Source organism: Thamnophis elegans, chromosome 2, assembly GCF_009769535.1.
Source record: "Thamnophis elegans isolate rThaEle1 chromosome 2, rThaEle1.pri, whole genome shotgun sequence".
Classification (NCBI taxonomy): domain Eukaryota; kingdom Metazoa; phylum Chordata; class Lepidosauria; order Squamata; family Colubridae; genus Thamnophis; species Thamnophis elegans.
The window spans coordinates 19,840,708-19,912,796 of NC_045542.1; the positions used below are offsets into that span (position 1 = coordinate 19,840,708).

At 42.8% G+C, this 72,089-nt stretch overlaps 1 protein-coding gene across 1 annotated transcript; it reads left to right on the forward strand.

Moving 5' to 3' along the window:
* Window positions 1–6,345: 6,345 nt before the first annotated feature.
* LOC116504639 (nuclear receptor subfamily 1 group D member 1-like) lies at window positions 6,346–47,024 on the forward strand. Its single transcript, XM_032211792.1, has 8 exons — window positions 6,346–7,118; window positions 37,014–37,304; window positions 38,298–38,386; window positions 39,269–39,413; window positions 40,678–41,198; window positions 42,939–43,124; window positions 43,874–44,084; window positions 46,565–47,024. The coding sequence occupies exons 1-8, from the start codon at window positions 7,103–7,105 to the stop codon at window positions 46,759–46,761; spliced, it is 1,656 nt and encodes a 551-aa protein (XP_032067683.1). The 5' UTR covers window positions 6,346–7,102; the 3' UTR covers window positions 46,762–47,024.
* Window positions 47,025–72,089: the final 25,065 nt, after the last annotated feature.

Sequence of the window (72,089 nt, forward strand, 5' to 3'; positions counted from 1 at the left end):
AGATTGCGCTGACACGGACAATTATAGATAGGGGTCCCTATCAAGAGCCGAGGTGGCGCAGTGGTTAGGGTGCAGTAGTGCAGGCCACTTCAGCTGGCTGTTATCTGCAGTTCGGCGGTTCAAATCTCACCGGCTCAAGGTTGACTCAGCCTTCCATCCTTCCGAGGTGGGTAAAATGAGAACCCGGATTGTTGTTGGGGGCAATATGCTGACTCTGTAAAAACCGCTTAGAGAGGGCTGAAAGCCCTATGAAGCGGTATATAAGTCTAACTGCTATTGCTATCTCCGGGCAGTGGTCTACTCCTAGGCTGTGGCCCATTCAGAACGCCCATGCGAGCGGCTGGCCAGCACATACACACATATGCGCAGTTCAATTTCTGCAGGTGGCAGGCTGGTACACACACGCGTGCACGCACAGCTTGACTTTCCTGAGCAGCAGGCTGGTTCCTCTCCCCATCCCCCTGCCGGGCTGCCAAGCCATAAAGGTTGGGACCATTGATTACAGGCATGCCACATGATGCCCATGTAAAGTATCTGCTTTACAAGTTGCACTGATTACTAGTAGTCTACAGCCAGGGGTGAGATTCAGCCAGTTCGCACCTATTCGGGAGAACCGCTTGTTAACTTTCTAAGCAGTTTGGAGAACCGGTTGTTGGAAGAAATCTCATTTTGTTTTTTTACATTTTATAGGGCTAATCCTGTAGGGAAGGCAGGAAAGAGACATTCTGGTGTTGTTTCTAGCCTAACCTTTATTGCCCTGCTTACAGAAACTGCCTCTTTGGTTAACCCTTATTACATTGTAACAGCTAAGCAGAAGCACCCATCGACCTGAGTGACATTGAGTTGGCCACGCCCACACAGTCACATGCCCACTGAGCCACGCCTACCCAGCTGGTCATTAGAGCAGAGAACCGGTTGTTAAATTATTTGAATCGCAACCCTGGCTACAGCATTCCCCATTTGAGTAATTTAAGGTACCAATTATAAGCCAAAAAGCCCATAATGGTATTGGGCTGTTAAAATCTAAGAAAGCACCTTCCATAGTTTCTGTTCATCCTGTCTGATTTGGGAGAGTGAACATGCTCCAAGTTCCATGCATTAAACAGTCCCTTATTGAGATCTAAGAAGTATGCCTTATATGTGGCAGGCTCGCTCTCTGGAACAATATCCCTGCTGAGATGGTTCTGACCCCATTCTGACCATGATTAAGAGAGCACTTACATCTGGCTGTTCCTGCAATCCTTGGGTTAAACTGGGTGGTGGATCCTGGGGTTGCATTGTGTACAAAATGAATCATCTTTCTCCTGGGGCCTATGGTTTTATTTGTGCTTTTACTAATGCTTTTATTGTAGATGCCCTGTGTTACATTGGAATTGGTGGCCTCATCTTTTAATACGCTGCAGTGGTCAGTGGTTGAAGGATCTGATGGGGTGTTGTGCCTTGGATTTACATTTTACAGCAAATTGCAGTTAGCTGCAAGAGCCGTTGCCCAGGTTCATGTTGTGCACCACTTGTGTCCGTTTCTAGATCAGGTCCTGTATCACAGTAATTCACATTTCTCATCTCCTGTTTGAATTACCAAAATGTACTGTATGTCGGGTGTTGTTGAAGAGCATTCAGAAGCTGTAATTAGTAGGCAGTTTAGGCATTTCATAACACTCATAAAACATCACTACTCACTACTCCATAAGCCAATCTGGCTTCTAGTGATTTTCTAAGTTCAATACAAGATGCTGATTATTATCTAAAATACAAGGCACAGGATCAGGTTATTTGTGAAACTGCTAGTCTCTGTTTCTGCTTGTCCTACACAAGCCAATCAAGTGGGCATGCTCTGCATTCCTTCAATTAAGCAGGATGTAGGAGTCATGTTTGTCAAAATACCTGTCCCGTTGGAACAGCACCCCCATTAGTTTTGGGGGTGCTGTTCCACCACAAAACTGCGTTCGACTAAACCGCACTCGACGAAACCGCATAGCTGACGTCATCAACAGGGCGACAACAGCGTGGAGACAGAAGCAAGCTGTAAACGCTAAACCTAAAATTAACCCCTAAACCTAAACCTAACCCCCCTAAACCTAATCCTAAACCTAACCCTAAATCTAACCCTTAACCTAACTCTAAACCTAACCCTAAACCTAACCCTTAATGTAACCCTAAACCTAATCCTAACCCTTAACCTAACCCTAACCCTAACCCTTAACCTAACCCTAAACCTAACCCTAACCCTTAACCTAACCCTAAACCTAACCCTAAAGCTAACCCTAAACCTAACCCTTACCTTAAGTTGAATCGGCTTGCTTTCAAAGCGCTATTTAAAGCGCCCTTCTTTCTCCGCGCTGGCTGTTGTCGCCCTGTTGATGACGTCAGCGATGCAGTTTAATCGGGCGCGGCTTAGTCGAGCACAGTTTTGACGGGTCACGGTTTTGGACAACCCTGTCCCGTTGTCCTTGTACAGTGTTAAAGATCTGGTTGTTCATTCAGGCACCTGGGCTGGAATGCTAAACACATTATTGGCTGCATTGTTTGGAGGTTGTCTTTTTATTGGTTATAGAATGGAATGATTTCTTTTAAATCTCAGGCATGCCTTGTTTTGTAGATGATAAACAGCATCTTGAATTGTACTCAGAAGATCATTAGAAATCGTGGTTTATGGAATAGCAATAGCACTTAGACTTATATACCGATTCACAGTGTTTTACAGATCTCTTTAAGCAGTTAACATAGTCACCATATTGCCCGTAACAATCTGGGTCCTCATTTTACCAACCTCAAAAGGATGGAAGGCAGGGGTGGATTCCAGCAGGCACTAATGCTGGTTTGCTTGTGTGTGTGCCACGTGTGTGTGTACACTTGATGCACGCTCTGTGTGCGCACACAGTGCAATTAAAATTGTTCTGCACATGCGCAGGAACAAAAAACAAGATGGCGCCGCCGATTTGGGGGTGTGGCAGGCCTGGGTCGCTGCCAGTTTCAGTGACTCAGGCCGCCAAACCACTTCCGGTTCAGCTGAACCGGGCCGAACCAGTAGGAATCCATCACCGATGGAAGGCTGAGTCAAGCTTGAACTGCTCAGGACTGAACTGCCAAACTGCTGGTAGTCAATTGTATGAGTATATCCTTAAATGCCCCAAACTGCCTACGCTGCTGCTACATTTTGAATTAATTATGCTTTTCAAGGGCACCTATGTGTTAGTAGTTTTGAGCTTACTTTTATTAATCATGATTTCTTGATTTTAGTCCTTTGTTATCTCCCAAAATGTATGTAAAAATAAATAGATATGGAGACAAACAAACATCTCCTGCTACCTGATGAAAAAGTTACCCTATGTTGCTCAATTTCTATTCTACTGGTATACATTTGAGGGTTTCCCATAAGAATGGGGATGCTTACTGGCAGAAGAACATATTGGACTACAGAGAACATATTATCTTTTTGCGGCCAAGACTATGATTTAAAAAACAAACAAACCCCAGGACAGCACTCCCAAGGACCGCGGGAAGATGCACGATGTCCTTGGAGTGAACGGATTGACATTTTCAGCTTTTGGGATGGAAATAAGATCAAATAAATATGTTAGATTTCACAGAGACCTTATAAACCTATTTACAGCCTTATTTAATTAAAAGAAAAATTGCACTGCTCGAAATCAATATTCAGCCACTGAATTTCAGTAGTATGATCTTGTGAAGTGCTGTGGACTAAAAAAATGGAACTAGACGATTCCCTGTAGTCTATCTGCTCATGAGGAACACATTTAGCCTGTCATATTATATGTATATATGTATGTATGTATAAATAGTGATCCCTGACTTATAACCATTCATTTAGCAACCATTTGAAGTTATAATTGCACAGAAAAAAAGTGACTTAAACTAGTTCCTGCACTTATGAATGTTGCATCCTCATGGTCATGTGATCAGAATTTGGATGCTTGGCAACTGGCATGTAGCATCCCAGGGTCATGTGATTGCCATTTACAACCTTCCCAGCTGACTTCCAACAAGCAGAATTAATGGGGAAAGCCAGGTTTGCTTAATGACCACATGATTCACTTAATAACTGCAGTGATTTGCTTAACAACCAAAGCAAAAAAGGCCATAAAATTGAGTGCAACTCTCTTAACAACCACCTTTGCAATGAAAATTCTGGTCCCAATTATCATAAGTCGAGAACTATATATACATACACAGATACATACACACACATACCCATATATGCACACACATATATACATACACATAGTATGTCTGTGGCTGGTTTTATGTAAAGCAAGTTTATTTCACTAACAGGAAGCTTTAGATTCTATTCCTAATGATTATGTGGAGAACTGCTTGCCATTCTGAGCATTTAAACATGAAAGCATTTAAATATGCCCAAGTTCCTTTTGAATAGGCTCCATGGGTTATTAAAATGATCACTCTTCAGTCTTCCTTTTATTATAACAGGAAACATTTTTTGCTAAAGGCCCCTTCCTTCAGCCGTAATGTATTGCAGCTGAATGGTAGAAGTAAAGGAACAGTGGGATCAGAGACAAAAAGAAACCTTTTTTTTGGCATCTCTTTTCTTTTCCCAAACCTGAAAGGAAAGATTAGGCGGATTTTATCTCTGATTACAGGGATTGTGGTCTAGGATTTAGAAATTAGGATGAGAGCTTCCCACTTCCCATCCTTATGTTAGCAAAGCTAGGGCATACAGATATCTTTCAATAGCATTTCAGGTTACGATGAATAACATAAGCATAAGAATGGCTTAATTTTTTCTTGTGCATCAGTTCGTCTTTAATAGATGTGATAATTTAGCTGTTGGTATTCATCCTTAGTCCCAGGGAAATTAAGAGAACTAAGGAATTTTCTTAAGCCTGGAATTCCCATTAAATTCTTCATGCATCTTCTCAAAAGTGAGTCTAATTAGGTGCAGTGAAGCATGCATTCAGGTAAGTGTGTGCATTTTTAGCCTAATTAAACCCCTCTCTGGAAAATAACCACAAATCATGCTTAGCAGAGACTATGCAACTCTTTCCATAACTTAGCTGAATATGTCCATAGGGCAAAACTTGCAGATTATAGAAGAATATTATCTCTCTTTTCCTAACATATGCAGAAAGGCACACCAAACAGCTGTACCATAACAAATTCAATATGTGTATCTTTCTTCCAAATTAATAAAGCATCTGCCTATCCCAGATTCTTGGGAAGGATTCGATCGGTTGATAAAAATGCCAAATCGAGTCTTAACATCTGGCCGGCTGTGCAACCAACCACAATAAAGTAAAAATTTATTAAACTTGTATGCCTGCCAACTCTCAGAAGACTTGGGGTGGGGAAGGGGCCGAGGAAGCGGGCAAACCCAAAACCTCTTATGAGGTAATCAAAGACCAATAAAGGAGAATATGTGTAGCTGAGGGTCCTTGGTGCACTCTGAGAGCCGCAGTGGCATAATGGTTTATAATGCAGTACTGCAGGCTACTTCTGCTGACTGCCTACTGACTGCAATTTGGCAGTTCGAATCCCACCATGCTCAAGGTTGACTCAGCATCCCATCCTTCCGAGGTGGGTAAAATGAGGACCCAGATTGTTAGGGGCAATGTGCTAATTCTGTAAACCACTTAGAGAGGGCTGTAGAGCACCGTGAAGCAGCATTGCTCCGAGCTTGCTTGTTTTCTTGCAGACCTTTCATTACCCTAACTAAGTAACACCATCAAGTGCTAGTAAGTAACCATTAAGCAGACTAAGCACCTGCTTAGGGCACCAGCCCCAAGGGGGCACCACTAAGTTGAGAAAAAAAAAAAGAAACTAATGAAGATTTGTACCGTATGTACAAAGGAGGGGGGGGGCACCAAGATTTGTCAATGCTTAGGGCATCAGTGGGCCTTAATCCGCCACTACTAATTTGCTATCAGTTTATATTCTGGTGTCTTGCCTGTGTGAGGGTGGGGGGCGGTCTTACAGATTCTTTGGTTAGGCTGTTTACTGATGGCTCTTTGGCAGTTTCTGTAATAACAGAGGTCCATCTCTGCTTTTTTTTTTTTTTGCAGCGCCCCTTACACTCACTTAGCAGAAGTCGCAAAGCGGTGCGCCTCACCTCTGCCCGTTTTTCTTGCTCTCGCTCGCTCGCTCGGAGCGCCCGCTTCACCCGGTTGCATTTTCGACGCAGGCAAAAACCCTGAGCCTTGCCCTTCGACAACGTCCGACCTGGGACCAGTGTGGGGCCGGTGCGTATGTGCGAATTTCTTCCTCTATCCCGAGCTCCGCCGCGTCCCTCCTCCCGCCCCGCCCTCCTGCCCATGTGCAGAGCCGCGGAGCTGATGTCATCGCTTGGGCTGCCCGAATGTGTGTCAGTGGGGCAAGCCTTTGATTCTGTCACATGCAGGCTACACATGAGCCAGCCGCTTGAGGTACGCCAGATCCTAACTCCCCCGCTCTTCGCCTTGGCTGAAAAACAAGAGCCAGCGATTCATCTTGGGAGTTGAATAAGCAAAGGGGAAGGGAGAAGAAAAAAAACAAACACCCGCAACCCAACCCCCAGCGGGAACGCTCACCCACATAGCCTCGAATTCAGGGAACTGGGTTGGGGAGGGAGGGAGGGAGAGGGAACGGCTCGGCTTCAGCCTCTTGCCGAGCCTTGCTTCCAAAAAGCACGTGGAAATCGCAGTGGAGAACACGACCGCTGCCTCCTGGAAGCACAAACCATTTTGCAGAGCGCGGTGGCTCGGGAGTAGGCAAGCACGCGCGCGCGCTCCTCTCCCTCTCTCTCTCTCCCTCCCTCTCTCTCTCTCTCTCTCTCTCACACACACACACACACAGAGGCGGGGGAAGAGGGGGGACGGTGGGGAGGATTCCCTCGTCGCGCACAGCCGGCTTTTGCTACCGATCGCCCCCTTTCTAGTTATTATTGTTTTTTTGGCTCCATTTGGGAGAGCCCAGCGCTTCCTACGAAAGCTAGCTATTGAACGCGCAACTCTTCATTGCCCTCCCCGAGGCGATTCCCTACCTCCCCTCTTTATTTTTATTTTTATTATTATTATTGCATTTCGGCAACCCGAGAAGCAAGGTTTGCACTAATAACGGGAGGACGGCGGAAGAGAGAGAGAGACTCAGCATGGATAACAATTCCGGTAAGCCTCTTGTTTTCTGCTGCAATTTTATTTCTCCTTTCTCTCTCTCCCTCTCGCCCCCCACTTCCCCTCCGGATTGCAAGTGGGCTGGTGGGCGCCAACCGAGGGAGGTCGAGAAAGAGAGGAAATGAAGTAGCCGAGAAGCTCGCTACGGTGTTGAATGGGTTTTTTTTGTATTTTCATGCCATCACGGGCGGGTGGGGTTCTTTTTTTAACATTTTCCACTCCTTAGCTTGCCCCACTATACTGTAGCTCACTACACCGGAAGGAGCGACTAAGTCTGGGGGTTTTAATTCATTTTCCTTTTAAAAAAACAAACGGTCACCGGGAAATGCCTTCTTTGGCATTCTGCTTTAGATTGTTAGCCTTTCTTGGGTTGCCAACGTCTATGGAAACGGGTCCCCCCCCCCAAAAAAAAGAGGGATTGGGTTGGGTTGGGGAATCCACAGCAAAAGCGAAGGGAGAAGAGGAGTCCGGGGTGGTGGTGGTAAAAACAGTTTTTGTTGGTACTGAAATGGTTATGGAAGAGGGGCTACAAAACAGCCGATTGGAGATGTATGCAATACAAAGAAAGAAAGAGGGGACTTATTGGTGCAGTGCAAATTCTAGGAGACTGCGGATCTTTCACTACTGGGACTGGGTGAGGGACAGGGACTTTGAAGGGTGGGGAGACCCCCCCCCGAGAATCGCTGTTCCAAATCGCTTTGATTTGTGTACAATGAAACGGGGTCAGTTGGGTTGCCGCTGCAATTTGTGCTGCTCGGTAAACAAACCCGAGCGATGTTTGATGGATGATTCTGGAAAGCGGCTTCTTGTTTTTGCGTTATCCTAGGCTGGAAGAATGGGAGGTGGGTGGGGGGGGGAGGGAGGGAAGGCTCCCTACAGCCCGCCTTTTGTATGGATGCGGGAGAGGTTAGGTGGGGTCAGGGCGATTTGACTGTTGTGGAATGTAGGAGAAGAGTTTGCAGTCAATAGTCAAAAACAAAACCGGGAAAGCGTTGAGGCAAGGAAAGCCACTGTTTTCAGATAAACTAGGTTCCTGGGCTAATCCAACCCCCCCCCCCACCCACACACTTTTTGATATGTCTGAGGTAAATGGTCTGATGTCCTGCAGCAGGTGCGGATTTTAACTCCAATAAGCTGAGTTCAGACATCATGAGAATTGTAGTCCAAACCATCCAGAAGAGGGTTTCTCAATCGTGGCAACTTGAAGATGGGTGGACTTCAATTCCCAGAATTACCCAGACAGCTCAGAGGAAAGAAAAGGGAGAAAGGAATGCCTGGGCAGAATTAGATATTATGCTGTTTAAAAAAAAAAACAGGCTTATGTTCCTTACTGCACTGAAGATAGGTTTTGATTAAATTTCTGCAGCAAGGGTAATTTAAGTAAGATTTTTAAAGGCGCCATAGCTTCATTGATCTGCAAAGCGATTTGGGTGCTAACTTTTCAGAAGCAGAACGCTGTAGATACAAATGTTGGTAGACACAGATTATATATGTGTGGTGTTTCATGCAGATGACGTTTATCTTTTGCTGCTGGAGATTTGGCATATTATTCCAAAGAATAAAATATTATTTTATTTTCACTTAACTTTGTTCCTTGTATGTGTATCTGTTGGTTTAACGTAGATTGCATGCAAACCTAGATTGCATTAACTTCCATGTAAGGATGTCCCCCTTGCTGGGTTTCTTAAATTTGCTGTAAAGTTTTGAAATGTGCAGGATAGCTGGGATAGCCGTTCTCAGCTCTGCTCTCTTTTCACAGTATGATGCATATCTTTATTTCTCTCTCCTTGTAAAATGATCCTTTGGATCAGTGTTTCCCAACCTTGGCAACTTTAATATATGTGGACTTCACTTCCCAGAATTTTCCACCAAGCATGCTTTTGCTGGGGAATTCTGGGAGTTGAATTGAAGCTGCTTCATATATCTTAAAGCTGCTTTTGCAGTTCCATATGGGGAATTTTTTAAAGCATTAGAATGCAGCGACTTACTAGTGTTCTATCTTCTATCTCTCCAATCTTGACTGTATACATTGGTTGAAGTACTTGTCTCTCTCAAATTCAAGGTGTCCCTATAGAGAGAGATGCTGGCAAATGAAATTGCCAAGCTGCTGCCCCAAAACAGGAGGTAGGGACAGATGTGAGGACTCTAGACTGCTTCTCAGTGGAGATTTGATTTCTTCAGTGTTTGGTCTTGTATCTTAGTTGATCCACTACAAAGGACAATTGTTTGAGGCCAATTGTTCATGGCTTGCTAGTAGAGCACCACTTTTACTGGAGGAAGCTTTAGCAGCCAATTTCTTCCACCTCCAGGAGGGCTGGGAAAAAAATTGTTCTCAGAAGTTTTGGAGTTCCCTGCAACAGTAATTGCGTGCTGAGCTGACAATATTGAGCAAGAGATTTCACTGAGTGACCCAGTTTGCACACTGTGCTAAGCTATACTTTGTTTGGTTTTGACTTAAGTGTGTGAACTTCCCAGCCACTTGGAGATTAAGTAGCACAGTTAAGGAAGCCATGGTTTGGCATGATGTATGAACCCAGTTTAATAATGGAACACAATCCTTTACTCCTAATGTTCAGAAAATTTTATTTTTCCAGTTATTTGTTCTACCCTGCTACTATATGTAGCCTCTTTTAAGTTCTTTGATATTCCAGGGCGTCCATTTATGATAATTTCTGGTTTCACATCGACGTGAGACTCAAATCCTTTGCCAGGTACAATGTTACCTTGGTAATGAACTGTTTGAAACTCATAAATTTGGTGCTCAACACATTGTGACATGAAAATTTTGCCCGGTACTCATTGTTTGGTACTCAAGCTAGAACTTGTTGGTGTTGGCTGCCTTGTGACTCATTACATTATTCCTTATGGGAAAAATTTGTTTGACACACATCCTTTTTAGTGCTTATCACACCTTCCGGAACCAATTCACGATAAGTACTGAGGTACCATTGTAGTGACATCTCAGTCAGATCACATTTGTTAGTGTGCTTTTTGTTGGACAGCTGTCATTCAATATTGATTCTTTTGGGGATGACCCTGTTCTCAAATAGGAATTTTGCAAGAGCACAGTATCCCTAGAAACTGAATGGGTGCCAGGCTCCCCTTTTCTTGAGGTGGGTCAGCTTTTGTATTTGAAATATTTTCTTCAGGGCATAAGTGGGGGCTGAAAATATGTTTCTATACCAACTAATCCTGAGTGCAATCCTCTAACAACACAAGCCTGGCACGTGTACATGCCCGAGAATTCCTCCAGTTAATCACAAAATGATTCACTGAGAAAAGAGGAGGCCAAACATAGTTACATCTGCCCTCAGGGCCCAGGAGCAATCTTTTGAAGGCTGGCAGAACAGGTCAGGAATTTTTCCCTACCAAAACAGTCTTTGGTGGATTCTATTTATAAGGACTAAGGTTATTCAAGGCAGATACATCCATCTACAGCTCATGGGAAGTTCAGAGTCTACTCTCAGATTCCTTTCCTCCCTGGCTGGCTTAGGTATGAGACAGCCTTCTGCTGAGCCAAAAAAGAAAGTCATAGGAGATATTTATGGTCAGAGGGGACTTGGAATGATTAAGTTGTTCCCCGATACAGTCAACTGAACTCCCATTTTGCCACCATTCCAGGCACTCCTGGGGAATGACCACTAGTCAGGGCAAGGCCATATACCTTCAATCAGAATAGAGTTGGAAGGAACCTTGGAGACCTTCTAGTCCAACCCCTTGCTCAAGTAGGAGACTCTATACCAGGGGTGTCAAACTTGATTGCATTGGCCGAATCCGGCCCTCAGGCCTTGAGTTTGACACCCCTGCCCTATACCATTTCAGAAAAGTGGTTTTCCAGTCTCTTCTTGAAAGCCTTCAGTATTGGAGCACCCAAAACGTCTGAAGGCAAGCTGTTCTTAAGTGTTCTCACTGTTAAGAAGTTTCTCCTTAATTCCTGGTTGCTTTTCTCCTTGATTAGTTTACAACCATTATTTCTTGTCTTGCCTTCTGCTGCTTTGGAAAACAGGTTGATCTTCTCTTCTTTGTGGCAGCCCCTCAGATATTGGAATATTGCTATCATGTCGCTAGGCCTTCTTTTCATTAGACTGCAACCATTCTTCATATGTTTTTCATACCTTGAGGAAGGGTTGCAACTTTCTGTAGATTATTCAGGAGGATGTTTCTCAGAGTTAGATATTTTTGGCCCCGATAAGCAAAGATTCGGAATTGAGATATGATAACTAATTCTGTATACTGTAAAATAAAGGATCCCGACCTCTGTGGTAGTATTCCTTAGTCAGATACCTTGTGTTGGAATTAAAAACCTTAGTCATCCTGGCTAATGGGATGGAAGGAACAGTCCACAGGAACTAGAAAACCACTCTGTTGACAGAGAAGAATCTGCAATGGAGATTCCAGCTGGGAGCAGGTGATCCTTTGATGAGTCCAACCTTCTCAGGCAGCTTAGGCAGTTGAAATTCTTTTATACATACTAGTTCCTGTGGCATTTATGATGGCTGTGTTGGCAGAGCACACTGAACTACTCAACTGTCTGCTGGCCTTCTAAATAATGCAGTTACTAGGTGGATATTTTATAGTTCAGTATGATATGGTAACATGAGGCTAACATGTGGATAAACATGTCAAGCATGTCAAAGATAGCAGTGTTTGATATTATAGGTCAAGAATTGCACAGAATTGGGAACTAGGTATACATTTTGTATTGGATAACATTGCAAGTTTGTGTCTTGATAGAGAGAAGACTAGGCTAAGGCATCCAACTATATTTTTGACAGCGAAATTCTCTAAAAATCTACATTAGGGATAGGAAACAGCAAGCAAACCTCATGCATTTTCATGTTTGGAAAATGGGCATTGTTGATTTCTGTGTGAATAGAAACATGTCATGGGTCCGTACACCTTACAGGTAGTCCTCAGCTTACAACCATTCATTTAATGGCCATTTGAACGTACAACAGTGCTGAAAAGGTGACTTATGACTGTTTTCAAATGTATGATCGTTGCAGCATCCTGATGGTCACATGATCCAAATTCGGGTGCTTGACCACTGGCATGTATTTATGACAGTTGCGCTGTCCTGTGATCACCATTTGTAACCTTCCCAGCTGGCTTCCAACAAGCAAAGTCAACAGGGGAAGCTGGATTCACTTAACAACTGCCCTAATTCGCTGTGGGAAAAAAGATAGTAAAGTAGGACGTAACTCACTTAATTGTCTTGCTTAGCAATGAAACGTTCATTATGGTGGTTAAGCCAAGGATTACCTGTACTTGTTCAAGTAATACAGGAATAATCACACAGAGTGCCCGAAGGACAAATCTGTATGTCTTCTGTACAAAGTTTTTTTCCTCCGTCTTTGTTATCAAGCATAGCACTGGCTGCAAAGCACATGTTGATATTTTTTTGGGGAAAAAAAACTTTGGTTGTCTTCAGTTTTGGGAAGTAATTCTTTTCACTCGCTCGTGTGCTTCCCCATCTGTTGGAATGTGGATTCTAGCAGGTTTCTCCTCTGCTTTGTTTTCTCGTTGGAGAAACAGGTGGCCTTCCATGCTCCCTGCCCCAGTTTTGGGCTTCACCCTTACTAGCTATGGGCTGAGCTTCTGAAGAGAGTCAGCTTGCTCTAGTGCCTGATGGCGAACCTATGGCACGCGAGCCATATCTGAGGGCACGCGAGGCGTTACCCTATGTCAGCTCCAGTGCACATACGCGCGCTGGCCAGCTGATTTTCAGACTTACAGAGGGCAGGGAGAGGTCGTTTTCACGCTCCCCAGGCTTCAGGAAAGCCTCCGGAGCCTGTGGATGGTGAAAAATGGGCCCAACTGGCCTACCGGAAGTTAGGAAATGAACTTCTAATAGGCCCATTGGGGTGTTTCATACCCTCTCCAAGCTTCAGGAGGCTTTCCTAAACCTTGGGGAAAGTGAAAAATGGCCCCACAGGGCTACCGGAAGTCCGAAGGCTTCAGTGAGGCCTGTGCGCATACACAGGGGTGGGTGGGTACCGGTGGTGGTGGTGGTGTGCGTGCATGTGCCCTGGGGGAGGGCATTGCATTATGGGTGTGAGCACGCACTTATACGTTATCATACGCACACCTTTTTGGCACCCGAGCAGAAACACGTTTGCCATCACTGCTCTAGTGGTTAAGGCATCGTGCTAGGAACTGGGAGATCATGAGTTCTAGTCTTACCAGAGCCATGAAAGCCAGCTGGGTGACCATGGGCCTGTCACTCACCCTCAGTCCATCTCGCCTATCACTGTTGTTGTTGTTGTTGGGAAAATAGGAGAAGGAAGGTGGATTAGATATATGCACTGCCTTGAGTTGTTTATATTAAAATAATAAAGATGAGATATAAATAATAAATTTAAAAAAGGTGCTGGCGACGAGAACAAGTAGGAAAGGCAGGCTGTTTCCAGTGTTCTAGAAGTGGCTTTCAGGTGGGACTGACAGGTAGTTTGGCTTCAAGTGTCATATTTTGTTGCTTCAACTCTTGCTTAGTTCAGCACCCCCATCTAAATTGCAGGAGTCTTAGGACTGTGCTCTGGGTTGTCTTTGGAAATGTTGTGTAAATGATGTTTTGTTTGCCTCTGCTTTTTGCACCTACAGTATATGGCAAACCTAGAGAACTGTCTGACACACCAAGTGAAAAAGGAAAACTTACAACGATTGTAAAAGGAATGGTTGTTGCCGCCTTTTCTCCCACAGGAGTGGATGGAAGCTGTTGGCTTTCAAGGCTACCCAAAGTGTCAAAGGGATGCTGTGCTTAGTGTAGCATCCTGTATATTAGTACTGCTGGAAAATGGCCTGTCCTATGAAGAAGCACTCAAAATTAATTCCCGCTTAAGGTATTCGACAATAGACTCAGAAGCGAGAGGCACAGAAACACTGCAATGGCAGTGGTTGGCAAATAGACCAGTTTGCAAACAGATTTAAATTGGATTTCAAAGGCAAAGAATCAAATCTTTCTCTTCCCTTTGGTCCTTGCTGAAGATGAATGTTTCAAAGCTTGCTTCTCCTTTTCTTGGAAGGAGGCACAACGGGAGTAGAATATGGAAATGAATAAGCCTGTGTATTCTAGAATTTTTGCCTCTCTCATAAATCACCCTAAGTGTGTGTTTGGGCTGAACACATAATAACAGCTGGATCTAGGATCAAATTGTTCCTTTGGGTTGGCATTTGCCAACCATTCTGTAAATTCTGGAATTAAAAGCATTTTTTTCTGTTCTTCATGCTGGCTCTACACTAGCAATTACAGACATTTAAGCTATAAGTGCCTTATACAGGTAGTCCTCGAACACAGTTGAGTTCAAAATTTCTGTTGCTAAGTGAGATATGTTAAGTGAATTTTATCCCATTTTACAACTTTTCTTGCCACAATTTTTAAGTGAATCACTGCAGTTGTTAAGTTAGTAACACAATTGTTAAGTGAATCTGGCTTCCCCAAAGAAGGTCACAAAAGGTGATCACATCACATCACACACACACACATACACACACACACACCAGGACACAGCAACCTTCATAAATTTGAACTAATTGCCCAGCATCTGAATTTTGATCACATGACTATGGGATACTGCATGATTGCAAGTGTGAAAAGCAGTTATAAGTCAGTTTTTTTCAGTGCTAAACGAATGGTTGTAAGTTGAGGACTACCTGAATAAGGTATGTTCTGTAAATATATATATTTAAAACAATGTTAATCCCTTCATCGATATTAGATCTCAGTAGATGAAGCTTAGGCTGTAAATATTTGGAGAGAGATGGTATCTGAGTTATGCTTCAAAATAATTATTTTGGTTCCAGGCTACAAATCTGGAGAATATAGTAGCTGCACATATTTTCAGCCATAGAATGGTGAAATGTGGCCTTCTGCTAGCCAGAAGCCATTGCAACTGTTAAAGGAAACCTGTGTTTCATTAAACCATTCTTTCCACACACTGTTACTGCCAGGCTCTTATCTGTAGCCTTAAGAGTCTTTTCCTTTTAACAAGGAAGTTATGTTTAAAAGAGTAATCAATTAGACCAATAATGTTATATAAACTGCATTATTCATATGCTGGTGTTACTGTTTCCAGGTGCCAAAGAAATATTTCTAGCTTTCTGGCCTGAATGTCTTTTGCACCAAAATTTTGGCACAGAATACCCTATTGTGCCAATACATATATCTCCATTCATTTCAAAGAGTTCTCTGTGTTTTCAGTAGAAACTGTCCGTGGAGCCTAGGTGTGTTCAAAACATTGTTTTCTGCTTTTGATATTGTTTGACATTTTCTTCCATAGGCTATTTTATTTTGGGTATACAAACCAGGAATGTCCTCCTGTTTTTCCAGAATCCATTCATTTTCTAACAGTCAGTGGTTTTTATGGACAGCTTTCTTCTTAAGGAGAAAATTAACTAGTGCTTTGTCCTTTCCCCACAGATCCTTGACCTCTCTTCATGCTCAAAATAACACATTGTCTCAGAGTTCTATAGTCTCAGCTAGTACAGTGAAGTATATGCACTGGGCGTTCAGTTCGTGGTTCTACAAAACACATCACAGTACATACATCTACAAATACCAAATGCTCCCCCCCCCCGCTTATGTTTGCATGTGCTGTTAGATTTCTGTGTAAATTACAGAATTTGGGCAGTCAAGAGCATTGGTATTTTTGCTCAGCCATTAATTTTACTGCTAAAGCTGATACTGCAGTTGGTAGGGAGTGATAGATGGTGTCCCAGCATATTTCATGGTTATGTGGAAGAGAGAATCTTGATATCTCTAAGCCACTTCATCCCTGCTGCAAAGACACACACACAAACACACAAGCACACACACTCCAGGGAAAGTGTTGGTTGCAGCTCCAGCTTCATGTTGTTAGAAGGATATAAATGGATTGTTACTCAAAAGGGATTGTTGGAAAATCAGTCAATTAGGGATTTGTACATTTTCTATAATCTATACAAAATGATCTAGCCCAAGAAAAATTCCTCCTTTTCTTTTTGCCTTCCCTTAAGCAAGGCCAGTGCCTAGTTTACGGTGACCTCTACTAAGCCAAATACTAGGAAGACAGCAATTACACTGTGATGGCATGACACACGAAGCCCTCTCTATGGGCACATGCACTGTCGCCCCAGTTCAGCCAGCTGGTTGTTGGGTTTCCAAGGCATGCATGCTAGCTGGTTGTTGGGTTTCCAAGGCGCACATGTGCACCTGCTAGCTGGTCATTGAGTTCCTGGTGCTCTGGTGCATGCATATGTGCGTCTTCCAGTTTGGGCACTCTGTGCCTAAAAGGTTTGCCATCACTGCAATAACACTTAGACTTATATACTGCTTCAGAGTGCTATATAGCCCTTTCTTAAGCAGTTTACAGAGTCAGCATATTGCCCCCAATTATCCAAATCTTCATTTTACCGAATGAAGGATGGAAGGCTGAGTCTACCTTGAGCTGGACAGAATCGAACTCCTGGCAGTGAGCAGGGAGTTAGCCTACAATACAGCATTCTAACCACTGCACCACCATGGCTCTCATGCCAATGAGAGAGAAGAGTGGGTATGACTCATGTATCTCTCTTGCTTTTCAAGGCTAGCCCCAGCCCTCAGGATCTTGAGTGGGAATCAGGACAGGTATATCAGTAGAGGAGTTGAAAAGGGAATGAAACTGGAGACTGCATGTTCACCCAATGCTGCTCTTGTGATAACAGCATCAGAAGGAACCTTTGAGGCAGAGCACAGACCCACAGAATTAGGTTGTATAAAAGAATATAGAATTTCTTATGCTCTGCGAAAGCTAATCTTTTATGGGATTTATCTAATAATTTGAAAACCTCAGCACTGATTACATATCTGTATGTTACTTGGATTAATCCACAGCACATTTTCTTGAAGGGGTGAAAAAGTGCCCTCTCAATTTGATCAAGGGTGGGTTGGAGGGGGACACCAGATAACAAGCAGTTGAGTAATGGAATGAAATAAATCATGTTAACAAACATGCCATTTATGGGTCAGGAATTAGTTGGTGATATTAAGGGTTTTTTCACAGATCTTTGTTAAAATTCAACAAAACAAAAAAAAATACAAACATAAATGGAAGAAAGGGAAGGGAACAAAAGGTAAAGATTAAAAAAAATGCCAGAAAAAATATACATAAAACAATACGGCAACCACAAAAATAAGAGATTGCCGTCTTTCATAATTGTTCTCTACTGAAAAAAGTTGGAGCTCACTTCTTTATTTATTTGTTTTATGTATATTTTTGTGGCACTTGTTAAAAGTGATGTTAATGTTACAACAGCTTGCTTTGCACTTCTGTGCTATCGTATTGATCACCCAGCTGTCTCATTGCCATGTATCTTTAGATAGCAATGTATATTTGTGCCATTTTTATAGGCAAGAAATCAACACAACTGGATTTGATGATCCTTTGGGTCATTCTGTTAAGTTGGTTTCTGGTCTTCTAGCCCAGAATCCTGCTCTGACAGCTTCACTGGATTCAAATGAGAAGGATTTTAAGGCATTACGGGCAGATTTTTTTTTTTTTAAAAAGGATAGTCCTGACGTTTTCCCCAAACACAAAATGGGGTTCAATGTTTACACAAAAATGGCAACCCCCAAATACAGGTTGCCTGTGATCAATAGCCTCACTTGGGGAACATGCAGAGTTCAGATTTATAAATAAATTGAAAAACTCCACCTACACAAAGTTTGTATGCATTAGAGGCATGACGACAGCCTTAAAAGGGAGGGGGAGAAACTTCAAGGGAAAGAAAGGAAGCTCTCCTTATATATAAATTTGAATCCAAGCCAAATTTGTGATTAGTTGAGTTATACAACAGTTTGTTTAGTGACCATTCAAAGTTACAATATCACTGGAAAAAGTGACTTATGAGTGCTTTTCACATGGTCACGTGATCATAATTCAGATGCTTGGCAACTGACCACTGTTTATGATGGTTGCAGTGTCCCGGGGTGATGTGATCACCTTTTGATAAGCAAAGTCAATAGGGGAGCCAGATTGACTTAGCAACTGTGTTAGTAATTTAATAAGTGCAGTGATTCACTTAGCAACTGTAGCAAGAAAAGTCATAAAATGGTGCTAAATTCAACAAATGTGTTACTTAGCAACAGAAATTTTGGGCTCGATTGTGGTCAAAAGTTGAGGGCTACCGTATCTGTACACTTGTAGTGAGTTAGCATCAGTTCTGGACAAACAAGCATAGAAGAGCAAATAAGTTTTATACATTGGAAAAGAGTTGCTTGTTGTTTATTAGACCAGTGGTCTCCAACCTTGGCAACTTTTAAGACCTGTGGACTTCAACTCTCAGAGTTCCTCAGCCAGCAAAGCTGGCTGAGGAACTCTGGGAGTTGAAGTCCACAAGTCTTAAAGTTGCCAAGGTTGGAGACCACTGTATTAGACAATACTCTTTGGTGTACCGCCTTGTCAAATGAGCTTGATGCTTACTACTCTCAAGTGAACAACAGTGTGTAAGGTTGTTTTAATTTCTTATTCCCACTGGATTCTTACAAGGAGCTGGTTTTGCGTATCAAAAATACTCTTTTCCTTTGCAACTTAGAGCTGCCCCCTCACCCTGCCCTTTCTCCCATTGTGGGTGACTTTGACCTACTTTGCTGACTGCGGGCATCAACAACACTTACACAGGTGCCAGAGAGACTGAGATCAAAGCTATAATGCACTGCAGCAGGCAAGATATGGCAACCCAGCCCTGATTGGGCAGAGGCCTGTGTGGAGTTTCTTTGAGGAAAGCAGCTTGTGGCTTACTTTTGCAGGAAACATTTTGGGCTTTGGTAGCATTTAGAGTTTTAGAGTTTTATTTGGCATTTATAGGCCGCCCTTTTCCCTGAGGGGACTCAGGGCGGCTTACAACTCGTAGGGGGGAGTGCAAGACAAAACATAAATGTGAATAAAATAAAACAAAACAGTAAAACACAGTAAAACAGTAAAACACAACATTCATTTAAGCATCAACGAAAGCTTTGCTGGAGTGTTAGGGACGCTGAAGGGAAGGGAAGAAAGGAGAGGATGACCCTGTTCCTCTTTTGTTCTTTCTGGTTTGGACTCATCAGTAAGCACTTGACAGATGTTCCATGCTGTGTCGTATGAAAAGGCGATATCCTCGGAGCTTAATTTAGAAGCAGTGAGGTTGTGTAGAGCAACAAGAACTAGAAACGCAAGGCTACGTTTAATTGATGGGCACAAGACTGTTTCAGTTAGAACAGCAATGGGGAATGTACAGGTTGTTCCTGACTTACAACAATCGAGGTTTAATGACCTTTTGAAATTACTACAGAAATGAAAAAAAAAAGATTTATGGCTGTTTTTTAACACCTCTGACTGTTGCAGCATCCCCCGTAGTCACATGATCAAAATTCGGGCTCTTGGCACCTGGCATATGTTTATGAGAATTGCACTGCTCTGGGGTCCCATGATCACATTTGTAACTTTCCCAGTTGGCTTCCAACAAACAAAGTCAATGGGGGAAGCTAGATTTGCTTAACCACCTCACGATTCACTTAACAATTGCAGTGATCTGCTTAACAACTGTGGCCAAAATATCATAAAGTGGGGCAAAAATCTGCTTAACAACTCCCTTGCTTAGCAGCGGAAATTTCAGGGTCAATTGTAGTCATAAGTTGAGGGCAACCAGTATACTTTTCCAGATATTGCTGACCAATTCTTTCTGTCTTTCTCTTAAGGCAAGGATGAGTAAGAGTGTTTAGGGTTTGTAGCTCAACAAAACCTACTTCTTGAACTAGAATAATCTGTCCAGTGGTTTTTTCTTACAGCAATTTATGCATAATAATAGGTAATAAAATGTTTACTATTAGAATCTGCTGGGAATCTTGCCCAAGTATGAGTTCTTGGCCACAGTCTTTCTGGTCCCATTTCTTACCTTGAACTTTTTTGGAAGCCAACCACCAAAAGTCAACTTGATTATTTGCATTCTATGATGTAATAAAACAAATAAAAAATGATTCAAAGATACTTGCAGTAAACGGTTGCCTACATCATTTCCACTAGTTAATTTTTACCCATGAACTTGAACAACCTCTCTGCTCGCACTGGGAGCAAGCTGGATTCTTCTGTCTTCAGAATTTCAAAGAAGCTCAAATATGTCTAAGCTAGAGAATGGATTTTCCCACGATGTCCTATAGTAGCAGCAGTTCATACATATTACACATGCCATAAGACCATAGGGACTTCTGTAGGTAGGCCTGGGAAAGCCTTATGCTTGCAATTCTGGAGATCCATGACTAGCCAGGGCTGCCAGTACAAACTAGGCTAGATGTTCAAACATAGTATGGAACAAATTCCCACAAAACTCTTCTTTCTAAAGTGTTCCAACTTCTCAGCACTTTGTAGAATAAGGTTGGATACAAGGATAGCTCTTGTTTGGAGCTTTAATCTGACCTTTAGAGTAAAATACATAAACAATACTGCAAACACTGGATCTTTGGAAATCTAGATTCATTTAAACTATGTTACTGAAGGGTTATCTGGCCCCATTAGGAAAACAAGTTATCTTTAATATCACATTTATTTCCTAGGCACTCTAGGAGTGCGACTACAGTTCTGGCAAGCTCATGGATGTTCTCTGATTCGTTTAATCTATTTAAAGCCAAAAAAGCTGAGATGTTGCTCTCTTTTATGCCACCCATCCCTGTTCCACTGATGGAGAGTATAGACATACATTAAACATCTGAATAAGTTGATGTCTCCTGACACACTTCAGCTGAGACTCTTCTTGGCTCATGCACCATGTCTTGGTTCCATCTTACAAGGACAACATTGTCACCTCCCTAACCATCACATTTTTCTATATTAGATTAGAGACAGAGGGAATGGGATAAACAAGGGAAAGACTCGGCGCCAGCTAAATACTGATTTTTCTTGACTGACTTAGTTCTGGGTGGTTGGTTATAACTGACAGATAACAAATCCTGATGTGCTGATTTCTGCCCTGATGTTTTTGCCTTCTATATATCAAAGCCTTGGCTGCACCCTTGGGAGAATTTTCTCTCATAAGGCCCAAACTCCTTTTTACTTTCTTAGATTGTGCGGAAGAGTCATTATTCTTGACTTATTGCTTTACATGAGAGTTCTCACGACCGGGTAATAAAGAAGCAGGATTTGTGAAGGTTTGGATGGCAAGCCATTTTTTCTGTAGCCATTTCTTTTGTAGAAAACTTGTGGTGCCTGGTTGAACATACGAGAGGAGAGGGATGGGCAAGAATAAAGCTAGGTGCATTAAAGGCTCTTGCTGTAAAGGAAGAAATAAGGACTATACTAGGAGGGAAAAAATGAAATTCTCTTGGGGGGGGAGAGAGGGAGGGAGGGAGAGAGAGAGGGAGGGAGGGAGGGAGGGAGAGAGAGTTATGCTAGCTTCAAGTAAGGTAAAGTAAGAGAGAATGCATTGGCTTTTGGTACTTGGGTGACAACACTGTTAATTCTTTTTTAACTAGCCCGAAGAATTGAAAAAAATGGTTTTGATAGATTACAAGGAGGATTTCCCCCGCCTTTTAGTAATCTTTTAATCTCATCTTATTATCAGATCCTTTTGATTTTCTTTAATTTCATCTGCCACCAGACAGTCCTGTGGTGAAGTTGTTATGCTAGGAGTACAGAGGCTTGAAAAACATCATTCCATTAATGACATTTTTTTTTTGTTATTTTGGGTGGAAGATAGCTTCTGAATTTGGACCAGGAATTTCCCTATTAAAAATTGACTGGGGTTGCTCTTTTCAGTTATTCAGCTAAGTAAGCAAAATTTGAGTAATTTTTCTTTCCTATTGGACTGCAGTCTTTAGAGCCAAGGAAATAACATATGCAAAGGTCAGCTTCAAAGTGATTCCGATATGAGCTCAAAATAGGGCCATTGCTCATATCTGCAGAGAGAGGAGGGAAATCAGATTTGCTGTTTTTCAAAAAATAAAAAATAAAATAAAAAGAGGTGGGCGGAGGGAAAAAGCAGCAGCTTCTTGGCCTACATTCTGGCATAAGGCAGGACTCCCCCAGCTGTTGTTAGCGTTGAAGGCAATTCAGAGCACAGCTCAATTTGCCTTTATCAGGTAAATTCAGGTCACCAGAAACAAGCAACACAGCAGCTATCTTTGGCAGTTCTGGAGGTTGCCAAGGATTGATCTCTGTGGGTATCCCGCAACAGCAATTCTTTTTCTCACTGAAATACGTAAGGTGCCATACCTATTCTTTGCTTGCTGGAGGTTTAGAAATTGTCCGTGTTGGCTGCCACTGTTGCCTTCTTCCACACTGCTGCATACAAACAAACTGCAGTATCAGCAGCCCAGATTCTGTAATGGTGGGTGATGGATGAGGCAGATGCAACATAGTTAAAAATCATGCAACGGAGAGAGGGGCAATGCAGCAAGGGGATTGCTTCTGCAGAGAGGGCCATTTGCTACAAAAAGCTGCATTTTTTTTTTTAAAGGCAGGTTTTAAAACCTTGCAAGAGTCAGCGTAGAAATTAGAACGGCTGACAGCTATGACGATACACTGACCAGATGTACTGACCTTGTGTCTAGCAATTCACTTGGACAAGTTGCAAACAGCCCTGAAATTCCACATTTTAAGAACCTGGACAAAATGGTGTTACAGAGACCCCTCCTTAGCAGAGAATGTGTGCTCAAAGGAAAGCTTTGTGTCCAAGTCCTTCCCTGACAATGCCACCAGCCAGGGGTATCACGTGTGTGTCCCATTACAGGTAGTTCTCAACTTATAACCAAAGTTGGGATTGCAGCTTCCATTGCTAAGTGATGTCATTAAGTAGTTTTGTTTGATTTTATGTTAGGCATGGTTGTTAAGTGAATCATGCAGTTATAAGAGAACCAGACTTCTCCCATTTGACTGCTTGTCTGAAGGCCCCTTGGAAGATTGTAAATGGTGATTAAATCATACTCTGGGATGCTGCAGCCGCCATAAATATATACCAGCTTCCAAAGCCTTGAATTTTTATCATCTGACTTCAGCGATGCTGTGGTGGTCATAAGTGTATAAGTGGTTATAAGTCACTTTTTTTCCCCAGCATTATTGTAACTTTGGCCATTAAACAAATCATCGTAAGATACCTGTACTTGTAGTTCAACATAGAGCAAAAACAAGTCCATATTAAACCATAATGTGTTTTCTTAGTTCTGGCTTGGTATGACATATAGGCTCAATTGGTAGGTTTGTTGGCAAGGCCATTTTATAACGGGTTCACTCATACACACATTTTAAGCACAGATTAAAGCAACAATCTGGGTCAACATTTTACCAACCTTGGAAGGGTGGAAGGCTGAGTGTATCTTGAGCTGATCAGGATCGAACTCGAGACTGTGAGCAGAGTTTGCCTGCAATACTGCCTTCTAATCACCGCACCACCATGGGCTGTTAAGTAAAAATAGTCTTCCTGATTGAACTAGATCTGTATGGAATTAGTACACTTATTTTTAATTTAATGCAACAGTCCTTAAACCTTTCAGCCCATCAACGTCTTCATGAAGTTTCGGATTGTTTATCAATCCCCAAATGGTTATTATATGAAAATAATGTTTAATTAATAATGCTGCAAATAATTACAGCAATAGTTATTCCCATCCAGCCTTGGGAATTGATACTGACTACTTTGGGATAACTCTGTTCTGATGGAATGCTGGGAAGTGGAGTCTTTTCGGAATTATATATTGGTTGCTCTGCTAACAGCTGAGATTGTAAAGTAGCAAAAAGTTGCAGTCTCCAAGCCTCTTGAGCAGGGATTTCCAAACTTGGCAACTTTAGGACTTGTGGACTTCAAATGTCAGAATTCCTCAGCCACTCATGCTGGTTGGGGAATTATGGGAATTGAAGTCCAGGAGTCTTACAGTTGCCAAGTATGGAGACCCCCTATTCTTGGATGTAGTAGTGAAGATAATGGTTTATAAACCAGGAGAACTGTGAGTTCTAGCCCTGCCATAGATAAGAAAGCTGGCTGGCTAACTTTGGATTTAGCAGCCCAACTCACCTAATAAGGTTGTTTTTGGGAAAAAGAGGAGAAAGGAGGGGGAATTGTATATGTTCACCACCTTGAATTACTTGTAGTAAAAATGTCCACTGTTGCTATCACTTCCTTGTGTTCCCGTTGTATCCACTGGGTTTCTTCACATATTATTTTTTCCAGATTGTCTGCCTATCAATATTTACCTGCTTTCTCTATCTTTGGTTGCATCATTTAAATAATAATGCTAAACAACAATCTGATTTGAGAATTGTTTTTAATAATTAAATAATGGGATAAAAATTTATTAAATTGTTGAGGATACCTCAAGTTCATTTTGACTCCTGATCATTACATGAATAGTTTTCTTGGCACCAATATAGAGCCACATAAGCTTTGAAGACGATTTGGAAGTGCTTCAGACCTTGTGTCAACACAGCAGTTACTCTGTTACTTATTAAAGCGGCTCACCTTTTTTCAGGCTTCTGTGTTAATGCAAAAGCTGCTTTAAAAGTTTCAGTTTTCTTAATGCAGCTGCATTTTTTTCAGGCCTGATAATGGGTCAGACATGATTCACAACTAACAACAAAATCTCACTTTTAGTAGGAATCGGGCAAGCTTGGCTAGAAAGTACCATTTATTGCAACATAATCTGTACAAGTAACAAATTACCCCATTTATATGTAAAACCATGGCTTGTAGACTTAAATGACTACATTTGGGCTTCAAATATATGCTACAATATATAGCCTAGAGTGATTTATGAACTCGTCCTATTATTTTGGATTCTTACCAGTAGTTTAGCTGGATTGCAAAACAGTGGGGGAAATGGGCGGTGACAACTGAAATCAAAAAGTTCCACTTCTGTAACATCTGGAAGCAGCTGGGGCTATTAACTTTGTTTTGGACATGGCAGGACCACACAGGTCCCCTCGCGGTATTCCTTAAAATAAGCCGAATTCGTCTTGGAGGGAAGATACTGCTGCTTTAAGGAGCCCATTTTGCGAAACAATAAAGATGCCAATAGAACAGCGATGAATAGCGTGTGTATATGTGCACACCGTGGCGTCTGCCTACAACGTGGGGAAGCATCTGTTTCTTTCCTTGGGATCGTGCAGTTCTCTGCAGCTGCTGTGCCATACCTTGGCTCTGTTCGCACAACACAGAGAACCACAAAACGAGGCAACCCCATTTTAACCAAGTTAATTGATTACATAAGATATCACGGAGCCGTCAGCGAATGCAAAAGAGCCTTCTCTTTTGCTGAATTACGCTACGCCCCCCCCCCCCTCCACACACACCCCATTTCATCCCGGGATTCCACCTTCCGTGATATTTTTGGGTTCCTTTCTAGCTGTAATTAAACGTGTAAGTCAGTCTCGGAGGCGCGCCTGGGCTCTTTTTCCTCTTGTTCCCCCTCCTTCCCTCATTTTGCATCCTGAGCGATTCGGGCGAAAAAAGCCCCCGCCTACCATCGGAATGGCCTGCGCCGCCGAGCCACGTGAATCGCGAGTCAGGTGTCTCCTCGCTCCGCTTTGGCTCGACTCCAGCACGTTGCCTGTTCTTGACACTCGTTCAACGAGAGCGAGAGGAGGAGGACACGTGAGGCGCTGACCCGAATTTGGAGGCAAAGAAGAGCTGGGAACGGAGCTCTTTTCTTTCTTTCTTCCTTTCCTTTCCTTTCCTTCCCTCCCCTCCTTTCCTTTCCTTTCCTTCCCTTCTTTCCTTTCCTTTCCTTTCCTTCCCTTCTTTCCTTTCCTTTCCTTCCCTCCCCTCCTTTCCTTTCCTTTCCTTCCCTTCTTTCCTTTCCTTTCCTTTCCTTTCCTTTCTTTATTTTTATTTTTTGCAACCTGCTCTCTCACCCGCAGTCCAAACTTTTCTCCAGCTTTCGGCAGAGGCTAAAAATAACAAGCACTTAAAGCTTCTCCCTTGGCACTGACTCACCGCAAACACTGGGACGGTTTTAAGTGGTGCCGTTAGCCTTGATTAACCCCACGCCCCAGCCCTGTTGGCATAGGAGCGGGTCAGTACTGTGGTCGCTTTAAGGGTGGGGGCGAGGAAGAGGTGGTTTTAATAGGTCAGAATTGGTTAAGGGGTGAAAATGAGAGCAGTAAGTGCTGAGGTGGGGGTGGGGGGGAGTGGAATGGAGATTTGTTTACAATATTTTTTTTTTTAAGCAGAGGATCCCCAGGCTAGGGGTTAACTGGGATTGAGGACATGTCAGTTAAAACTGCTAAAATCTCAACTAGGTCATCGCAGCCTTTGATGCTGCTGAGCTTTTTACTCCTCTAAGAGAAGACAGGGGACTCCATATGGGCTGTTTTGAAAACAGAAAAATGAATCGCTTTTGCTTTTCTTCCCCTATTTTGAGGACCCTCGGGCACTTGCTGTTAGGAACAGAAATCGGAGAAATTTCCTCTACCCAGATGCATTTGAAGCAGCTGTTTGCTGCAAACAAAACGTGTCCCAAATACAAAACAGCCCACAACAAGCCATTAAGGTAGCTTTCCCTACTTGGACTCCATAAGGCAGTGTTTCTCAACCTTGGCAACTTGAAGATGCCTGGACTTCAACTCCCAGAATTCCCCAGCCAGCGAATGCTGGCTGGGGAATTCTGGGAATTGAAGTCCGGACATCTTCAAGTTACCAAGGTTGAGAAACACTGCCATAAGGCATGCCTGAAGGCAGCATTTCCTAGAATGCATGGACTGCGTAAACTCTCTAAAGGGCAGTGGATGAAGATTTATTTTCAAGAAGATGCCATCTAGCCAAGCTCACCTCCTGGTCACTATAGGGCAGACCTGGGCCACATTCTGCCCTTTGGTTGTCCCTGCCGGACCCACATCAGGCCATTTAGAGATTAGAAATTAAATATAAATAAGTGTACACCATGCAAGCAAATAGAACTGCATTGCTTTTATTTTGAAGGTGTAGACATCATCTCAGCAGATGGCAGCACTTAACTAACCTTGGCTACTGGTCCGAAAGGAAGATTCAACCTTGGTTAGATCTTTGATGGGAAAGACTTGGAGATGTTGACTGGAATAGGAAGTTGAAAAAAAACTTTACCAAAAGAAGATAGGGTCAAACCACTTGGCCACACTGCTAAAAAAAACAACCTACATAGATATATAGTCAGCAGGGGGAGAGCTGAGTTTGAAGCAGTATTTCTCTTTCTCTCTCTCTCTCTCTCGCACACATTCACACAAATTTTGTCTGAGCTCAGTGTAAACCTCCCTTCTTTTCCCCATGCTGTTTTTGTAGTTTGTGTCGTTTCCTGTGATTTAAAATGCTTTTTTCACACAGTATTATTTCCTCTGAAGAAAAGCAGGACGAAGGTTAAGTATCATTAATTCCATACTAAGGACTTAATTCAGTACATGCTTCATTTCCCTACTAGAATGGATGGAATTTCATAAGGGCTCAACCTTCACTAAATTTTATGGCTAGGTTTTTTTTTTTTATTTGGTCATTTTTTAAAAAGTATTTTTTTAAAAAACAATAAAAGATAATACAAACTAAGTTTAAAAGAAAAAAGATAGAAGGGATATAAAGGAGAAAGAATGTTCAAAAAGTAATAGAGAAATAAGGTATTTAAAGAAGTAATTTATATTTACAACATTTGCAAAAATAAGATTACTCCCCCCCCCTCCCCAGTTATATTGCATAGATCACTTCTTCCCATACCCAGCCCTTTTTGATTGGCAAATTCAAGTCTTCAACTCAGTTGTATCCATTTTTCAGCAAAAAGTCCACAAAGGTTTCTGATATTTTATAAACTTGTCTACTCTATCCTGATTTGCTTAGGGGATCACAATGATCTTTGAAAGTCGGTGAGACCACATAACCATCCCCTACTTAGGATGTTGCATTCCATTGCAGAAAGGCATAGATCATGCACAGGCCACGCCCACCCAAGCTCCGTGAAGAGGAAAAACATGATACGTCCCGTGATGGCAAAGTGATACCACAAATTTGACACCCATGCCATATAGAGTATCCCTTTATTGAAGTAAGCAGATACAGGTAGTCCTCCCCTTACGACCATTCATTTAGCAACTTTTCAAAGTTACAATGGTATTGAAAAAAGCGACTTGCAACCATGCCTGCACAGCATCCCCACAGTCGTGTATCAAAATAATGCAGGTGTTTGGCAACTGGCATGTATTTATGATAGTTGCAGTGTACTGGGATCATGTGATCTCTATTTTTCCAGCCAACTTCAGAAAAGCAAGTGTGGGGCGGGAAGCTGGGTTTGCTTAACAACCACATGATTTACTCAACTGCAGTGATGTGCTTAACAGTTGTGGCAAAAATGGCCATAAAACCTGGCATGATTTACTTAGCAACCACCTTATCTAGCAATGGAAATGTTGATCCCAAATGGAGTTGTAAATCAAAGACTACCTGCCTTTCTGCAATGGCAGAATCCTAAGCAGTTGGTGCCTAGGGCTTGCCCACGATCTCTCAAACATTATTTAGTAAAGAGTTTGAGGTAATTTCTGGTCAATTCTAGCGTGATTCACCAAATCAAGTGATAAACATGTGGGAGGGAAAAAAATACCTTGGACACCGTATTTTTTGGAGTATAAGATGTGCCAAGGTTTTGAAGCGGCAAATTAAAAAAAAAGGTAGGTAGGTAGATAAAGGGAGAGAGAGAGAGAGAGAGAGAGAGAGTAGGTAGGGAGGGAGAGAATAGGTAGGTAGAGGGATAGAGAGAGAAATAGAAAGAGAGATACAGTAGATAGAGAGGGAGAGAGAGAGAGTAGGTAGGTAGGTAGGTAGAGGGATAAAGAGAGAAATAGAAAGAGAAATAAGGTAGGTAGGTAGGATGAGAGAGAGAGTAGGTAGAGGGATAAAGAGAGAAAGAGAAAGAGAAAGAAAGAGAAATACAGTAGGTAGATAGAGGGATAGAGAGAGAGAGAGAGAGAGAGAGAGAGAAATACAGTAGGTAGGGAGAGAGAGAGAAAGTAGGTAGATAGGTAAGTGGGTAGGTATGTTTCCAGATGTATTTATCCATGTGCTGGAGAAGGAAATCGCTGACAATCTGCAGCACCTAAGACTTTGTTCCTGCTGGCACAGCATTTGATCCATGTAATTCTCATCAATCAGTTAAAGAGCTTTCCAAAAGGAAAAAAAAAAAGTTTTTGCACTTTGCAAACCTCCCCAAAACAGCCCGTTTTTCTTTCAAATAAAAGGCGTAAATAGCCGGGAGGGGGGAGGGGAGCTTGCAGAGTTCTTTCTCCTGTGGATGGGGGCAAAAATGAGCAAAACAGCTGCCTGTTTTTCGTGAAAACGGGCCCGTTTTTTTGTAAAACAAATTGCATGCATAGCCTTATGGAGGCTTATAGAGTGCCGCTGGGGGCTGGGGGGGGGAACGGTCCATTTTTTGCTCATCTCTGCCCTCCCCAGCCTCCAGGAGGTCTCTGAAAGCCTCCATAAGGGTATGCACAGCCATTTTGATGAAGGGGGCGGGGCTTCGGGAAGCAAAAAATGCTGTATAAGAAGCACCCAGATTTTCAGCCTCTTTTTTGAGGAAAAAAGGTGTGTCTTATATTCTGAAAAATACGGTATTCCAAGAACTAAGATAATAGATTTATTCTCTTCTATAGAAGTGCAAACGGTAGAAAAAATTTGGAACAAAAATTGAGAAAAGAGGGATTCTCCCCCCCCCCAGACCTTTTAAGAAAAAAAAATCAGAAAAAGTTAAAAAAAAAATATGGCAAGAATAAAAAGCTACCAATGAAATTTCTTTGAAATAATGAATGCAATATCACAAAGTGCTTCTGGATTGCTATCCTTTTTTTCCCTTCCATATGTTTTCTATTAATTTGTAATACATTTTATCTCAAATTCCAGAGCGCTAAATTTTCTTTAAATATAGGACAAGCAGGACTGAAGTGTGATCTGATTTCAGACACTTCTCCCTTCCAAGGATTCAGCTCCAAGGTTGCTTATGGGATTGTGTGCTGATAATACTTTATTTTGGAGCTTGTTGGATCTGTTCTCCATTACGCCGCAGAGGACATAATTTTGTTTTATGGTCATGTGGATGGTTTATTTCTGCTTTCATTGTTGCTCTTTTCTGGTTTGGCAAACTGACCAAATTAAGAAAGCTTAGGTTTCTTAGGATTCTGCAGCTTATAGTTTCATTTGATGCAAAAATTAAAACATTTTAAAGTTTCCCTGTCTGTTTTTTTTTTCCAGGTGAAAAAAAATACCCCAATTGTTTTCTCTCATAGTTTCAAAATTACCGAAAATATTCCATCTCTGTTCTTGTGTTAGCATCTCTGGCGCCTCCAACTGATCCTTAGGCATTCTTGAGATAAGGAACAATTTGCTTCCTTGATCATTGCAAACCTGACAATAAAATCAAGGGACACCTCATTAAAGCTGAGGCCAAGAGCTGTATTTCAGCTTTGTTATTGCTGAGCTTTTTCATCATTTGAGTTTATTGTTGTATGTTTGAAGATGGTTGAGCCATCTTTCTAATCTAGGGAGGCTGAGTTCATATAGGCTTGGGGCCAAAGCCGAAAGATTCCTGATGCCTCACAGCCATCCTCTGAGCATGTTCTCAATGGATACAAGGCCAGAATGGTTTTAAAGTTGGCAGCACGCACTGAGGCATGAGTGAATGATTGCTGCCCTTTTAAGCCCCACCATGCCTGTGAAAATGGAAAAGAAAAGTTGTTTATTTGGGGCACATGTTTTCCAAGTCAGAGATTTTGCAGGACAGAGTTGACTGTCGACAATTGGTCAATGGGAAGATGAGTCTGGAGAGGTTCACATGGAAAGTACATTTCCAGTTTTGCTGTGGGCTCCTTGTGGGTGTGTTAAGCTTGGGCACAGATATAAGGGGGAAGATTGGTTTCTGCTAAACCTCTGTGGCCCACTTCATATAGGGGGTGAGAAAAATTGTATGCAGAAAAATAACAAAAGATTATGGCAACATATATTCATGAATCCCACCAGTGCAGTGGTGGGATTCAGCCAGTTCGCACCACTTCGGGAGAACCGGTTGTTAACTGTCCGAGCAGTTTGGTGAACTGGTTGTTGGAAGAAATCATTAGGGCAGAGAACCAGTTGTTAAATTATTTGAATCCCATCACTGATGTAGTGGAAGGGAAGGGGGTCCAAGAAACAAAAGAGAGAGCAGTCTGTGGGGAGAGCGGAACTTTGGTGGAAAGGGCATAAGTTTTGTTTCCCTGGCATCTCCCTAGTTAGGGAGGCTCATGTTGCAGTTAATATGGAAAATCTTATCAGGCTTATACCCTGAAGAAATGCCTAGAGCCCGCAATATTGGGCTGGATGGAGAAATGGTTAGATCTGTTCCTGTTCAGCCAGATTGAAATCTCAAGGCTTTTCAGAAGACTTGCTTTAACATGCTGTTAACCACTCCTTTGAGTAGGCAGGTAGGACAACCTAGCCAGATGCTGGGAATAATAGGCTCATGTCACATGTCATGATGCCCAAAAATTGAGTGGCAGGTGCAGGCTGAGGCAGGTGGATGTTCTCCTGTGGCTTGGTGCAGTATCTCCTGCACACCTCAAAGAGAGCGAAAGAGAGCGTGTTTAAAAATAATCCATGTGATAGATCTCATGCATGTTGCAGGTGAAGTGGGAGGAAGCAGTCAACAAGTGAGGTGACTCCTTGATTTGTTCTGCCAAGGAATGGTAGTGCTGGCTGGCAGTGAATGATGCAGGAGGGCAGTTCTGACCTCATGGCTGGCAGTGTCTGGAAAGAACTGGTAGAACATGTAATTGTGAAAGGCTCCATGAAATAGCATTTATCACCATGGCACTAGGTGCTGTCGAGCCAGAATGGAGTAGGTGAAAAGGAGTAGGTGCCTTCTCCCTACCCATTCAGGACAACTTAAGTGCAACTGTTCTGGTGCTCATGTGAAAGTCTCACAAATAACCAAAGGAGAGAAAACAATTAAAAATACAGCCATGCAAAGCCTACCTTTTGGCAAAAGTAGTGGAAAACCTGTCATACACACCCAGTGTTGATAGAACAAACATCACACAGCAAAAAAAAAAAAAAAAAAAAGTCTGTTTCCTGGTTTAAGGAAACAGTAGATTATAGGGCTAGGCCTCAAGTTTCTTAAAAATACAAATCAAACAAGCTCTCAGAAAAGAACTAAGCCCTGTATTTTTAAGGAGAAGATTTGACAAGTGCCATAAAAAAATACCGGTTAAGTATTACCCAGGTAGAAGCCAGGTGTTCGGCTTTGCCTGCAGTCCAAGTCACATCCAATGATTAAAATGGAAAAGTGAAGCCTGCAGCAGCCTTGGGGTAAAGGCCTGAAGTTGGGCACATCCTAGCTTTAATATCAACCACTGCATCAATAGTGAACTTAAATATTCTGTTGGGAGAAGAGAGAAAATGCTACTTTAAAACTGGAGCAGTTAAGAGTGACTGAGCTACTTCCCTCAATGAACTGGAGATGAAACAAAAGCAATCTAATGAACATACCCCCCCCCCCCAGTGGTTACTGGAGCTTGTTAGGCTACAGTTATGTGGCACTAAGGAAGAGGCTTTAGGAGCACAGGTTAGCCTGCAAATCTGACCTAATAGCCTTTATCAGATAAGGGACTATCACCTGATTTGCCCCATTTTGGTTGTGAGTTGACCTTGCCTAGTTAATTCTTGGCTGGATGTGTGTGCAAGCTGGACCTTCATCCTGACATTCCTTTCTTTGCAACTCCATGACAAGCTGTTGCTTTGTTATCCAATAGCCTTAGATTGCTATCTAAAAATATGGAGCGATAATCCTGTTGTTTTTTAAATACACCCTGGGAACCAGGATGAAGAGCTCTGCCCCAAGGCTGGCTTAGGGGTTGCTTTCTGGAATGACTTTCTGCAGAGCTCTGGGGTTTGGTTGTTCGCCTGTATGTGCCATTTGTTTGCCCTAGTTTTCTACAGACTGGGCCTCTTGGGCCATGCTTCCTGCTGTTTCTCTGGCCTTGTCCAGCAATCACATGGAGCTTGCATGCTTTCAGCTGGTCATTGGCTTTGTACCTTGAGACGTACTTGGCAACAACTGCAGAACAGATCAGAGCCATGCACGAAGAGATTTTTTTCAGGGTAAAAAAAAAAGGGGGGGGGATGATGATTTTGGATGGCAGTGACCTAGTTCAAATCCAGTTTCCCAACTTCCTCCTCTCTGACATCCCATATATAGTTTGGCAGGTCAACCTGTTGGCAGAAAGAAGACTGGAAAAATGAGACACTTGTTTACTGTGTCTTACCAGGGTCAAGAATAAGAAGGGTGGGCTTAAAACACGAGGGCTGAATAAATGCTGGTGTCGCAATTTAGCTCTGTGTATCTCCTGTACTACAGCTTGTAGTGTACAACAGGGGTCCCTCTTGGGTAGAAAAGATTGCCATCTGGGTACAGAGCAGTGTCTTATTTTTGTTCCTGCTACTGAGTGGCATTTCAGCAGCATAAAGGCTGGACTCTGTTGGTGGCCTACCATCTTTGTAGGAGAAAGGGAGTCATCGTTGTTAGGTAAGTTCCCCGTTGGGAGAGTGAGTACGTTCAGCGAAGGGTTGTGAGAGTTGTATTGGAGAACACACAAACCATCATACAGAGACACTGCAGTTTAAACAGGCTTTTACTTTCATGGAAATAGAGGTATCAGAGTCCATCAAACAGTCCAAGTCATACACGGATAAGACACTCAGTCATCAATGTCATTCAGTTAAGGGATAATCCAAATAACATAGTCCAGTATCATACAATCAGTTGAGTACTCAAAGTTTGCTAGCAGTTGCAAAACTTGCAATAGCTCACGGCACTTTCTAACAGCCAGCTTCCAAAAACACTCAGATCAGATCAGCCCAGCATCTAACAAACAGAGAGATAACAGTCATTCTGGCTCCCTCTTATGGCCGATTGAGGAAAACAGCAACCAATCACATTTTACAGTATGATTTAAAGAAACGGGTACAGCATTGCTATATGATTTATATATTGCCAATCCAACCGTTAGATTATATTCCTAACATTCTCCCCTTTGGGTAGGACAATATATACATTTTACAATCTTAATCCGTATTCCTCGCAACAACGTTTATGTTTTATGTTACCTTGGGCCTTAGTAAAATGATCTGTGATGTTATCTTCAGACATACAATACTCCAATGAAACTAATTTACTATTAACACTTTGCTGTACATTCAGATATCTTATATCAGTGTGTTTTGACCTAGTTTCTACAGCAAGATTGGATGCCATCTGAATTGCTGCTTGATTGTCTTCGTAAACAACAATAGGCTCTCGTATGTCAATTCCCATATCCAGTAGAAGTTGTTTATAACACACCAAATCTGTACATAATAATGACAAACATGAGAATTCAGCCTCCATAGTCGATAAACTTAAATGTTTTTGTCCAATAGACCTCCATCCAATTAGTGCCTTTCCCAGGAATACAACAAACCCTGATGTTGATTTCCGTGTAGACACATCTGTAGCTAAACTTGCATCAGCATATGCAGTTAAGCTCAGATCATCTCTAGGTTCTAAATAAAATGCATAATGCATCGTTTGCTTAAGATATCTTAATATCCTCTTAGCAGCTTGCCAGTGCCTTTCAGTAGGTTCAGCATTAAACCTGGCTAAATTGATTTACACTATATGCTATGTCGGGCCTTGACCAATTACTCAGATACGATAAGCTACCAATCAATGATTGATAAATACCCTTATCAAACACAGGGCTTTTTATATCATCATGGCTAAATTCCTGACCCATTGGAGTTTTAGCTGGTTTACACAGTTCCATGCTAAACGTTCTGAGTAGCTGGTTAATCTTCTCAGTTTGTGAGATTTTGTATCCTCCCCTAGTTTTATCTACCTGTAAACCAAGATATTGCCTAATCTCACCAAGATGTTTTATACTGAACTGCATCCTTAACAATGTTATAATCCTCATAGCTTCTTGCTCAGTTTTAGTGATTAAAGCGTTGTGACAGTTGTGTTGGAGAACACACAAACCAGCATACAGAGACACTTCAGTTTAAATAGGCTTTTACTTTTGTGGAAATAGAGGTATCAGAGTCCATCAAACAGTCCAAGTCATACACGGATAAGACACTCAGTCATCAATGTCTTTCAGTTAAGGGATAATCCAAATAACATAGTCCAGTATCATACAATCAGTTAAGTACTCAAAGTTTGCTAGCAGTTGCAAAACTTACAATAGCTCACGGCACTTTCTAACAGCCAGCTTCCAAAAACACTCAGATCAGATCAACCCAGCATCTAACAAACAGAGAGCTAACAGTCATTCTGGCTCCCTCTTATGGCCGATTGAGGAAAACAGCAACCAATTGCATTTTACAGCATGATTTAAAGAAACGGGTACAGCATTGCTATATGGCTTATATATTGCCAACCCAACCCTTAGATTATATTCCTAACAATCATTTTTCTGTGTTTCTGTAGCAGTGCCAGGCTTGCGGGGAGGGTTGTTTGCTGCTTGTTTGCCATTTCTAAATGGCTGCTGAGGAGTAAAAAGGATCTGTTTGCTTCATAGCTGTCCTACGCAGTTATTATTGCATTATCCTTTTTAAAAAAAAAAAAAAAAAATTAAAACTAGGAAATGCAAGAAGGTTGAAAGTGAGAAGATGCTGTGGCTTGACTGCTTTCATCCCCATCCCCCCCCCCAAAAAGAGCTGTGAACAACTCAGAGGAATTGCGTACTCAAGGCCTTGTCCGGAAGCACTCTCTGATAATGCGAATGCAGATTCTTGACCTCTGTGTGTTCCAACTAAGAATGTCATTTGTGTAGGCAGGCTGTTAAGGCCTGTGGAAATGCAACACAGCAGCGCCTGCGTCCTCTGTCCCTGCTCACTCACAGACAATGAGAGCTTCCAAGTACTTGGATCCTGCCTCTTCTACGGCCATCAAGAAGAAGAAAATGCAGTACAGAAAGCTAGGAAAGGAAGGTTAAGTTGTAGTTTGTTGCTGCTTGGAAATATCCTTCGCTCCTTCATATGCAGGATCTTGTATTTCTTGAAGGATGACCTAGAAATGTAGGTCTTATTTCTTTCAACAGACTACTGGAAGCTTGCATAGCTTAGGACCCATCCAGCCAAACACAACCTACCAGTCTTGTTTCAGAAACAATTTGCCTGCCTGCTTGCTCGGAATTGCAATGAAAGCAGGGAGGCCTCTGGCATGCCAGCTATAGTATGTGCCTCACAGGTATTCACTTTAGTCAGACATAAATTGTACAGGGCATGACCCAGTGGGATGATCAGATTGGTGGTAGCAGCGTCTCTCTCTCTCCCTCCCTCCCTCCCTCATTCCCTCCCTCCCTCCCTCCCTCTCCCTCCCTCCCTCTTTCTCTCTCTCTCTCTCTCTCTCTCGACTATCTTTATTTTGTTTGAAGTACGTGACATGCTTCAGGCAAACCATGGTCGGAATTGTGTGAGTTAATCGGTGGGGTATGGGTAGCATCATCCTTGGACAGGATATGAGTTCAGTGGCTCTTTATCTTTCCCAAATGTGTGCTCTTGCAGAGATTCCCAGCCAGAGCACTGACTTGGAAGGCAGCCATTTTGTTTGCAGATTCTTACTCCCTCTGCAGTGCCATCCATAGTTCCTAGTTGTCAGCTAGACCAGACCAGGAATCAACTCTTCAGGAAGGATAAAACTACTTTTTACTGAGATTGGCTATAATAACTAGAATCTTGCAAGTCTGATTGTGCTGTACCTCCTCCTCTTCCTCCTCCTCCTTATACTTCAGTAAATTAGGGAGCTTCTGCCTGACCTGCTTCCAAATGCTATTTCATTGTTCTGGACTTTAAACACATTTCACATTTTGCCTAGGTAAATAGTTCCTGCATATCTCCACCAAAGTTATCTTTCTTGCTCTGCACTGGGTTCAACTTCCCCTCTCCCTTCTCATGCACCAGGTGGCGTGATCCTCTATGTGGGTTCAACAGCTGGCTCCAGCCCCACTCCAGGCAGCCCTCCCAGTGGATACCTGGTGTCTTCACCCCAACACTCGCTGCCATCCTCGTTAGAAGAGCTGACCCTCACCGAGATTGGAGCCATCAAGCCGCAGCAGGCCAGCTCCCCCTCTTCACCCAAGGTAGCCTTCCAGTTTCCTGAAGGGATCTGCTACCCCAGCAAGGGCCAGCTGCCCCCAACACCAAATAAGGTGCCTGCCACCAAGCAGAATGGAGCTACCAGCACATTCACAAGTAAGTGACTTTTCACATATACCTCCTCTTCTCAGTTTTTAATATACACGTGGAGTGACGTAATAATCATTCCATTGTGTATGTACGGACTTGGGATCCAGATAGAAAGACCAACAACTGTTAAGTCTCCTTGAAGTTAATTCTTGTTACTTATCTTTTGGGTGCACTCATTTTCTGACTTAATCAAATGTTGAAAATCACCCATTGCTCAAAATCTTTTTGCTTCAAGCAAAAAAGTGAACCATTAGAGAAGGCATAGATCCCTTTGAAATTTCTAAACCCTCCTTATTGGAAGCATAGCATTATTTTATTGACAAAAGCTTTTTGCAAGTATATTGACAAGGTTCCCATGCAGTATTAAACTGTATTGTGATTTGGTCTCTTATGATAGTTACAATAGTGAATCATGGCTTTTGAATTTTGGCTTCTCCTGAATGTGAGAGGTGAATTTAGTCAGTAGTGCGTTAGTCAGTAAAACATGTTTGAATGGTAGTCCAATGTGCAAAATCTTTCTGTACAGGTGTGCATGTGACCAATGCCATTTCCATTTTAAGTAAAAGTTCAGATGGTTTCCATTCTGATGGAGCTGTTACCCTCCAAGTTTGCTGAACTTCCATTTCCATAATCCTACAGTAATAATGGCATGCTGACTGGGATTATAGGAGTTGACCTTTATTATTTCTGGAGGACAGCAAATTGGGGAAACCCAAAGGTGCCTTTTCCAAAAGGCAACTGGACTTCCTTGGTTTTTTTTCTTGGAAAATGTTTCGTTCTGAACCGAAGAAGCTTCTTGGATGAGATGCGAAATGAGATGCGAAGTCCAGCTGCCTTTTGGAAAAAGCACTTTTGGGGCAACTGTGACCTAAATGATGGAGAATCCATAGACAATTTAGGGAAAGTCACTTCAGTGGGCTGGGTCAGAGAAGAGGGCGATTGGATCAGAAACCTGGGCCTGGCAGGGAATTAAGATCAGTTCCTCTCTTTCTTTTGCAGAGACCGGTGGGATGGTGTTGCTTTGTAAAGTTTGTGGAGACATTGCTTCAGGCTTCCACTATGGGGTTCATGCTTGTGAAGGATGTAAGGTAGGTTCATCTTCTTGCTTTCTTCCTCTTTTGTTTGTTTCTATTATGACAAGACTGTTCAAGTTGAAATGTTCAAGATGGATTGGTTGATTATATGTCCTAAAAGCGGTGGTGTCAAGTTTTAGTGACCATGCAGATGGGTTTTCTCCAGGATGATCTTTCCTTAATCTGGTCCTTCAGGTCTTCCAATGTGTCCATTACCACTATAATTCGAGTCCATCAACCTTGATGCTGCTCATCCTTTTCTTATCTTTCTTGCTACCTTTCCCAGCATATAAATTTCCAAAGTGTGATCATTTGAATCTGGTCACTTCGGTCCCCACTGAAAACTCTGGGTTGTTTTATTTGATGATCCATTAGCTTGTTTTATTAGCTGTCCATTGATGTCCTCGGGACAAAGTCAGTGTTCAAAAGAGTCAATTATCCTGTTTTTGAAAAAGTCCAAAATATTTAGGATACTTAATATAAAATCCTACACTGGTAGGTCTATTGGTGGAAGGTGCAACATGAATTGAAACTGAGTTTTGGTTTCAGTCCCGGGCTAAAGAGAAATTACTTAATAGATTCTCCATTAACATGCAAATTGGATTAAGTTATTAATCCACAAATTGGATTCTCCATTAGCTGTTTGATTTCTCTAAAATAAGAACTACGGTACCAATAATTCTTGATTTACGGCCACAAGTAATAACCCTAAACAAAAGAAGACTCCAAGGCTCGAGTTTCCTCAAAGTTCCATTTTATTAGAGTTGTCATATTGGCACATCTGGGAAAACCCGAATCTGAGAGCAGAAAGCTGAAAACCAGTAGACTCATTTTACACGTGTCCGTTTGTTGGCTGACCTCCCCTCTTCTCACTCTTCTTTCCTTGGGGGCCCTTAGGGTTTTTTCCGCCGGAGCATCCAGCAGAACATCAACTACAAGATGTGCGTGAAGAATGAAAACTGCATGATCATGCGTATGAATCGCAACCGCTGCCAGCATTGCCGCTTCAAGAAATGTCTGGCGGTGGGGATGTCAAGAGATGGTAAGCATCTGGATAGGGTTGGCCCCTCTTCTGCAGCAGTGTGGGTCTGTAACTAAAGGCTTGAAGGCAACTGTGATGAATTCCTTTGAATTACAGTCTATAGTCATGAATGTTTGCTTCATGATCCAGAATTTGGGCAATTTTTCAAGCACATTAGAATTCGTTGGCTACACTGAGAGCCATTCAAGTGGATTCTCTTTTCTTGAACAGCTCCGAGGCAGAAGGCACGAAGGAGGAAAAACCTCTGGAAGGCAACGTGCTCCTGTTTCCATCCTTGGAATGGAAAACCAGCTCAGCTGCCTCCTCCCATGTCCCCAAATTGCACTGCCCAAATTTAGCTACTGAATTTTGGCAGAACGATTTGTTTTGAAGCTCTTCAGTGATGGAAATGAGAAGTTTGCCTCCCGTATACTTACTCCTCCCTTTCCCCAGTGTGATAAACCACAGCGGTCCCCAGTTTTGGCAAGGCTGTTCACCCCTTTTTGAAGGAACAATAACTTGGTGGTTGCCATTGCTTAAAATGATTGGGAAAATGGCAGCGAGCGGTAAGGAAACAAGCAAAGGCTGGGCTGATACCAAGGCATGCTTTGGTGTTAATGAATTTAGAGGGATAAAAGCTTCATCCCAACTCTGGGCCTGTAGTGCTGCCTCTGCAGTCACTCTCCTACAAGGGTACAATGTCAGCAAATGCTAGGTTGATAAATGATACCCTGGGCTGATTAATGCTTTTGTGTCAGAATTTGCAGAGCAGGAGAGAAGGATGGGGAAGAGCCACCTCTATGCAGAGACCAAGCAGTGTCCTTTGATTAATGGCACAGTGGTTCTCCCAAGTACGTGACCCAGAGGCCTGAGAATCTGCTTATAATTTTGGCTTTATGGAGGCACTGCTGGCTTGGGAAGGAGGGCTAGATCTGGTCCTCCCTCTCTTTGCTGGAGAAAATTGAACAAAGACAAAGTGCTTTGTCGCCACCTGCTAAATTGGAGAAGACAACCATATTGTACATGTGTGTGCCTGAGAGTTTGTGTGGGCTTCCCTGAGCATCATCATGTTCGTATTAAGTAATGTTTACGAATCGTGCAGTTTCCCTTATTTCCCCAGCTAGAGATGCCACCTTCGGTACAATCGCGTTAGGGCGCAGCTTCTCTTCCTGTAGAGCTAGGGCACAGGAGAAAATTCTACCTGTTCAGTTACTTTACTGATGCCTGTTACAGCTTAATGCCTCCTCGACCCTCAGATTGTCACACTCCTTCTTCCCTTCCACAGCTGTGCGTTTTGGGCGCATCCCTAAGCGAGAGAAGCAGCGCCTGCTGGACGAGATGCAGAGCTACATGAACAGCCTGAATGAGGTCCCCATGGATGTGGGCCTGAGCTCTGAGGCGGATGCTCCACCCAGCCCTAACACCCAGGAAGAGGAGGCAATAAATGCCATCTCCAGGGCTTACCACGACATCTTCCTCAGCGGGCAGGACCGCCTGGGCAGGCGTAGTAGCTCCCCAGGAGCCGAGGCTGCCCCTTTGACCAACTTCAATGAACAGCCGCAGCTGAACCCTTCCCTGGGTTATGGGCAGTACGAATCAGCCACTCTTCGCCTCTCCAGCTACAACCCTCAAGAACCACCCTGTTATGTTGACAACAGCCCCTCGTGCTATGGCAATGATATCTTCCAGACCCAGCAGGCCAATTATCTGCAAAATGCTGGATGCTACCCATCCTTTGATTTTGGTTATTCTGAGGGAAATGCCCAGAGGAGCTGTCCATGGCGGGGAACCACCAGAAGAGGCATTGTAAGTAGGCCAGATTTATACTGGGGGAGTGGTGGCTGGGGATGTGGAGATATCCACCTCGTACAGGCAATTTACTTGAAATAATCACTCTGCATGCGCCATTTTGGACTATTTCCTGCAAACGATTGTGGGAACTAGTATAGGAGGACTGATGGCATCTTGTTCCAGAGAACCTCTGGTCAACCAGAACTAAGCCAAAAAGCAGCTGTAATAGTAAGGCACTCTGTTGAGTCTCTGCTGTTTAATGCTTGAGCCACGTTGCATTTCTTTCCGGAAGTTTAAAATCTTAGATGTTACAATTGAGGAAAACCTGCAGAGCAAGGATTTGGGTCTGCTGCCTTAGATCTCTGATTAAAAAGATCAGCTTTGCCAATAGAAAGCTGATTTCCAAATCCTTGACATCCCCCTGCTGTAAAGGTATTGGTAGTGCAGTCGAAATGAGAATGCAAACCAAGCAGGCTTTGCTCTCCCTTGTATCTTTGGATTGGCAGAACAAGCTGGCATGGTATCAGTGGTGGGATTCAATTTTTTTTTACTACCGGTTCTGTGGGCGTGACTTGGTGGGCATGGTTTGGTGGGTATGGCAGGCAAAGGATACTGCAAAATTCCCATTCCCTCCCCTTTCCAGGGCAAGGTTACTGCAAAATCCCCATTCCCTCCCGATCCGCTGGGACTCAGGAGGCAGAGAATAGATGGGGGCCAGTCAGAGGTGGTATTTACTGGTTTTCCGAACTACTCAAAATTTCCGCTACCGGTTCTCCAGAACTGGTCAGAACCTGCTGAATACCTCTGCAAGGTATCTGTGATTCCCATTGCCAGTTCCTATCCTTGCCCCTGTTTTAAGTCAGGAATGGCTCTTGCTCTAATTTTTAAAAACGTGAACCACAGGATTGAATAGTAAAAGTGGTGCCCTCCAGATGGAATGGCTGTGCCCAGATCAGTTGGCTGTGTACCGCAGACAGTTGCCACCATAAATGCAAAATAGCTCCTGGTGTTGGCAAGCAAAACAATTGTTTGTAGCTCTTAGTTTTACCAAGAAAAGTAAGAAATAAAATTGCAAGTCTGGTGTTTTCTCTTAAGTCATCTGTATGAGTTCATGAAAAATTCTACTGGTTTCTTTTTTTTGAACAATGTTTTGAGCAATCCATTGCTTTAATAAAAGCATTTTGGCCACACTTCTCAAATACAGTTTAAAAATGACAATTAGTTGTTGATGGCAGGTCCACATTGGCAAGCTACTGAGTTCACTGTTAAAAACTGTTTGAAATAGTGGCATATGGAAAGACCTTCAAGTGAAAAATGGCAAATTGGCCTCTTTTACCTTCCAGCAATGCTTTCTAGTAATCCAAGATATTTTTAAAAATCTTTTTATCCCACTGGAGTGTGTGCGTGTGTGTGTCAGTTTTGCAAATAACGTTGGCTGGAAGAAAAAAAAAAGTTACAAATATTCTTTTTTCCAGATTATCAAAGGCAAATTATCCTTTTATCATTCTTCTCTCTCCCTCTCCTCCTATCCCTTTGCCAGTTCTATCCTTTCATTGCATCTCGATGCGCCTTTGTGTTGAACTAGTTTACTCTGTATTCTAGTAACAAAGCCTGTGTGTATGTGTTGCGAGAACAAGCAACTTTTAAAAGTATTAAAGAAAATTACCATTTGAGTGTTAAAATGGATCAATTTGCATTGAGCTTTTGTTTAACTAAACACAACCTCTTTCTGTCAATCTCTTTTGTGGCATGTAGGCTTGTCCTCTGAATGCCACCCCTTATTGTGGCAGCGGCAAGAGCAGTCAGCAAGTGTGGGAAGAGTTCTTACAATGCTTCACACCAGCTGTCAAGGAGGTGGTCGAGTTTGCCAAGAGCATCCCGGGCTTCCAGTCACTCTGCCAGCAGGATCAAGTCATGCTCCTCAAAGCGGGCACTTTCCAGGTCAGCACTGGGTGCATCTTTTCTGTGGGCAGCCCCCCCTCCCCCAGTCTGTGCAAAAACGATTGATGCAACCCTTAGTTAGCCTCAAGTTCTTTTCTGCATTGCAACAGTGTTCAGCATGATTTTGTTTTGTTTTGTAGATAAGTTATGAGGGCACAGAGCAAGAATGAGGAAGCACAGAGAGATGACTCTTTTGGGGGTGGGCTTGTTTTCCACAGTATCAAAGTTATGGAATGGCTTTTTAATTGTCAAATAGTTTTGCTATCATCTGGAGAACATAGCTCTTGTTGGCAAGACCTCCCTGCAGACTGCATGCTTGCTGCTTTTGTTATTGGCACAGGGAATTTTTCTTACAATTAGGACACTCTCTTCTCAGAATTTGGAACACTTTCCAAATAGCATTCTTGTGTCCCGGGAATTGCCCAACTATGGAAAATGCATGTAGGGACAAGAAAGTTGTACCTACAAATGTTTATCAATTTTACACTGGGACTAGATTACTGGTTAGGCCTTTGGCTCGCTCCCAAGATGTAAACAGCACGCATGTTAGATACCGCCTCGCTTTTCCAGGCTGGGCACATTATTATTATTATTATTTTCAAATTTCTTTGTGGTTCTTCAGATGCAGATGATAACAAGATTGCTGTGGGAAATTATGAGTTGCTCATTGTTTCTTCATTCAGTCAAGAATGTCAAAAATATGTTTCTTTGCTTAAAGTGACTCTGTTCCACCATACGTCCTTTCCTAGGTGCTGATGGTGCGCTTCTCCACCCTCTTCAGCCCCAAGGAGAAGAAAGTAACATTTCTGAGTGGGGAAACCTATTCACTCGGCAGCCTGCGTTCCATGGGCATGGGCTCTCTGCTGGATGCCATGTTTGAGTTCAGCGAGAAGCTCAGTTCCTTGGGCTTAGATCCACAAGAGATGGCCCTCTTCATGGCTGTGGTCCTTGTCTCAGCAGGTGGGTGTGAGTTTTGTTGTAGTGATACAACCAGACTAAGGCTTTGGGTAGAGAGATAGACTTGTTGCAAGAATTCTTGTAGCTTTTGCTAAAGCCCTTCCTTCTCTACTGTAATCCTGTGATGGAGTCTCTGTAGGTCAATGTTGGGAACCTTTTAGGCACCATGTGCCAAAACGGGAGCGCTGGAAACTGGAAGAGCAGTTCCCCGGCACATGCCTGCTGAGCTTCTGGTTCCCAGCGTGCGCATGTGCACTGGTTACCTCCTTCCGGTTTCTGGCATGCGTGAAGACCAGCTGGCCGGTGTGCATGCATACAGTGGAAACCGGAAGCTCAGCTTCCTGCAAGCATGTATGTGCACCAGGGAGCTACTCTTCCGGTTTCTGGAGCTTCCACGCGTGCAAAGACCAGCTGACCAGCATGCATGTGCATGCTGGAACCTGGAAGAGCAACAGACAATGATTGGCATGCCCGGAGAGATGGCTCTGCGTGCCACAGGTTCGTCATCACTGCTGTAGGTAGTCCTCAACTTAAGAAACATTTGTTTGTTTAATGATCGAAGTTGCAACAGCATTGAAAAAAGTGACTTATGATCATTCGTCACATGACATTTTCATGGTCACGTGATCAAAATTTGGATGCTTGGCAACTGGCGTATAGTGTTCCAGGGTCATATGATCACCTTCTGCAACCACCTGGCAAGCAAAGAAAAAAGTGATTTATGACCATTTTTCACACTTAACAACCATTATAGTATCCTCATGGTCACAAGATCAAACTTCAGACACTTGGTTGCAGCTAGAATTGTATTTGCACAACATTGGAAAATTGAAGAGATTCCTATTGATGAGAAGGTGATTAAGGAAATATTAGAATGTGCATGCCATATTTTTCTGAGTATAAGACGCATCCAGATTTTGAAGAGGCATTTTTTTAAAAAAAGTAGGTAGATAGATAGAGGGATAGAGAGGGAGAGAAAGAGAGAGAAACACAGTAGGTAGGTAGGGGGAGAGAGAGAGTAGTTAGGTAGGTAGATAGGTAAAGGGATAGAGAGAGAGAGAGAAAGAGAGAGAGAGAAATACAGTAGATAGGGAGAGAGAGTGTAGATAGGTAGGTAGGTTGGTAGGTAGAGGGATAGAGAGAGAAAAATAGAGAGAGAGAAATACAATAGATAAGTAAGTAGATGTTTCCAGGTATATTTATCCATGTGCTGGAGAAGAAAATAGCTGACAATCTGTAGAACTTAAAACTTTGTTTCTGCTGGCACAGCACTTGACCAATGTAATTCTCATCAACCACTCTAACTAAACAGCTTTCCGAAAGGAAAAAAAAGGGGGGGTTGTACTTTGCAAACCTCCCCCAAATGTTTTTTCCCATGAATAGCCTGGGGGGGGGCTTGCAGAGAGCTCCTGGGGGAGTGGGGGGGGGGCAAAAATGAGCAAAAAACGGCCCGTTTTTAATGAAAACAGGCCATTTTTTGTCAAAAAAATTGCATGCATAGCCTTATGGAGGCTTATAGAGTGTTGCTGGGAGCTGGGGGGGAGGGAAACGGCCCATTTTTTGCTTATCCAGCCCCCAGGAGCTCTCTGAAAGCCTCCATAAGGCTATGCACGGCCATTTTGGTGAAGGGGGTGGGGCTTCTGGAGGCAAAAAATGCTGTATTCGATGTATAAGATGCCCCCAGATTTTCAGCCTCTTTTTAGAGGAAAAAAGGTGCATCTTATACTCCAAAAATATGGTAAATGAATAGATTAACACTAATAATAAACGAGAAAGAACAATATTACATGATATGGGAAGCATTTTATCACTGGTTAGAGAATAAAAAGGAAAATTGGAGATGATGAAGATTAAAGAAGAATAGAAAATATGTTAAGATAGAGGTATAAATAAGATGATAAATGTTTGTATTATGATGGGGAAGCTAATTATGCTTAATGTTATTGTATTTTTATTAGAAGATATGTTAAGAGGAAAATGAATAGGTTAATAATGTTCAATTGTTTAATATACTACAATTTTAAGATTAGATAATTAATATTAATGTGAATGATGTTGTAAATGCTGAAAGCTGTTGCACAGATATTTGTACCCAGATGAGACACTGTTTAAGGAAAGATGAAATGTTCATATGTTGGGGGAAAAAAAACTAAAAAAAAATTTGGACACTTGGCAACTGGCTCATGTTTATGACGGTTGCAATGTCCTGGGGTTATGTGATCACTTTTTGACAAACAAAGTCAATGGGGAAGCCAGATTCATTTAACTATGATGATACTAAATTAACACTTAAGTGATTCCCTTAAAAACCGGGGCAACAACTGTCACGCTTAGCAACAGAACGTCTGGTTTCAATTGTGGTTGTAAGTCGAGGACTATACCTGTATGCCGTCATTTTTCCAAGGCAGCTAAACCCACCCCTCTCTTTTCCATGTCTTCTTTCTCTGTCTTAATTTTTAACACGTTTGTTTTGGTTTTCCCAGATCGCTCCGGGATCTCTGATGTGGATGCTGTTGAAATTCTTCAGGAGACTTTAATCCGGGCCTTGAGAACTCTGGTAACCAAGAAGCATCCGGATGACTCCACGCTTTTCCCCAAGCTGCTTCTCCGTCTCCCCGACTTGAGAACTCTCAACAAGCAGCATTCAGAGAAACCTCTTGCCTTCTGGATCAACCCTTAATTCCAGCACATCGATCTCATACGTCCCTCAGACTTTTTTAGGAAAGAAAGAAAGAAAAAATCCACCATCAAGTAAATTTACTGCAGCGGACTAAATGTTGCTCTTTGGGAAATGACTGTAATGATGAAATAAGAGGTGTAGAAAGGACACGACAAAGGCAGGAAGCCCACGGCCCCTGGCAGCTCGTTGGAGTAGATCCAGTGAGGAGAGAGATGGGAGAAAGGAGGAAGGATGCATTTCCCAGATAGCGCTCTCCACAGCACAATGCAGACTGAAGATCATTTACGTGCCAAGAGAGATCAGGCAAACAAACTGGACGCATCTGTTGTTTCTAAACGGGTGTGGGTGTGTATACACACGCATGCATATATTCACACATATATTTCCATACAGTGTTGTTTTGAGGCTCTGCCCTGTATATAAAAAAGCACCAGCTACATTGTACATAACAGTAATTCTTGGTAGCTCTTAAGAGTGGGGCAAATGTAGGACCACCTGGTAAGGCAGTTACTCCCAAACCTAGCTTCCTTAATCTGCACGCTAGTGTAGCCCCAATTTCAAAACTTTTTCCCCCCTGTTCCTTTGTTAGCCTCTGTTCCCTTGCTGCTGTTCTCAGAAAGTGTGTGCACACACATGAAAGAGGTTTTAACTAAGTAGATGGTCTCATCAAATAGGAACTAGAACTACTTAGGTTTTCCATCCCATCTCATCTCGGCAACCGATTAAGCAAAGCCCCAATTCTCTTTCATCTTGTCAGGTAACCCATATTTCATAAAGATCTCAAGCAAAAATGCAAAAGGTCTTCCACCAGTTCGTGGCAGATTTGCTCTCCGTTCTCTACAGCAAATTAGAGAGAAGTCGTAAGAGGAGGAAAGCTCTGGAGATGCTGTCAGTCGATCGGAAGTCTAGTTTCTCAGCAAGGGATAGGAACTTGATTGTAGTTGGATGTTTTGAAAGAGCCACAGGTAGCCCTTGACTTAACAACAGTTCATTTAGTGACAGATGCTTGGCAACTGATTTACATTTATGATGGTTGCAGTCCTGTAATCACCTTTTGCGACCTTTTGACAAGCAAAGTCAATGCGGAAGCCAGATTCCCTTAACAAACATGTGACTAATTTAACAACCATAGCAAGAAAAGGTCGTAAAATGGGCCAAGGCTCACTTAACAAATGTCTCACTTAACAGCAAAAATTTGGGGCTCAATTCTGGTCGTAAGTTGAGGACTACCTCTATTGGAAGAGAGAAAGAGATTTGTATTAGCCAGTCTTCCTTCCATCTCTATAAGATTCAGCCATAAGGAAGAAAGGGCTAAGCAGAGCAAACACTCCGAATACTTTTCTGCTCAGCTTTTCTGATTACTTCTGGACTTTGGTGCTTTTCTACCCCCTTAAAGGGTGAAGTTTGAGAGATTTTATCCTAGAAACCCTTGGCCTCTCATTTTAATTCCAAATCCCATTCCTTTTTAAGGATGGGGCCAAGAATCCCAAGCCCTCTCCAAGCTGCCTTTCTTACTCTATTCAGCTCCGTCTTTTAGGATAGATTTCCCATATTAAACCCAAGAGTTTGTTGACTAACTCACCCATTCATCAGTAGACTGCCTTCCTTGGGGAGTGGTGTGTTCTTTGCACTTTATATTACTTTTCTTTTAAGCAACCAGATTCTGTGCCAAGCAATGTGTAAATTATGACCTGAGTAGATTATCCAACTTAAACAGATGACGTGTTTGTTTATTTTGCATAATTTATTCTGCTTCCACTAGTCTTGAAGGTGAAGGTGGCACTGGAAGCTATGTTGAATACTGAAGTTTCATCCTCTGATCTCTAAAAATTCTATGGTTTTTCTGGATTTCTGAGACTGTACATCACAATGGCACATCAGTGTCTCATGCAAAATGTACGTGGTTTAGAGCACCAAAGGGTCACACGGGTGTGTAGATTCAATTGCACTCTCTGGGTTGGTTGGTTTTTATTATTATTTATGCCCGATTGCGACACAGCATGGGAGAAATGGCTCTGATGTGTATTTGGGGCTTCGGGTTTTGCCGAAGCCCAACTTTGAAAGAATTGAAAATGTATTTTCCCACGACAAATAGAAACGGAATGAAAGTGGAGATGCTCAGGATGCTAACTTCTGTAACCCCAAATTCTGTGCTCAGAACAAGATGGAACTGCAGATGCACGGATTTAATAGACTTTGAGAGCTCTAGCCCTTGACAACCTAGGAACCCTTTTTCCCCATATCGAATTACAAATTTAAAAGAAGAAGCCGACCCACGTTGGGATATTTTTAAAAGACTTGGAGATGACAAAAAAAAAAAAAAGGGGGGGGGGAGGATCCTGGACTCCCTCTTCTCTCCAGTAGGATCTCCCAGTGTCCCTGTCTGATTGTGGTCAGCCCTGCCTGGTTCTCTACATTGATAATATGACAGGTTTTCCATCCCATTTACAGGAGTTCTCATAGCATGTTTGAATCACCCTCCTGTTGCATGATGTGGGGAATATTTGGTGTTCTTTGCAGGGTGGGAGGGACACTTGCTGCTGCTGTTCAACACTGCTTTGAAATGAAACCAAATGTTGCACTTTTTCTTAGAGATGTATGTAGGAACAAAGAGTCCCCTCCCTAAATTGAAGTATATTTGCTGCAATGGGAAAAATGGAGAGGGGTTTATTTGCTGCTGCTGCTGCTGCTGCTGCTACTGCTACTGCTGGGAGTCCAAAAGACTCGTTAAAGATGCTGGCAAGGCAGAGAAAAGAGAGAATTTATTTTTTGTCTAACATTGAAGTGCAATAAATACATGAAAAAGATAAATAAAATAAATATTTGCTAACAGTATAAGCTTTCTGTCCTTCTTGTCATTCAGGTGTTCTGACCCAGGCTTCCTTAAAGAGCAAGAAGCAGAGTCTTAGTCCCGGCAAAACCCATTTTATTTACACGACTGCGAATTCCTTTCATTCACAGTCAGCAAGGCTTAGCAAGCAGTCTTTCCGAGGGATATTTATCAACACGAACCTTATCTTGTTTGGAGACCTGCCAGATAGCTAGTTTCCAAATGCAGGGCAAGGCAAACTTGGCACAGAGTCTCTTAAAGTCACAAACAAAACTTTCCACTCTTGAAACGACTGAAGGAACGAATTGTTTCCTGCAAAAGCCCACTCCCCATTTGTTCCTCTTTTGTTTCCTCTGGGAGGGGCCAATCACCTCCAAGGTGTGGCTTTACTCCTAAGTCGACCCTGCTTTCTTATTGTTCTTGTCTTCTGGCAGCTCTGCGCATGCACACACTGGGAACAGGTTCCAGCTGTTTCTCTGCCTCACTGCTGTCTAGCTCCCTCTCTGTCTCTGACACAGAGCCCTCGAATGAACTTTCCTCAGCCCCCAGGACTGGCCCATGTTCTTCCCCAACCTCCTCACTGTCCGACTCTGCTGCCAGCTGTGCTGGCCACTGGCGGGCCACAATACTAAGCTTGTGTCAAAAAAGGAGACCTGGAATTGAGAAACTTCCTAACGGTGAGGACAATTAATTACCAGTGGAACAGCTTGCCTTCAGAAGTTGTGGGTGCTTCATCCCTGTAGGTTTTTAAGAAAAGAATGGACAGCCAATTGTATAAGGGTCTCCTGGTTGAGCAGGGGGCAAAACAAATTCTGATGCTTGAAGGAAAAGTAATGATGGAGGCCCAGTACTTGTCTTTCCTATGAAAAGCAGTTCCTTTGTCCAGCATTCTGGAATGTTTATTTGTAACATGCATTGAGATGATTTGCATGAGAAGTATTCCTGGCCATTCTAAAAATGCAGCGCCTGCTGTTCTCCTGAGCTAAACAGAAGGAACTGCTTAAGGTGGAAGTATTAACATTGTTAATAATGAATTAGGCTGATCTATTTCAGTCCTCGCTCCTCTGGGGTTTTGCTTCTCTGAAGATCTTCCCATATATTTTTTGAGATGATATAAACAGTGTATTTATTAGATTTTTATTCTTTTTTTCCCCAATTTCTAAAAAGGTCCTAGAGCGGGATTTATATTTCATGTATTTAGGCAAGTGGTTTATGGTTGGCAGTTAGCTTTTTTGCAACGGTAATGGCCTCTGTTCACCACTAGGAGCCAGTGAAGGCCACAATAATATTCCTTTCCCTTTTAAAGGGCTTTTGTAAATACTATGCAAAAATAGAATACTCTAAATTCACAGACTACTTCAATGGATCTCAGGCACTTGTCTATTGTTAACTGGCTGCTAGCTTATCTGTGTGCCTCCTCTTCTGCTGTGTTCTCATGATACAATGAAGGCTCATCTTCATGTCCCATTCACTGTGGTATGGAGATGGTCTCCTGACCATTTTATCTCCTCTCCAGCCTGAAGCACAGCCAACTTAAATTTGTCTTCAGCTATCCAGATTGAAAGCACTAACGTCCCTCTTCTCCAATCACATAGGTGCTTTTTCAGGAGGCAATGGGACTTCCTTGTTTTTTCTTTGGAGACATTTTGCTTCTCATCCAAGAAGCTTCTTCAACTCTGACTGGATGGTGGGGAATGGAAGGATTTCTATTCCTTGCAGACAGCTGGTCATTTGCATTCTTTCAGAGAGTCATTGAGGCCACTTGGAGGCTTCTCTGTGTCCTCAGGGTTCTGCAAATGGGTGCGGAGCCTTCTTGACTGCAGGGTGTTTTCTGCCCTGTATCCCTTCAGGCTGTTGGGAATGCTAAAAGTCTATGGAGTCTATGCAGTCTTTAAAAGAAAAAAACAAAGTCCAGTTGCCTCCTGAAAAAGCACCTTTGGGACAACCATGACCCAGATGACTGAGAATCTCCATAGACTTCTCTCAGCACAAGTTTTGCCAGGCATATGATCTACGATGTCTCATAGACATTAATGAAGATAAAGTTAAGATGGAATCTGCCTGGCAACTACTGATGTTGCCAAAGTGCAAACGGTATCCCCTCCATTTTCTGGGCCAGTTTGGCTTGGGCTGCTGGAGAAATTGGATTATCTGCCTCCCTGGACATTGCCTCCTATGTCATGCATGATCATGCATGATCAGAAAGAAAGTGGGCTCTTCATATATGTGGGTTCTCAATAGTAGGTCACCAGGTGTATGAGGAGGAACAATTATCATCCTGCTTTGCCCTGTGTTGCTGTTGCTGTAAGTAGTACCTAGCTCATTATTAGTAACTGCAAGAGAGATCTTGGAGTCCTAATGGGCAATCCCTTAACTGTTCTGACCCCCCCCCTCCTTCGCTCGTTCAAAGACAACAGGCAGATAGACTTAAAAGGAAATAACTTTATCAGTCCTCGGCTCAGACTGGCTGCGAGCCCAAAATAAACCTAAATAAAGTCTCTGGCAAGAAGATAACAGAATGCAAAAACAAAGATCTCTTAAGGCCAAACCAGGTGTACAGAAAGAAAGCAAATCACTTCTCCAAGTGCCTCTCACAAACAAACCACGACCGATGAACGATGAACCATGAACGAATGACGAATGTTGACTTCTGCAACCAGGGCGTGGCACCATCAGTCCTTTTATCTCCAGAAGACCACACTAACGAGCCCCAGCTGCATTGTTATTCCTGCAGCCCAACTCAACTCACAGCAAACTTCTGCTGAGTCACAACACTTAACTATGAGCCAAAGTGCGCTGCATCTGCCAAAAAAGCCAATGCAATCCTAGGCTGCAATTAACAGCGGTGCAGAATCAAGTTCATACAAAGTGTTAATACCACTTTATAATGCCTTGGTAAGACCACACTTGGAATATTGCATTCAGTTTTGGTTGCTGTAATATAGAACAGATGTGGAGACTCTAGAAAGAGTGCAGAGAAGAGCAACAAAGATTGATTAGGGAACTGGAGGCTAAAACGTATAAGAACGGTTGCAGGAACTGGGTATGTCTAGTTTAATGCAAAGAAGGACTAGGGGAGACATGATAGCAGGGTTCCAATATCTCAGGGGTTGCCACAAAGAAGAGGGAGTCAAACTATTCTCCAAGGCACCTGAAGGCAGGACAAGAAGCAATAGATCAGGGTTGTCAAACTTGTGGGCTGCAGGCCAGATGCGTCATGCTCTGGCCAAGCCCATGCCTGGTTTAGCAAAGGGGGGGGGGGAGTCGAGATATGTCACATGATAATGAGTTTGACACCCCTGCAATAGATGGAAACTAATCGAGGAGAGAAGCAACCTAAAACTAAGGAGAAATTTCCTGACAGAACAATTAATCAGTGGAAAGACTTGCCTCCAGAAATTGTGGGTGCTCCAACATTGGAAGTTTTTAAGAAGATGTTGGCTATCCATTTGTCTGAAATGCTATAAGGTTTCCTGCTTGAGCAGGAGGTTGGACTAGAAGACATCCAAGGTTCCTCCCAACTCTGTTTTTCTGTTCTGTTCTTATCAGCTTGAGCTACAAGGAGAATCAGACAAAGCCCCTATCCATTTCATTCCAGCTCCTGCAGATTATAAATTTAAAAGGGGTATAAGGGAGCAAGTGACTGTGTCTGGTAGCACCTGGAAATAGCACACAAAATGGTGGTGGAAAAGATAAAAGTGCTCTCCCCTCTTCTAAAATAATAAGAACAAGGAAGAAATATAGCTGATTGAAGAGAATATTTGTTGCTCAGGGTTGAATTGTGGGGGCCGTGGTCAGGGGTGGGTTGCTAATCCCGTTCCAACCGGTTCAGTTGGAACGGGGCCGGTGGCGTCCTCGTGCATGCGCGCAGTTCACGCATGCATCTTAGCGCCTGCGCGATGCTCCAGCTGCTCGCGGAGACTCGCGCAGGCGCTGTATGTGCCATCCAGCTGCTCACGGAGACTCGTGCAGGCGCTGTATGTGCCATGCGCCTGCGTGGAAGCGCAGAAGCCTTCAAAGACTGGTAAGGAGTGCGGGCGGGCAGGTGGGCCCTTCGCCGTTCCCGGAAGTTACTTACTTCCGGGTTCGCCGACCAACCGGTTCGCGGGGACCACCACGAACTGGTTGAAACCCACTCCTGGCCGTGGTGCTCTCTGAGTTTGTTTCTTGCAGCATTGATGAAGTTATCTAGTTATACAAGACAATAGCAGAGTTGCAAGGGACCTTGGAGGTCTTCTAGTCCAACCCCCTGCCTAGGCAGGAAACCCTATACCGTTTCAGACAAATGGCTATCCATCATCTTCTTAAAGACTTCCAATGTTGGGGCATTCACAACTTCTGGAGGCAACTTCTGTTCCACTGATTAATTGTTCTAACTGTCAGGAAATTTCTCCTTAGTTTGGTAATGAGATGTCTGGAAACAAACAACCAAGCTCAGAAAGCATCAAGGACCCCACAAAAAGTATAGTTGTGCAAAATCAGCAGGGAACCCGTAATTCAGATTGAGGATAGAATCAGAAACACCCAGAACTTGATTTTCTTTCCTGGTTTAAATTGACTTTCCATGCAGTTGCGCAGAACTAACACTCTGTTTGGTAGGTGCTAATACACTCCTAATTTGCTTTTGCCTTAGGACTAGCTTTGCTTTTCTTCTTCCAGATGTGTTGGCCTATAACTCCCGTCCTCCCTGGGCATATTAATGGGGTGATCCGCAACACAGACCAAAACATATAAAGGAATCCAAGTTGGGTGAGGTTGTCTCGAATCCTTGCAAAGAGCGGACTAAATATTGGCAGGCTGGAAACTGAGCCATGCCTTTTACAGTTAAAATAAAACAGTTTTTTTCTTCTTTCTGTTATTGCAGTACACATTCTAAGGTATGACCTGGGTTCCTATTTTTGCACACATTCGTTGCCCATCAAACCCCAGAAGTCCAATCTGGCCAGACGCGAAGCTTGCGTGTTTGCCCAGCTGAGGACATAAAGCCCCTTTCCTCAATAGGCCCCTTGTTCTTGGGCTGCTTAGCTTGGTTCTGCAGCCCCCAGCATCATCTCAGCTTGCGGTAAGCAACCATCTACTTTATTTGACTTGAGACATAGCCAAGAGGTCTGGACAAGGCAAGAACTGTTAAGAGTTTTGGAGGTGGTTGGAGAAGAGAGAGCGAGAGAGAGCGAAGTTCCTCTGATTTGCGATCCCATTACCAAGAGCTCACCTTCTCTCCCCTCTTCTAGGCCTCATTGCACACTGTAGGGAAGGATACTACAGACCAGACGTGTGTCTAAGGTAAAGCTTACTACAAGGCGTCTATTTTCCGACATCCTTCCAAAAGGGACATCTGAATAAAAGCCAGATCTACAAGGTTCCTTGTGAGTTTTATAAGTGATCTATCGGAAAACACCACAACTCGTATCTTTCTGCATAGTGATGTATTAGCAATTACCAAAGCTAGCCATATATTTTCATGGATATTTTTGACGTTTTAATAGGATCCCCTTGAAATCACCATTAAACATACATCATACCTGTCTCTTCAAAGTGCTAATACTACTCCAAATCCTTGAACACTTGAAAAAAGTTAAATAAGCCAAAAGTTTCTATGAGACTTCCACTCTGGCTGTGTATTAATTCTTTTTTTCTCACTGCAAAACATATGGCACAAATTCCTAGAGCTGAAAGAAGTTGGAAAGTCTATCGATCACTAAAAACATAGATGGCATAAAACAGCCTTTTATGAGTAAAAATAAGAATACAATCAGATTCACTTACTGGATTTCATCACTAAAGTTAACTAGTTTCAGTGTTGAGCTGCTGCTGATAAAACATGTTAAGGCAGCATCCTATATTCACTTTATACTAGTACTCACTTTGTTTTGAGTGAGCTAAGTGATTGGATTTTTTTAACCACTGCTGGTCAAATTGGATGGGTTCTCATCTTTGTGCTAAACCATAAAGCGATTTACAAACCACTATTTCTGGGTTACACTAAGCGAAAACCAAACCAATAATGAGAGCTTGGGTTGAACTCAAGCAGCTAAGCTTAAGACAAGTGTAGGATCACATAAGGGATGGATTTGCACATTGCAGTCAGTGGTGATTTGTTGAATAAGTCAGAACTGGTCAGCTGAGAGCACAAAGAATTGAGCCACGTTAGAAGTCACAGTGGGTTGAATTGAAAGCCCAGAACAGCCCATTCTTTGTAAATTATTTGCTCTAAGCCAGGGGTCAGCAAACTGCCGTTCTGAAGCCACATGTGGCTCTTTCATCCGTCTGTTGTGGCTCCCTGTCGCCAGTTCCACAATTGATAGGGCTTTCGGTTAGGACAGGTAGAGGAAAAAGGATGCTGCGCTAGGAGGAGAAACTATGGTGAGGGAACCGGACTTCCAGTTGGCTGTAGAATTGAAGGGGGGGGGGCTTCCGGTTAGGACCTTTGTGGCTCTTTGAGTGTTTAAGGCTGCCGACCCCTGCTTTAAGCAAAACATTTACACACTGTTAGCCTTACAACAGGTATGTCCATACAGGAAGGAAACTAAATACCATATTTTTTGGATTATAAGACGCACCGCAGGATAAGATTCAACAAGGTTTTGAAGAAGCAAATTTTTAAAAAAAGTTTTTGCACTCTGCAAACCTCCCCAAACCTTTCGCAAAAACGGGTCCATTTTTTTAAAAAAAGGGCATGAATAGCCCTTAGGAAGCTTGTAGAGTGTTCCTGCGGGGGTGGGGAGGCGAAAAATGGGCAAAAAACAGCCCATTTTTCACAAAAACGGGCCCAGTTTTTGTCAGAAATAAGGACATTAGGAAGCTTATAGGGTAATCCTGGGGGCTGGGGGGGGGGGGCAAAATTGAGCAAAAAAAGGCTTGTTTTTTGCTCAATTCTACCCTCCCCAGCCCCCAGGAGCTCTCTGAAAGCTTCCTACAGGCTCTGCATGGCCATTTTGGTGAAGGGGCGGGGTTTCAGGAGGCAAAAAATGTTGTATTCAGTGTATAAGACGCGCCCAGATTTTCAGCCTCTTTTTTGAGGGAAAAAGATGCGTCTTATACTCTGAAAAATACGGTATACTTTATTGTAAAATCATAATAGAATATTGCAAGTCTGAATATACATTTCTTCCTTTCACCTTGGTGGCCCAAGAAACTAGGGAGGGTCCCTTCTGAAATGCTTGAGGCTCATCTGTCACTTATCCTGTGGGAAGAGCCCTAGTTCCTGTGGCTATGGCTCTTCCCACTGTTTCCTATTACAGCTGGATAACCAAGTAACTACTTAACATAAATTATGGGAATGAACCAAGCTATGCACCTATTTCTTCCTGCCTGGAAAACCTACGGTAGCACCAGTTTTTTTATCATGCTTGGTAATATAACTTCGTTTGCACCCTCTAAACTTTCATGGTCATCTCCCAGAATCCTTTGAGATCTCAACACTGCAAAGGATGCTGAGGTTAAGCTCTTGGATCATTAGCTATATTAGTCTGTGACCCGACAAAAGCGTGCACGACAAAAGCGCGCCGACAAAACCGCATCGCTAAAACCATGATGTCATCAACGCGTCGACAACAGCGCGTCGACAACAGCATGTCAACAGAAGGGTGATTTACAACAGCGCGTTGACAGAAGGCCGATTTAAGTTAAGGTAAGGGTTAGGTTTAGGGTTAGGTTTAGGGTTAGGGTTAGGTTTAGGGTTAGTGTTAGGGTTAGGTTTAGGTTTAGGTTTAGGTTTAGGTTTAGGTTTAGGTTTAGGTTTAGGTTTAGGGTTAGGTTTAGGGTTAGGTTTAGGGTTAGGTTTAGGATTAGCGTTAGTGTTAGAGTTACGTTTAGGGTTAGGGTTAGCGTTAGTGCAAAATTTCAAGCCTGATGGCATAAGATATTCTGTTGTGAGTAGAGAAGTGGAGTACGCTTCTCGTGAAATACCTCTGGACTCTCTCACTGACCCAATACAGATGAACTTGGGCAAACTCTGGCAGACAGTAAAGGGGCCTGGTATCCTATGGTCCATGGGGTTGTGAAGAGTCAGGCAATACTTAGCACAATAAAATGGGGAAAAGAAAATTGTTTGCAGAGTTAGTTTTCTGCTGACTCAAGGATGGGTGGAGAGCGCTTGAACGAGACAGGGGGAAAAGGCCCTGACAGGAAAAACAATCACCACGAAGGACAGTTTCATGTTCGGCAACTTAGCAGGCTTCCTCTATTTGTAAGGTCCTTCTCATTCCAAGCTACACATCTGTTATTTAATCTCTAGTCTAGTCCTTTCAGATAAACCTCCAAGCTTTCCCTACTGATGACGGTAGTCATTAAGGCTTGACGGAGGAGGCTAATTCTGCCCCACAGTTTGTTCTTTTACAAGGCTTTCTGCCATCCAGAGCTGGAGACCCTCTGTGTTTCTTGGCCTTTTAGAAACGGGGTCTTTCCTGAAAACAGGCTGCAATACTGTATTAGTAGGTCAACCCAGGGCAGCCAAGACGAGAGGAAGGACCAGGATTGTGGTTGAATGCCTGATGCTTTTTTAAAGGCTGTGGTATTACTTCTGGCACCTTCTTGCTATGGATTAAAATAGTCTGACTCCTCACCACCTCAGACTTTTGTGTCAGCCTGAAGTCATTAGGGGCTTCTTCTTTCAAAGTGGTCTCAACTTTAAACATCAATCTTTAATGAGTGGATACCTTAAAGCCGTGTTTCTCAACCTTGGCAACTTTTAAGATTTATGGACTTCAACTCCCAGAATTCCCTAGTCGGTCCACACACCTTAAAGTTGCCAAGGTTGAGAAACACTGCCTTAAAGGGACCCAGTAGCTCAGTGGCTAAGACGCTGAACTTGTCGGTGAGAAAGCTCGGCAGTTCGGCGGTTTGAATCCCTAGCTCCCCGTAACAGAGCGAGCTCCTGTTACTTGTCCCAGCTTCTGCCAACCTAGCAGTTCGAAAGCATGTTAAAAATGCAAGTAGAAAAATAGGAACCACCTTTGGTGGGAAGGTAACAATCTTCGGTGCACCTTTGTCGTATAGTCATGCCAGCCACATGACCACGGAGAAATTTTCAGACAGCGCTGGCTCTTCGGCTTTGAAACGGAGATGAGCACCGCCCTCTAGAGTTGGGAACGGCTAGCACATATGTGCGAGGGGAACCTTTACCTTACCTTAAAGCAGCAATATTTCCCCCCACCCCACCCTGGACTCATGTGAAACCTGGAAAAAAAAAAGTTGGGCTCCTTTAATAAATAGCAGAGGGAGATGCTGTGGTCATGTAATTTATGAAAAAAAAAAGATTCTGAACAATTTAAAAATATACAAATTTATAACCTGTCTGACTGAAAATCCAAAGCAGACATGTCAAATGTGCAAATGACCTTAACATGCAGGGTTTTGAAATGTAAACAGCAGCTGCAGGATAACTCAGCAGTAGTGGAATTGCAGTGGGGACCCATGAAAAATGTATACCTCTCCCAGTTCTGACAAATGAATAAAGCCTCTTTTGGCATAAGGATCGAAGCCTCCATTGTTATAGCATTTGTCTGTATCTCTTTACCTTTTAAATTATTCTTATCTCCCCATTTTTTAGAAAACAAGACTTCAGACGATTCACTGGAGTATAAAGATGATGAAAGGTTAGCTTTTACTGTTTCTTTTAACCTAATTGATTATATACTGCTTTGGTGATGTTTGTTGAAAGGCACTTTATAGATATTATTTAATCATTTATGAGGCATTTATATGCATATATATCTTCCTGGGAAATAAACAGGTTTTATTTCAAGCAAAGTAGGTTTGTGGGGCAGAAAACACAAGAGCCCTGCTCTTTTTTTATCTTTGCAACACTGTCACATTCAAAGCATAATTAATCTTTAATAGCTGTGTGAATGAATATAAATAAGAATATATGAATGGATATGCATAGTTATCAAAACTGCTAAGGGGAAAGCCTAAAACAGGGGTCGGGAATCCGCGCCTCTGGAGCTGCATGTGGCTCTTTCATCCCTCTGCTGCGGCTCCCTCTTGCTGGTTGGCACCACAATTTTCAGAGGAGCTTACAGGTTTTTGGGGAGTGGGAAGCATGGCGTACAAGGAAGTGACTCTATGGTGGGGGAACTGGACTTCTGGTCAGCTCCAGAGCTTTGTGGCTCTTTAAGTGTTTAAGGTTGCCAACCTCTGGCCTAAAGGAACCAGACTACTTTCCCAGAAAAGCAACAAAAACAACCCTGAAAGCAACATGAATCATGTGGGGTGTACTTTTAACCATAATCATCCCAAATGAAATGATTTTGCAGATGTAAATTGCAAATTAGGAAGAACTGGGGAGAGAGTAATTCCTACTCCCTACATAAATTGGATCAATTGCATAAATTACCATTTAGTGAATAAAGGGAAAATAGATTTTACAAACATAGGCATTGCCTCTCCTAGCCATATTAGCAAGTTTGAAAGAGGAATAGTAAAATGGTTTTTGGAGTTTTTTCCTCCATATTCCTTTGCACACTGATGTGTGGATGAGCCCAAAACATAAAAAAAAAAAGATTGTTGCAAGAAATGTGTTGGTTTTTTTCATTTCAGTGATTAGTGCCTAGCTGATTAAGTTGGATTTGCACAAGCAAAATTGATATTTTTTCCATTTTCTAGACTTAAGCATCAATCTAATGAAGTTTGATTTCTGGCAGCATAGGCATGCAGACCGTATCCAAGCTAGGTGTAACCATCCTTGAGACCAGCATATAGGTAGTCCTCAAATTACAACAGTTCATTTACTAACCATTCAAAGTCGCAACGACATTGAAAATAGGGACTTATGATTATTTTCACCCTTAAGATCGTTGCAGCATCCCCATGGTCACATGATCAAAATTCGGATGCTTGGCAACTGGTTCATATTTATGACGGTTGCAATGTCCTGAGGTCATTTGATCCCACCCCCCTTTTAAGCTTCTGACAAGCAAATCAATGGCGAAGCTAGATTCGCTTAACCACCATGCAACTAACTTAACAACTGCAGTGATTCACCTAACAACTGTGGCAACAAAGCAGGGGTGGGTTTCTCGCCCCGTTCCAACCGGTTCGGTTGGAACGAGGCTGCCGGCGTCCTCGCGCATGCGCGCGATGCGCGCGTGCATGCACGCACCGTGTGCATGCGTACTAGCATCTGTGCGATGCTCCAGCTGCTCCTGGAGGATCGCGCAGGCGCTGTATGCATCTTGCGCATGCGTGGAAGCACAGAATTCGGCAAAACCAGGTAAGGAGCGGGTGCGGGCGCACGCGGGCGCGTGGGCGCAGGGGGGGGCCTTCGCCGTTCCCGGAAGTTACTTACTTCCGGGTTCGGCGACCAACCGGATTGCGGGGACCGCCGCGAACCGGTTGAAACCCACCCCTGCAACAAAGGTTGTAAAATGGGGCAAAATTCACAACTGTCTTGCTTAGCAATGAAAACTTTGGGCTCAATTGTGATCGTAAGTTGAAGACTAGCTATAGTGGAAAGTTGGAAGTCCTGGAAGCTCTCTAGGTCTCCATGCTCTGGTCTCTCTGGGCTTTAGAGTAATGAGTTAGTAGTTACTGCTGCCAGTACCTATAATTCAGGGCGCATTTCACCTATTGTCTACTCCTTAAATCCAGTATATGAGAGATAAGATTTGTGCAACCTGTGTGGCTTTTCTGATGATATCAAAATGTAAAATTGAAAACAATTCCAGGTATGATGTTTTCCAGGTATTATAAGTAATCCTTGACTTAAAGCCATTTGTTCAGCGATTATTCAAAGTTATAAGAGCTGTGATGGTGCAGTGGCTAGAATGCAGTGTTGTAGGCTAATTCTGCTGACTGTCAGGGATTCGATCCTGACCGGCTCAAGGTTTACTCAGCAGGGGTGGGTTCCTATACTGGCCGGTACCGGTTCGCTGTGCATTCATGTGCACACCGGTCACGCATTGCTTGCACAGTTGACTAAAAATGGTTCTGCGTGTACGCAGAAACATGCCGGCAACAACAGAAGAGACCAGGAAACTGGTTCGGGGGCATGGCAAGCCTAGGTCGTTGCCAGTTCTGTGATCCAGGCAAAAATACCACTACTGGTTCAGCTGAACTGGGCCGAACCAGGAGCAATCCACCTCTTTGACTCAGCCTTCCATCCTTCTGAGGTGGATAAAATGAGGACCAAGGTTGTTGGGGGCAATAAAGTGATTCTGTAAACCGTTTAGAGAGGGCTGTAAAGCACTGTGAAGGGGTATATAAGTCTAAGTACAATTGTTATTAAAATACAGACATTCAGGGTGGAAGGTGTTGGAAATGCTCATATGATGATAATTCAGCAAGCTTGCAAATTAGTTTTAAGCAGTGACGTGCAGGCAGGGGAGGCAGGGGAGGCAGGGGAGGCAGAGCCTCACCGCTATCATCATGAAAAGAAAAAAATGTAAAAGGAAAAAGGCTGAGCTAGTTGCTGCCAGAGTCACAGTGGATGACTCTGCTTAGTGCTTAACTGTTTAAAAAAGCCTCTAAAAAAGCGCCCTCTACAGGAGGCGGCAGGAGAACCATGTGCCTCATTTCGTCTGACTTTATGATCACACGAGCAGAGTTAAGCAAGGGTTAAAAGCCGAAATATTCCTTATGTAGATGAGGCACGTGGTTCTCTTGCCTCCTCCTGTGGAGGGAGTTTTTTTAGAGGCTTTTTTAAACAGTTAAGCAGAGTCATCCATTGGGGACTCTGGCAGCAGCTAGCCCAGCCTGACCTCAGCAGCTCTTGCCTTTTTCCTTTTATATTTTTTTCTTTTCATGATGGCAGGCAAGAGCAGAGTTGAAATCCTCTGTGAAACAGCTGGAAAAGGTATGTGGGTCGGAGGGAGGGGGAGGAGTTCAAAATTAATCCTCCTGGTGCAACTTTGTGTGTGTGTGTGCGCATGTGTGTTTGTTTCTTCACTCAAACAAACTCTGTCTCAATTTGAGAGAGAGTTTGTTTGAGATGAAGAGAGGGAAGGGGGTAGGAGAGGCAGGGAGGGCAGCCCGCCAGCTTACCTTCTCTGTGTACGCAGCAGCCGGCCAGCAGAGGCGGGTCTTTTGCCTACCTCTGCTGGCAGGCTGGCGCTTTCTTTCTTTTGGCGCTTTCTTTCTTTTGCGGCAGCCGCGGACATAGAGGCTGGCAAAAGAAAGTGAGCTGGCGAGCTGGCGCTTTCTTTTGCCCAGAGGTGGGCAGCTCAGGCAGGCTGGGGACTGGTGCTTTCTTTTGCCTGCCTCTATGTCTGCGGCAGCTGCAGACACAGAGGCTGGCAAAAGAAAGCGAGCCGGCTGGCTGCTGCTTTCTTTCTCCTGTCTGTCAGAGCTCAGGCGGGCAAAAGAAAGAAAGAAAGACAGTGGGATGTTGGGGGAGAGGACTGCCTCACCAGCCATAAACCTCACCGCACGTCACTGGTTTTAAGAATCCAAAAGAAAATATACTTTGGAAAACTACAAGACAGTGCTAGTTTGCCACAAATTAAGAATTTTGTACCCTAAACATTACAGGCAGTGTTCAAACAATTACAGGTCACAGAAAGATACTAAATAAAAAAATTATAGAGAATACAGATAGTCCTCAATTTACAAAAGTTTGGTTAGTGACTGTTCAAATTTACAACAGCACTGAAAAAAGTGATTTATGACCGTTTTTCACACTTATGATTGTTGCAGCATCCCCATGTGATCGAAATTCAGTTGCTTGGCAACTGGTTCATATTCATGACGGTTGCAGTATCCTGGGGTCAAGTAACCACCTTTCGTGACCTTCAATGGGGAAAGCAAAGTCAACGGGGAAACCAGATTCAATTGACAACCATGTTACTAACTTAATAACTTCAGCAATTCACTTAACAACTGTAGCATGAAAAGTCATAAAATGGGGCAAAACAAATGTCTCACTTAGCAACAGAAATTTTGGGCTCCATTGAGGTCGTAACTCGAGAACCACAGTCTACAGTTAGAAATATGAAGGAAGGTTATGGTTAAAGACCAAATTCCAGAACTTGTACAGAGACATTAAGAATCTGAAACTTAGTACAACACAGGAAACAAAAACCTAACACAAATTCCTGGCTCTGGGTTTTACCGGTGACATGATAGCAGTGTTCCAATATTTCAGGGGCTGCCACAAAGAAGAGGGAGTAAAACTATTCTCCAAAGCACCTGAAGGCAGGACAAGAAGCAATGGGTGGAAACTTATCAAGGAGAGAAGCAACCTAGAACAAAGGAGAAATTTCCTGACAATTAATCAGTGGAACAACTTGTCTCCAGAAGTTATGAATGCTCCAACACTGGAAGTTTTTAAGAAGAGATTGGATAACCATTTGTCTGAAGTCTTGTAGGGTTTCCTACCTGATCAGGGGGTTGGACTAGAAGACCTCCAAGTTCCCTTCCAACTCTGTTGTTCTGTTCTGTTCTGCTCTGCTCTATTCTATTTCTACTGTACATTGCTGGAGCAAATGAACCTGTTTCAAGGTTGCTGGACCTATACAATTTCTCCCTATGTTCATCAGATACTGTTGGGAGATGGAAACCTTATTCCTTATCTAGTCTCTTTCCATGGCCTTCATTCTCTGTTTTAAAAAGATAAAACCTTTTCCCCCAGCAGAGAGAATATCTAGGTTGGTGTGTATGATAAGAAGCCACTTTTCACTCATCATCAGGATGTGAAATCTAAGTCACTAATCTGCAGGCTACTTTCACAACATTGGATAGGGTTCTCTTAATTCAATCTCAAGATCAGAGACCAATGGTTTCCCGCCTTTATCTGTAAGAAGTGGAAAAAAGGGCTTATGAGAGGGAAGGATACTAATTTAAACTACATGCACACTTTCAACTCGAAAAACCAGGTTGGCAGGGTTTTGCTTTAAATACTTTTTTCCAATCTGTTTGCTAATAAAGAGACAAACAGAAACGAATGGGCCCACATTGTCAGAAATAAAACAACTTTCAAATTAATTTCAGCTTGATTAAAACCAGTTCCTGTCACCAAGCCAAATGTATTTAAAGCTGTTTCCATAAGTCACTTGCCATGGCTATCATTTGTATGTCTAACTTATACAGAAAATGTGCATTTGATAACTTTTTCCCACTCACCATACTGTATTAGAGCTCTTCAGTTTTGAGTAAAAATTCAATTAGGCTCAAAAGCATTTTCAGCATATATGGTTAAAGAGGATCTTGGAAGTTTCTGCTTCTCTGTTTCAGGACTAAAGTGGGAACATAGATTTTCTGAAAAGTAAGAACATTGAAATGCTGGAAACAAGCAGAAACATTTCTCATATAAGAAGCTAAAATGTTCTTCATTTGTTTGTGGTTCAGAGTAAACAGTAAATAGTATACACTTACTAATAAATTTACTAAAATAAATTCTAGTAAATAGAACACATTTACTCTATTTACAGTTCATAATCCTTAATTCATAGCTTATTGTTAACCGAATGAATTTTTTTAAAATTTGGGTTTAGCACATTATGTCTTGATCAGAGGTGGCATTCAGCAGGTTCTGACCAGTTCTGGAGAACCGGTAGTGGAAATTTTGAGTACTTCAGAGAACCGGTAAATTCCACTTCTCACTGGCTGCGCCCCCATCTCTTCTCTGCCTCCTGAGTCCCAGCTGATTGGGAGGGAATGGGGATTTTGCAGTAACCTTCCCCTGGAGTGGGGAGGGAATGGAGATTTTACAGTATCCTTCCCCTGCCACGCCCACCAAGCCACGCCCACAGAATCAGTAGTAAAAAAAAATTGAATCCCACCACTGGTCTTGATTTGAAAACTGTAGTTCATGGTTTAGCAATTTTAATTCTGGCCAATTATGGCTTAGTGAAAAACCAGTAATGACACAAGCTATGGCTTATCCCAGTGGTTCCCAAACTTGGCAACTTTAAGACTTGTGGACTTCAACTCCCAGAAGCAGAGCTAGCTGGAGAATTCTGGGAGTTGAAGTCCACAAGTCTTAAAGTTGCCAAGTTTGGGAACCACTGGCTTATCCTAATGGGAGAAACAAGGCCATTTTCTGCAGGCTGTTCTGTCTGCTGCATTGACTTTCCTTTCCTCTTTGTGGACAATGCACTTTAAAAAGGAACTAATGAGAACAAGCATTGTTGCAGTGTTCTGCAGTGGGGCCAGAGGGCTACAAGCCTTACATTAGTTGGATTGCTGAGTTGTAAAACTAGATTTAATTACCTGCACTAAGACATGTAATATATACACATGGGAAAGTTACATTAAAAAGAATTTCCCCCAATACTTTATATAGTCAAAAAGCTTCTCTTCTGATTACACAGAGAGAACAGCTGCAAGAATAGCACCAGCTCAACTTCCAGAAGCAGTTGAGCCGGTGCTAGGTGGTAAAAATTTAAAATCTGGCTAAATATCAAAAGTTTCAAAAGTTATTTCAAGTTTTTTTCTTCTTTAATAATACTTTTATTAAATATTTCAGTTAGAACAATAACAATTTAACCCAAATTAAAACAAATAAAAATCAGAAGGCACAGAAAAAAAGAAAAAATAATATAGCAAAGAAAAAGAAAAGAAATATATAAAGAAATTACTTGCCCTTCATTGCAAGTATAAACAGTTTTAGTGACTTATCACTTTCTCGTCAAATACAACAAATATAAACAAATAATTAAAATCTCCTTATTTGAATTCTGATCAGCCAAAATCCATTAAGGCCACATGAACTACTGGAGCTCCATTTTATTATTGTAGGGCAGTGATGGTAAATCTTTTTGGCACCGAGTGCCCAAATTGGAGTGTGTGCTCATGCACGTCTTCGGGTTTCTGGCGCTCCAGTGTGCGCGAAGACATGTGCGCAAGAAAACAGAAGAGCAGCTGGCGACAGCACATGTGCACACAGAGAGGGCTCTGCGTGCTATCTCTGGTTCGCCATCCCGGTTGTAGGGTGTAATAATACTACCTAAAAGCACAATGAGAGTCCATTTGGTGTATTTAGTGTGTAGTTTGTAGTGATGAAGGTATCAGGCTATAAACCAGGAGGCTTTGAGTTCTAGTCCTGCCTGAGGCCCAAAACCAGGTGAGTGACCTTGGGCCTGCCACTTTCTCTCAGCCCTAGGAGAAAGACAATGACAAACAACTTTGCGAAATCTGGCCATAAAAAACTGTAGGGACTTGTCCAGGCACTTGCTAGAAGTGAACACTGATTTGAAGGCACAACAAAAAGTTAAAAAAAGATGAGACAGAAATTCTCCCTCTCCTCTCTTACAGTAAAGAAAACCAAGGTGGTGCATACTTGAATCCCCCCCCCCCCTTCTTGTCTCTCTAGGCTAGATTGATTTTTACACAATAGTGGCTGAATCCCTTTTTTAAGGCCATTTCCATGATCCTCTAAAACCATTCGAGGATAATACTGATTTATTTGCATTCCAATATTAAATGCTCACTGCAATTCCACATAGACTATCTTAATGTTCCTGCTTTAGGCTGCTCCATATGAACAGCAACCACCTGAGTATCCATGATGAGAGTACTGTGTAAATGAGTCCTTCCTTCCTTAAGGAAGCTTTGGGGCTGTTTATGAAAACTAGAGATGGATGAGGTTGGCCTGATAGCGACTGTTCAGTTCTACAAAGAAGAAATGAGAATGATCTTCTAGCCTCCCAAAACAAGGTAGAATGAGATGCAAGTGTAATGATGTTTCCCTCAGGGTCAATTGACCCTGAGAAGGTCAATCTCAGGGAAAATCTTAGTCTTTTGCTGTGACTTGACTGGTTACTCCATGCTTTAAAAGTTGGCTTAAACCAAATAACCCTTTTTTTTACTTCCCCAGCTCCATTCTTGATGTGTGATGGTGTGAGGATTTATATGTTAATCCATCACACAGAGCATAGAAGCCAAGAGTAGATTGTCCCCTATGTAATCTCTCTGCTGGGAGCCTGCCTTTATCGCTTGTTGGGCGATATTGGACTATAGATCTTCATCAGACCGACAGGCCTTTCCACCCTGTGGGCCATGGGCCCAGCTAATGAAATCATGAGCTGGTCCACTGGCTTCAAATGTGCCTGAAATAAATTCAATTTGTAAGAATGAAGCTAGTCTGAAGTGAGCTGTTTATAGAACGAGACTGAACAAAATAGGCTGGCTTCTGGGAAGGATCTAATCCAGTTAGGGCTGTGAAGGTGGCTTTGATGTGTTTGAGGAGGAGGATGGACTTCTTGGCAGCCATCCACATCTGGGAGGTTGATGGCCAGGTAAATTCAGCCCGTGGGTACAGGCCTCGTTTCAGAATTATTATTGGCTTTTCTGTTTGATCTAAAATTGGACTGCCCCACAGTTCCTTCAAGACTGTCAACAGCAACTGTCTGATAATGGCGGCTGAACTAACATTGTTTTTCAAACATGGGAGATCGGAGCAACAAACTGTGCTAAAATCCCCAAATGTCACTTATAAACCAGGACTACAGAAGGGGGTGGGTGGGGAAGAGAGCTGCAATTATCTGACACTTTGGCCTGTTCCCAGAATATTGGTTACCCAATACCATGAAAACTGCAGCATTTCTTGACATGTATTGACAGGATTGAATTTGCATGATGTGATAGTTAAATGCTGTGTGGCTATCGGTACAATCTAGGGCAGGTTCTAGAGATGGCCACTTCCTGTTTGCTCACGCTATGCATCTATTTCTTTAGTAGGATTTTTCCATACCAGCCAAATATGAGCATCTTCACTGCAGAGAAAAAAGTATTGGTTTATTGCCCCTGTTTGCTCTGAATATGTAGAGAGAATGAGAGGGATATCTCGTGTGAAGGAATGTCTCCCCCTGGGTCTGAAAAAAAGAAACCTCAAATTTTTAGATGCTTATAAATGAAATCTGAAATTAATAATAATAGGATTACCCTTCTCCCATGTTACTGATTTACACAATTTGTGTTCCACTCAATTTCACAAACTGTGGATCAGTCACATAACATATGACTTTTCTACTTCCAATTCCTTTGCTTGGGCTCCAAGTGTCTCTGGCTTAACAAAAGAGGTTATCATGTTAACCTTATGTACAGTGTGCGTTTGATAGAGAATTCTTTGAGTCTTAGTCAAAGATATAAAGTGTTCCACTGTTGTTAAAATAATTATTAGAGTGCATTGTTCTTTCTAAAGATTTTCTTTTAAATATCTACTGTAGCAACAGCATAATTCTTTTGTGCTTAAACCAGAGGTACAACCAGATGGCTACACCCTTCAGTCCTTGAATCTGCAGCAAAGAACAAGCCATAAATTGTTCTGCTCTGACAACTGAGCCTATTCTCATTCAGGAAGAAGACCAACAAGAAGTGTCTTCATGTGGAATAAGCTAAGAACACTGATGGGTGGATTGCTCTGCCGTAGCCTGCCCTCCACTCAATATAACGTGGGCTGTGGCAAAACCAAACATCTGTCACCTTCCTTAGTGCCTGGAGAAGTAAGCTGGAGTGAGTATGTGTGTTGCCTGAGATGGAGGTGTTAACCACCTTTCCCGTTGCTCAGGTGACTAGGTGTACCTGGGCAATTGAGCTGTTCTTTACGTGTTAAGAACAGGCAGCCTCTGGACTGAGAATATTTGACTTATGGAAAATAATACTTATAAATGGGCTGTCTTTTACTTAAAATAGTGCATAGTATCCTTTTTCAAATCATCAAGCTGCTACAGTCGCACAATGTTTTGCTGAACTGCTGAAGCCGTGTGTTTTTATTATTCAGCTGTTTTTTAGTGGTTATGAAAACATTTCATGGCTTTATCAGTTTGAGGAAGCAGGACACCATCCGCCATTTTTAATAATAAGCAGTCCATTCATAAGTACGAATGGCAACTTACCTATAAATTTGACGTAAAGACAGATTTAGGAGCAGATCTTGGCCCAGGGACTTTGTATAGTGCTAAACCAGTGTCCAAAATTATCCTGGCACCCAGGGAGGCTTGTGAGGAGGATTAGAGGCCCTCTCCCACTAATTTTACCCTATGCCCCTCTTTCAACCTTATGAAACAGGAGGAAGCAATTGATAAGCAAATCCTGTTCTTAACCTGCTGCTGCAAGGGAATGGTATGCTCAGTGCAAGAGGCTGTGTAAGTAACTCACGCAGGGAGCAAAATGGTGTAAGAGGCACCACACCCCTCTAATAATAAGTATGTGAGGACAACTCCTAGTTTGAAAAATAAGCAAGAAAATGTATAATCCCCTTAATAGATGAGAAAACAACACACCCATCAGGTGTGTGTGTGTGTGTGTGTGTGTGTGTGTGTGAGAGAGAGAGAGAGAGAGAGAGAAATACCTCAGTTTAAATAAATCCGTGCAGCACAGAAGAGAGTGATTTTGAAACACAAGTCTAGCACTTTTTCAAAACACTACTAAGTCTGGATATATGAGGAACTATGTAAGATCTGATACAGGCAGTTCAGAAAGCCCCGTTATGTGGGCAGAGGCTTCTGTGGAAGGCCAGCATATGGTTTCTCCTGCAACCAAGCCATAAGGTCCACAGACAACAGAGGCCAGGAATTGGACCTTCCTGGAGCAGCCTAAAGTGTCTAATGGAGGCTAACAGATCCCAACCCCTAATCATGCCTTCAACCACATCATCAGTAAAGGATTCTAGATCATGTCTGTGACAAGAATAGCATCAGGGGAAGGGAGACATCCTATTTTAAATCAGGGATAGCTAAAGAAGACTTAGCTTCTTCTGCGATGGACCACTCTGTGGGTTCTACTTTGTGAGTTTGTGCCGTTTTAAAACTGGTTAGTAGGGCAGGCTTGTGCTGGGGTTAGAAAGATGTAAAAATGAGTCCTAAGAGTGTCATGAAAATGCACGTACATGACCTGGAAGCTACCAGCACAGTAATAAAAACGGTTCACCGACAAAAGGGCGAACGACAAAACCGCGCCCGACTAAATCGTGGTGACAAAACCGCGTGTTCTAAAGTGCTCCGACGAATGACCGCTGAATCGCGCCGACAACAGCGCGGCGACAGAAGCGCGCTGTAAAACTAAACCTAACCCTAAACCTAAACCTAATCCTAAATGTAACGTTAACCCTAACTCTAAACGTAATGCTAAACCTAATGCTAAACCTAACGCTAAACCTAACCCTAAACGTAATGCTAAACCTAACGCTAAACCTAACGCTAAACCTAACCCTAAATCTAACCCTAAATCTAACCCTAAACCTAACCCTTACCTTAACTTAAATCGCCCTTCTGCCGACGCGCTGTTGTAAATCGCCCTTCTGTCGACGCGCTGTTGTCGATGCGCTGTTGTCGACACGTTGATGACATCGCAGTTTTAGCGACGTGGTTTAGTCGGGCGCGGTTTTGTCGTTCGCCCTTTTGTCAGGTCACGATAAAAACAATGTCTTTTCCCTCCAATAATTCTTCCTGCAGGTTTTGTTTTAACAATGTAGATGTAGTATTCAAAACCAGTCCTGTGTTTATTGTATTCACACAGACTCAAACAGAAACTCAAGTGGTAAAGCACCTGACAGCCTTTATCATATGACTTTTTGGGGTATGCATATCAGTCTCAAGATGTATAGACCTAATTATAATGATGAGAGATCTCATGGGGCAGCAAGAATGAGGTGAACAGTAGCTTTTAGGCCTTACCCTGTGATGTGTTTTGTTTCAGACTTTGTCTCCTGCTATTTCGAGAGGACTGAAGTGTTGCACAAATTGAATCATAGGCCTTGACCTTCCACTGAGGTGGCGCAGTGGTTAGGGTGCAGCACTGCAGGCCACTTCAGCTGACTGCTATCTGCAGTTCAGCGGTTCTAATCTCACCGGCTCAAGGTTGACTCAGCCTTCTATCCTTCCGAGGTGGGTGAAATGAGGACCCAGACTGTGGGGGCGATATGCTGACTCTGTAAACCGCTTAGAGAGGGCTGAAAGCCCTATGAAGCGATATATAAGTCTAACTGCTATTGCTAGTGCTACTGCTACTTGAGCCAAGTTGAAGAATAGATTCACCTCTGAATCAAATGTACATAATCTCACTTAACTGTGTAAATACTGTATGCCTCTGCAGGAATTCCATTTCCTGCAGCCTTAATAGCATACCTTTTGTTTAGACTTTGCCACCCGCTCTCCCCCAGCTCAGCACTCCAAAATTATAGATATAGGCATTTCGGAAAGCACCTGTTTGCAAAAGTTTCACAACTTTTAGAGGGATTTTTATTCTTCGGCAGCTTCATTTCACTGCAAATGTCCAGGTATCTCTTGCAAACACAAAATATGAATTGTAGTCTTAGGATGGGAACAGAGAGTAGCTTGATCTAGGGGTTAACATATCAGGCAAGAAATGGGGAGGCTGTGAGTTCTAATCCTGCTTTAGGTCAATAAGTGTCATTTTCTCTCAGCCCTAGAAAGATAGCAAGGGCAAACCACTTCTGAAAAACCTTGCCAAGAAAACTGCAGGGACTTGCCCAGGCAATCTCTGAGAATTGGAGAGAATTGCACAAAAGAAGAAACAAAAAGGATGGAAATGGAATAAACATAGCTAGCAATTTCATTCCCTCCCCTGTGGAATGGAAAAAGAAGGTGGTGAGGTTTTTTTT

Bases quoted from the DNA above. Each gene is read 5' to 3' on its own strand.
- LOC116504639 (XM_032211792.1), top strand. The intron at 41,199-42,938 runs GTAAGTAGGCCA...TGTGGCATGTAG, and splicing joins GAACCACCAGAAGAGGCATT to GCTTGTCCTCTGAATGCCAC. The intron at 44,085-46,564 runs GTGGGTGTGAGT...TGGTTTTCCCAG, and splicing joins TGTGGTCCTTGTCTCAGCAG to ATCGCTCCGGGATCTCTGAT.